The sequence below is a fragment of the Bufo gargarizans genome, chromosome 8 (genome assembly GCF_014858855.1).
Source record: "Bufo gargarizans isolate SCDJY-AF-19 chromosome 8, ASM1485885v1, whole genome shotgun sequence".
Classification (NCBI taxonomy): domain Eukaryota; kingdom Metazoa; phylum Chordata; class Amphibia; order Anura; family Bufonidae; genus Bufo; species Bufo gargarizans.
In genome coordinates this window covers 118,083,742-118,155,830 of record NC_058087.1, presented here as the reverse complement: position 1 = coordinate 118,155,830, position 72,089 = coordinate 118,083,742, and the positions used below count along the sequence as shown (strand labels likewise).

General features: G+C 45.4%; 1 protein-coding gene across 1 annotated transcript; it reads right to left on the bottom strand.

Moving 5' to 3' along the window:
* Positions 1-18,173: 18,173 nt before the first annotated feature.
* Positions 18,174-52,171, bottom strand: TRA2B (transformer 2 beta homolog). Its single transcript, XM_044303955.1, has 9 exons — positions 52,038-52,171; positions 34,177-34,322; positions 33,862-34,024; positions 33,579-33,767; positions 32,504-32,619; positions 28,980-29,072; positions 20,806-20,853; positions 20,645-20,718; positions 18,174-19,068 (listed from the first exon to the last, which is right to left on the bottom strand). The coding sequence occupies exons 1-9, from the start codon at positions 52,071-52,073 to the stop codon at positions 19,058-19,060; spliced, it is 876 nt and encodes a 291-aa protein (XP_044159890.1). The 5' UTR covers positions 52,074-52,171; the 3' UTR covers positions 18,174-19,057.
* Between the last annotated feature and the right edge of the window lie 19,918 nt (positions 52,172-72,089).

Sequence of the window (72,089 nt, the reverse complement as noted above, 5' to 3'; positions counted from 1 at the left end):
ACGACGAGTGCCGTAATTATACAGTATTTCATTTGTAAATAGCATACACGTATGTTTTATTGATCAAAAGTGGTTTACCGTCTATTTGATGTGGGTCACTGCCACCGATAGTTTAATACCATTTTCTTTTCTGGTTGTTGTGGCAGGTTTAATTAAATAGTAAACCATTTTTTATATCAACAAATTATGTATTTTAAAGACTAATCAAATTTGATGCATTTTTATTTTTCTTGTTCCAGGGGAGACAATTCTTGTTCAGTGGTGGTCATTCAGGGGCCGCTACAAAAAGGAATTCAATGAGGAAGTTTGGCGCACGAGTAGTTCTGGAGGAACCCTCAAGCGCCATATCGGTAAACTGCCGCCTCTAGAATCCTAGAGCTGCGAAGGTAAGATATTATGTTTATACAGATTATGAATTCTGTTCTACAATGTATGTGTATGGCCCTGGTAGACTGTCATTTAGCACTGTCTGGGATATCTACATAGTATTTTGTGTAGTAGAGACGAGCGAAGCATGCTTCAGATTATACATCTGAAGTTGCTTTCCCCCAAAAAATCATACTGTACATACACACTTCTGTATACACTAATAGAATGTATGGGCTCTATGTACAGTATTTTTATGAATTTTTTTTGTAATGCAACTTCCTATGTAGCATCCCAAGTCGCTTTGCTCACCTCTATCCAGAGGTTCTCCAGTGAAATACAATTGCTAATTGTGTTTTTCTTTTCTTTGCTTTCCAGCACAGCAGGCAGCACTCGGGCGCCTGAAGTTCCTCCGGAAGAGCTTCCTGGGGAGCCGGCCACCATGGGTCCCTCTCGTCCTGCTCAACCAACTGGTCAGACCTCAATAATCCCCTACCTGTGCCCTCTGCCGACGCAACAATGGCGACTTTAGCCCCACTTTTTGAGGCCCACATGCGTTGCCAGAGGTCCGGTAGGAGCCATCAGGCGGACTACAAGGATCTCACAAGGCTCGTTTACGAGCCCTTGACGGGATTCACAAATAGAGTTGCCGATTTGGAGGATAATTTGCAACGTCTGCAGGAGGGGGCGGTGTTGACATCGCAAATTAGTCCGGTGCATCACTATTTGACATCGTTGCTCCCTGTGATGGAACAATTCACGCACGACCAGCTGTTTGAGGCCAGAAGACAGGTGGACTGCATCTTGTGGCAAGTTCAACACTGCCGCACACCCCTTCCCCCACCCCTGCCGTATCCCCCATCCCAAACTAATTATCCCCTTCCCAACCCCCCGACCGCTATTCTCAACACTTTTCTCCCTCTCCTCCTCATTATTTTCCTCCAACCTCTTTCAACAGTCCCTCTACTCTTGCTCGGGGAAGTCCATCTTCTGCTTAATCTTCTACCTTAAATACTCCCTCTGTTTTACTTCCCACAACACGCACTTCTTTGTCCACCGTGGCAGAAAAACACGACAGAGGGGCCCAAAACCGTGCACTGCCCTCTACCCCCCACCCTTCTACTTCACCCAGGCTTTGTATAGGCAGTTGTAATTAATGTTTATTTTTACATTTTTCAGAAATGTTATTTATTTTGAATAAATGTTATTTGTTTTTCAAAATTTGTGTGTTTTTTTTTCCCCAAGGTTTTTTTTTAAACAAGTGTATCCAAAAAGGCTTCTTTTGGAACACTGAAAATTATTTGTCGCTCATCGTGGGGAGATTATGTTGCCAAGCAAAAGTGTGAAGCGTAGAGGCCTGACCTAATCTCCCAGCGCTGACGGAGCAACACAAGTATTTGTCGCTCCTCCGGCATGGGGAGATTCTGTGTAGAAGGAGTAATGTGTAGATTTGAGGCCTAACAATCTCCCAGTGCTGATGGAGCGACAAAAGTATTTGTCGCTTCTCCGGCCTGGGGAGATTCTGTGGAGAAGGACTAGTGTGCAGAAGAGAGGCCTGACACAATCTCCCAGCACTTGAGCGACACAAGTAGTTGTTGCTCCTCCAGCATAGTTAGATCAATAGATGCCACAAGACTCAATTTATGTTTTCATAAAAACTTTAATAAACAAACAAATTTCCAGATCAAATCACCCAACTGTATCCACCCACATAACCACACAACTAAACACCATCAATACTAAATGAAAAATTAGATCAATTTTTATTAATTAAATAAACACAAATCAGCTCATTTGGTCCTGCCAGTCCACTCTTCCTCCATTGGAGCAGAATTACTCAGCAAATGAGTCTCTAATCCATGAAACTGCCACACTTGTCCGCGGTCCAAAATTTTGAATACTGGCCAACTCGCTGTCTTCCGGTATCTGCTCGACATTTTGAGGTTCTTTAATGAGGAGGTAGTTGTGTAAGGCTACTTTCCGTTTCAGGGCTCTCACAAGCAGCCCAAAACAGATCATTTTAGCCCCAATGCATTCTGAATGGATAAAGATCCGTTCAGTATGCATCAGTTTGCCTCCGTTCAGCCTTCATTCCCCTCTAGAGGCGGATAGCAAAACGATGCTTGCAGCGTTTTGATGTCTGTCTGACGAAACTGAGCCAAACGGATCCATCCTGACTTACAATTTAAGTCAATAGAAACGGATCCGTTTTCACTGACACAATATGTAAGTCAAAACGGATCCGTTTGCATTATCATGAAAAAATAAAAATAAAAAATGCAAATGAATCCGTTCTGAACAGATACAAGCGTTTGCATTATAGGTGCGAATTTTTAAATACCATCGAATTGTTTGTTCTTCCGTAAGACCCAACATCTATGGCCACAAAACGGTATTGGGCATCGGGGATGGCCATTATTATGATTGAAAAATATTTTTTGTAATTAAAAAACTCTGAACTAGTGCCTTAGGGCTTGATAATACAGATATGTTTCCTATCTACTGCCCCAATACAACTGGCACACCTTCCAAAATTTTTCAGCAATTTCGCTCCACTTTTGCCTACTTGGATGTGGGATAAATTCCTCATGTAACTGCTCCCACAAAACACAGCACGTATCCATATTCTAAGGCGAAACTGGTAATGGAGGGATGTAAAACTTTCTCCTGTTGCCTGTTGCTCCTTTCCTAAAAATAGTTAAATAATAATAATCAAATATGTAAAAAAAAATACCAAAACAAACAAAACAAGCTAAATTGGATGGACTTGTTTGGGACTTTAAACAGGCCATAACATCGTTAAATGCTTTCACTTTTTCTGTTATCATTTTCACAGGGCAAAAGACATATTAGGGAATCCAGTGATGTAACAGGCTCTCAATGGAGAACGATAGGCGTATGCTTCTGACTAGAATTGCTCACAGTGCTGTCAACGTCTCTAATGGTCGAGATATCGCGCCCATTGAAGCGACAGTGAACAATACTAATGCACTCTGCATTAATATTGTTCACTGTGACTTCAACGGCTTCAATGGGCACGATATCTCGACCAGTAGAGACGTTGACAACACCGCTAGCAATTCTACATAGCCCTTGTCCTGCGCCATCAAGAGTTGCGCTCAATAGAGTACTGTTTAACCTCCCTGACGGTATTCTCGAGCGCGACTCGGGGTAAATTTTCGCTGCCAGGAGCGGTAACCCTGAGTCACGCTCAGGGTAACATTGCAGAGTCCCTTCACCTTCTCCCGGCGATCCAGCGATGTCCTCCGCTGTGATCGCCGGCTGGCATCTGACTTCCTGGTTCCGTTCCCTGCGAGCAGCAGCGGCGCATGGGAGTGGAACTGGGCGGGAAATTCAAATAAATATAAACATAAAAGTGACACACACACATAAAAGAGGTTATACATTGTAATCTGAGAGGATCACACTGTATAACCTCAGATCTGACACTTGATCACTGTACAGTGCCCCATGCCTGCCATTTTACTGTAATTTGTGCCCATAAAATATTTATAACATGGCATCAAAAAAGCGCAACTTTACTACAAAAGCGGTTTTGGAACACTTGAGTGACAGCGACACGGAGGTGCTCGCAGAACTGAGCGATAGGGAGTTGTGGGGAGATTTGTCGTCTGACACTGATCTGGCAAGCGACAACTGCGATGATCCTGCACCTGACCTCTTGACTTTGATACGGACAAGGTAGCGCCCACAAGATTCCTGTTCACTGGATCACCTGGGATGAAGGTAGATGTTGAGCGTGTCAACCCTCTGGCATACCTGCAATTATTCCTCACTGAGGATGCATGCCACGTTTTCCAGAAGCAGAAAGTGGGAACCGGTGACCAAAGAGGACATGTGGCAGTTTCTGGGACTCATCATTCTTCAGGGGGTGATGGGAAAACCGCTCCAGCAGAAATGGTACTGGACCACCAATAAGTTACTGGCCACTCCATTTTTTGGAACTGTGATGTCAGAATACCGGTTTTCCCTCATCATTAAGTATTTCCACTTCACGAACAATGAAGAATTTGATGAGGCCACGCATCCTGCGCCCAAATTCTGGGAGGTATGGCAAATTATTGTGACCAATTTCCAGCGGACCTACGTGCCAGAAAGGGATGTCAGCGTAGATAAAAGTTTGATGGCCTACAAGGGACGCCTAAGCTGGATACAGTACATTGCATCCAAAAGAGCGCGGTTTGGCAAAAAATCCTACATGTTCTGTGAGTCATCCACTGGGTACATCTGGAATTCGGTCATTTACTAGAGATGTCGAGAACATAAAATTTTCCATTCGCGAACGGCGGATCTCAGCAAATGTTCGCGAACGGGCGAACCGCCATAGACTTCAATAGGCAGGCGGATTTTAAAACCCACAGGGACTCTTTCTAGCAACAATAGTGATGGAAAAGTTGTTTCAAGGGGACTAACACCTGGACTGTGGCATGCCAAAGGGGGATCCATGGCAAAACTCCCATGGAAAATTACGTAGTTGACGAAGAGTCGGGTTTTAATCCATAAAGGGCATAAATCACCTAACATTCCTAAATTGTTTGGCATAACGTGCTTTAAAACATCTAGTGTGTGTATACGATCAGGTATGATGTTGTATCGATCAGGTAGTGTAAGGGTTACGCCCGCTTCACAGTGACAGACCAAACTCTGACAGACCAAACTCCCCGTTTAACGCACCGCAAATAGTCCATTTGCACAACCGCAAACTCCCCATTTGCACAAGGTTGGATACCAAGCTAGCCATGTCCCGTTCCTTGTCCTTACTGACGTCATTGAAGGTCTCTTCCTCCACCCAGCCACGTATAACACCAAGGGTCCCCGAAAGGTGACAACGAGCCCCCTGGGACGCCTGCTGTGGTTGGTCTTCCACCTCCTCAAAGCCACCTTCCTCCTCTGACTCTTCTTCAGACTCTTCTCTCTGCGTTGCCGCAGGTTCAGCAATCAACGACGACAAAGCTGCTTCTGGTGGTGATGGTGACCACAACTCTTCCTCTTCATGCTCATCTACGGCCTGATCCAGCACTCTTCGCAGGGCACGCTCCAGAAAAAACGCATATGGGATGAGGTCGATGATGTTGCCTTGGATTTGACTGACCAGGTTTCTCACCTCCGCAAAAGGACGCATGAGCCTACAGCCATTGTGCATGAGCGTTCAGTAACGCGGCCAAAAAATACCCAGCTCCGCAGAGGCGGTTCTCTTTTTTTTTTTATTAAAAAAATCTGTTCTTACCAGTTTAATCTCTGTTTCGCCCCCTATCAGGGGCCGGTGTATGGAAAAGATTTTAGGAACCGGGAGATGGAAAAAGATGCTTGGTCGGTCCTCTTACTTCCAATTTGGGGCACTGCGCGTATGGCTTGCAATGTACTGTGCCACAAGATATAAGTGGAGTGTTTAAGTAGTACTATTCCTATCAGTTTAATGCCTGTTACGTCCCCTATCAGGGGACGTGTATGGAATAGATTTTAGGAACCGGGAGATGGAAAAAGATGCTTGGTCGGTCCTCTTACTTCCAATTTGGGGCACTGCGCGTGTGCCGTACTGTGCAATCCCAATATGAGTGGTGTGTTAAGTAGTACTATTCCTATCAGTTTAATCCCTGTTATGTCCCCTATTATTATTATTATTATAAGGTGTGTTAAGTAGTACTATTCCTATCCGTTTAATCCCTGTTACGTCCCCTATCAGGGGCCGGTCTATGGAATAGATTTTAGGAACCGGGAGATGGAAAAAGATGCTTGGTAGGTCCCCCTACTTCCAATTTGGGGCACTGTGCGTGCGCCGTGCAATGTACTGTGCCACCAGATATGAGTGGTGTGTTAAGTAGTACTATTCCTATCAGTTTAATCCCTGTTACGTCCCCTATTATTATAAAGGTGTGTTAAGTAGTACTATTCCTATCAGTTTAATCCCTGTTATGTCCCCTATCAGGGGCCGGTCTATGGAATAGATTGTAGGAACCGGGAGATGGAAAAAGATGCTTGGTTGGTCCTCCTACTTCCAATTTGGGGCACTGCGCGTGCAATGTACTGTGCCACCAGATAGAAATAGTACTACTTAACACATCACTCCTATCAGTTTAATCCCTGTTACATCCCCTATCAGGGAACGTGTATGGAATAGATTTTAGACAACCGCAAAGAGTTGTCAATAGTTGACACACTCATGACAAATTTTATTCCTCTATGAGTCAATCTTAGTCTAGTGATGACTGTACTCGTGCACACGTTTGGGAGATTGCAAGCGATGGTTTTTTTTCAAAGCCTATGATGTTCATGCTGAGGTAGTTGAGTGACAGTTAAGTGACCCAGAAAACAATGATTCTGCAGTGTGGGCCCATTGTTGGCCTAGTAGGCTTTAATGATCACCTTAGATGATCACAAAGAAAATTTATGTTTTTTCTATGCAAAATTATCCAGCCGATCGCTTCTGGTCTGTTCACAATGAAGCAGCGACGATCTGGGGTGTGCCAACATTGCCATTGCCAACACACTCATAGAGGTGGTCGCTTCATTGTGATACGCAAGACCCTTCACCACAACAAGGTAACAATCACGAAGGGGAAGTGACACATGTATGTGCCTTTTTTTACCTAGGCGACTTCTCTTCTCAGTGACAATACCTCCTGCTGCACTGAAGGTCCTTTCTGACAAGACACTTGAAGAGGGGCAGGCCAGAAGTTCTATCACAAATTGGGATAGCTCAGGCCACAGGTCAAGCCTGCACACCCAGTGGTCAAGGGGTTCATCGCTCCTCAGAGTGTCGATATCAGCAGTTAAGGCGAGGTAGTCTGCTACCTGTCGGTCGAGTCGTTCTCTGAGGGTGGACACCGAAGGGCTGTGGAGATGCGTAGGACTTAAAAAGCTCTGCATGTCCTCCATCAACAACACGTCTGTAAAGCGTCCTGTCCTTGCCGGAGTGGTCGTGGTAGGAGGAGGATTACCTTCACCTCTTCCCCGGTTAGATTCCCGCTGTGCTGTGACATTACCCTTATACGCTGTGTAAAGCATACTTTTTAATTAACTTTGGAACTGCTGCATCCTTTCCGACTTCCGGTAATTCGGTAACATTTCAGGCACTTTCTGCTTATACCGGGGCTCTAGTAGCGTGGCCACCTATTACAGGTTGTTCTCCTTCAGCCTTTTTATGCGAGGGTCCCTCAACAGGCACGACAGCATGAAAGACCCTATTTGGACAAGGTTGGATGCAGAGCTCTTCATGTCCTGTTCCTCGTCCTCAATGAAGGTCTGTTCTTCCCACCAGCCACGTACAACACCACGGGTACTAGATAGGTGACGAGCACCCTGGGATGCCTGCTGTGGTTGGTCTTCCTCCTCCTCAAGGCCACATTCCTCCTCAGACTCCTCTTCCAGCGTTGCCGCAGGTCCAGCAAGCGATGCTGATGAGGCTGTTTCTGGTGGTGATGATGGTGACCACAACTCTTCCTCTTCACGCTCATCTACGGCCTGATCCAGCACTCTTCACAGCTTCCGTTGTCACACACCACTTTGCTGATCTCCAGTTAGTGCGGAGTCAGCCACTGATCCACCTGTGCGTTCAGGGCGGACAGGAGTGCTGGTCCGGTGTGACTCTCTGCTTTCAGGCAAGTCAACCCCAAGACGGCGTGACACTGTCGTATCCGGGATATGGAATAGCCCTTGGGGAGCTGGGGGGTGCAGTTGATGTGGAGCAAGATGCTGCAGCAGAAGAGGACTCAGCCGTGGAGGTTAGTGAAAAGGATGGAGTAGGAGGAGTAGAGGAGGTGGCAGCAGGCCTGCCTGCAAGTCGTGGCGGTGTCCAACTCCTCTGCAGAGCCACGCATTCCATGCTTGGCAGAAGTCAGCAGGTTTACCCAATGCACAGTGTAGGTGATATACCTGCCCTGACCGTGCTTTGCAGACCAGGTATCAGTGGTCAGATGGACCCTTGCCCCAACACTGTGTGCCAGACATGCCATGACTTCCTTTTGCACAATAGAGTACAGGTTGGGGGATTGCCTTTTGTGAAAATAAATTTCGGCCGGGTACCTTCCACTGCGGTGTCCAATAGCTACACATTTTTTGAAGGCCTCAGACTCCACCAGCTTGTATGGTAAAAGCTGGCGGGCTAAGAGTTCCGACAAGCCGGCGGGCTAAGAGTTCCGACAAGCCAGCTGTCAGACGCCGGGCAAGGGGGTGACTCTGACATTGGCTTCTTAGGCTTAAACATGTCCTTGACAGACACCTGACTGTGGGCAGATGAGCAGGAACTGCTCAAGGTGAGAGGCGGAGTGGTGGGTGGTTGAGAGGGGGCAAGAAGGACAGCAGTGGTTGACGTGGCTGAAGATGCTGGACCAGGAGGAGGATGGTGGCTTTGAGTTTGTGTGCTGCTTGTACTCTTCATCATGTGTTGATCCTATAGGTGTTTGTGATGTGAGATCATGTGCCTTCGCAAAGCAGTTGTACCTAGGTGGGTGTTAAACTTTCCACTACTCAGTTTCTTTTGGTACAGGTTGCAAATGGCATTGCTGTTATCAGAGGCAGACACACAAAAAGTATGCCACACTGCTGAGCTTTGCAATGATGGCATTCTGGTGGTGGCAACAGCATGCATTGATTGGCGTGCTGTCTGGCTGACCCAGGGTGCCGATACATGCTGTCTGACTGTGCCACTAGCTCCTTGCGACGACCTCCCCCTGTTTCCAACTTGTCTCCTCCTCCTCCTCCTCCTCCTCCTCCTCCTCTCTGTCTCCCCATCTGAACTTTCCCCCTGTTTTTCTTCTCTTCGAGTGGGCACCCACGTGACATCCACGGACACATCGTCATCATCAACCGCTTCACTTGTTTCTGACAACTCAGCAACGGAAGCAGCAGCGGGTAAAACATCATCATCATTACACTGTACATCCAAGGCACGAAGTTCAACCCCAGGTATAGCGGCTATGGGATGGCCACATCATCTGTCCTTACACTGCTGGAGCCATTGCTGAACCAGGGATATTGTGTGACCACGGCCAATTTCTACACGTCTCCAGAACTGTATGAGGTTTTGAGACAAAACAAGACTGATGAATATGGAACTGTTAGGCCTAACCGACGTGACATGCCATCTATGTTTGCCAAGAAAAAACTCAAAACTGATGGTGAGACAAGATGGATGTCTCATGAGTACTGTGCACAATACCTCTACTGCCATAGTCCACACAAAAGGTGGGAAAGATGTGCTGAAGCCGCAAGTCGTGACAAACTATAATAATACCATTGGAGGTGTCGACAGAGCCGATCAGGCAATGATATTTTATCCGGTTATGCGCAAACAGCAAAAAAATTATTATAAGATCTTCAGGCATCTTCTGGAACAATGCCTTTGGAATGCATATATCCTGCACAGAGCAAAGAGTGACAAGCCTCTTGTTCATTCTGAGTTTATATGGAGGGTGGTTGAGCGGATTTTTGTCAACCACCAGACGCCATCAGTAGCTGTGAACAGGCCTGGACATCGTGCTGTTGACGTTGTCAACCCAGAACGCCTGACTGGTCGTCACTTTATGGACTACATCCCGCCAACATCAAAAAAAAGGCAGCACCTACCAGGATGTGCGTGGTTTGCTGCTCAAAGAGAAATGGCAATGGAAAGAAAGTCCGAAAAGAAACCATTGTCCCGATTGTGACGTCAGACTGTGTGCAGCCCCATGTTTCAAAATTTATCACACTCAAGATGTTTATAGAATTTTCTTTGACAAATTTCATTAATTTTATCACATTATTGAATAAAATTATATTTATTAGATTATAATTCATGATTTCGTGTTTGAAACTTTATCACATCTGGAAAGTGTCTACTAGAGTCTTGTTTGGTCAGGTTTAAGTAATTACCAAGAATTGCAGGCCTACGATACATAACACCAAATTTCCATGCAAAAAATTGTACCAATTTTGGTACAAAATTCCTGACAATCATACCACCAGGGAGGTTAAAAAATTAAATTTTCCTAACCTGGTGTTGGGAAATATATCTGGTTTCAACTTTGATCCAGGAAAAGCTACTTTAAATAATTATACCAAAATACAATAGCTATAGATTAAATGTTTAACAAAAATTACCTTATGGTAAGCATTAGGCGTTCTGCCGGGGAAAACACTAAGTAGTTTTGAAACTTATCCGGATAATTCTGCAATTCGGGAAACAGAACTTCAAAAGCTCCCCTTCTTATTCTTTCAGAAGTAATGGGATTCACCCAATAGCGACGGCGCCGTCTGGCTCTAAGACGTCTTCTCCAGCATGAAACAAGGATTAGAGCCTGAATTCCAAAGCAAATATGGTCCGGCATCATCTATGCTAGCTTCTGAGGGGTAAGTGACCTTCGGTTGTCTTTTATAGCCACTGATAAATTTGCATACTAAATTGTTTCTTTTTGATCTATGAAAATTTAAATACGGATCCGTCATTCCATTTGAAAACTGATGATAACGGAATAGACGGACCCGGCATAAAATGATCTCAGTTTACATACGGTTTGCCGGATCCGGCAGGTATTTCCGGCAACGGAACTGCCTGCCGGATTCCTCTGCCGCAAGTGTGAAAGTGGACCAGAGGGGAGTCTCCCCCCAAGAACCCAGGTGGTGAAAAATAACTCCTTCCATCAACCGCATAATAAAAACAGAGGTCTCTGTGGGCCTAGCTGGGATCGGCAGCTCCTGGGATCGCAGAGCAAATTTAACACTCTGCTTCCAGCATCTTTTAACTCCGCCCCCACACCGAGAGTATGCAGCGCTTCCTCCGGGCCACCCCACATGTGTAATGAAGCTGGCCGCCACCGGAAGCGCAACTCGTACCTGCCGAGGAAGGGAAATGCGACGCACATCAGGAACCTCCTGCCCAACAAGGTGTCCCACTGCCAGGACACTCAAAGAATCAATCCCCTCTACCATAGGTAGGAACAGCCCTGGATGTCCAATGCGGGACTTGCACCAAGGGACAGAAGAGAGCCATGCTCCACCCAGAACCTCTGTCCCCTGCTCAGCTCAGCCCTCCCAAGAAAGGGGGAAGGATTTTAGGCTAGGCGTCCAATCTTCAGCCAGAGCACTGGCAGAGGTTCCACCTGTCCTGAGGAACAGGAAACAACTGTAGTGTATAGGAGGAGGTGTCTTTATTTGTGCTTTTGCTGTTTCCTGTCCATGGGAGGCAGGATCAAGCTCCTACCAGTGCCAGTGTGGAGGCATTAGGGAAACTGAACTAAACCCTCTTCCCACCTGACTTCTGGCATCAATGCTGCTTGTCTTTAGACTTATTTTCCTGGGGATTGAACAAGAAACTGCTAGATTTTTTTTTTTAGGCAACCTCTCTCTTATCACTCTGCCTGCCCTTCTGCCTCCCGAAAATTAGACTAGGGCATACAGGGGGGAAAAAATAGTAGGCTTCTGTGGAACCCCTTCTATTTATCAGGAGCCCCTTCCAAAATATCATCTAAAGAGGGACTATACAGCCTAGAACCTGCACAAGGGATTGTACAAAGTAGCTTTAGAACCCTGATCTCCCTTCTAAGATCTCAGCAAAATCGAAACCTGGCCCCATTAGACATAGCCGCTGCCCTAGCAGAAAACCAGTCAGTGGATGCATCTGCTAGAAAATCAGCTGCTTTAAAGGAAGGTAGGTGGGTAGGGAACAAAGAAGCTCCTCTCGGCGTCTTATCTTTAATATTAGACTCCAAATGGTTCAGCCATAATTTTAAGGATCTAGATACCCAGGAAGCAGCAATAGCAGGCCTGAGACTGGTAGATGCAGATCCCTATGCCCTTTTTAAATAAACGTTTGTTTTCTTGTCCAACGGATCTCCCTGGTATCCTAGATCCTCAAATGGAAGTGCCAATTTTTTTTGCTACCTTAGCATCCACTGTAGGGGCCATATCTCAGCAACAGACTCCTCAAAAGGTTGAAATAAAATAAAATATTCTATCTGGATTTTTCCATTCCTTCTTAAGGAGTGCATCCATATTCTTATGTACTGGAAAAACCCTATGTTATTTGATCGGCAATAGTTTTTGCTTGCTTAATGTCTTCTAACTGCATAGTAGCTTTCACCAGCTTTAACAAATGTTCAGTATCTTCTGCTGGGAATAGGGACCTCCCTGCTCTGTACTCTTCAGAAGAAAATTCATTGGATATATTCTGGCTGGAAACAATCTTCCCAATCAGATTTCAGAATCTATTACTACACTGCTCAAAAAAAATAAAGGGAACACTTAAACACCACAATGTAACTCCAAGTCAATCACACTTCTGTGAAATAAAACTGTCCACTTAGGAAGCAACACTGAGTGACAATCAATTTCACATGCTGTTGTGCAAATGGGATAGACAACAGGTGGATATTATAGGCAATTAGCAAGACACCCCAATAAAGGAGTGGTTCTGCAGGTGGTGACCACAGACCACTTCAGTTCCTACGCTTCCTGGCTGATGTTTTGGTCACTTTTGAATGCTGGCGGTGCTTTCACTCTAGTGGTAGCACGAGACTGAGTCTAGAACCCACTCAGGTAGTGCAGCTTATCCAGGATGGCACATCAATGCGAGCTGTGGCAAGAATGTTTGCTGGGTCTGTCAGCATCGTGTCCAGAGCATGGAGGCGCTACCAGGAGACAGGCCAGTACATCAGGAGACGTGGAGGAGGTCGTAGGAGGGCAACAACCCAGCATCAGGACTGCTACCTCCGCCTTTGTGCAAGGAGGAACACTGCCAGAGCCCTGCAAAATGACCTCCAGCAGGAGGCTCAAACGGTCAGAAACAGACTCAGAGGGTGATATGAGGGCCCGACATCCACAGGTGGGGGTTGTGCTTACAGCCCAACACCATGCAGGACGTTTGACATTTGCCAGAGAACACCAAGATTGGCAAATTCGCCACTGGCGCCCTGTGCTCTTCACAGATGAAAGCAGGTTCACACTGAACACGACAGACGTGACAGTCTGGAGACGCCGTGGAGAACGTTCTGCTGCCTGCAACATCCTCCAGCATGACCGGTTTGGCATTGGGTCAGTAATGGTGTGGGGTGGCATTTCTTTGGAGGGCCGCACAGCCCTCCATGTGCTCGCCAGAAGTAGCCTGACTGCCATTAGGTACCGAGATGAGATCCTCAGACCCCTTGCGAGACCATATGCTAGTGCGGTTGGCCCTGGGTTTCTCCTAATGCTAGACCTCATGTGGCTGGAGTGAGTCACCAGTTCCTGCAAGACGAAGGCATTGATGCTATGGACTGGCCACCCGTTCCCCAGACCTGAATCCAATTGAGCACATCTGGGACATCATGTCTCGCTCTATCCACCAATGTCTCATTGCACCACAGACTGTCCAGGAGTTGGCAGATTCTTTAGTCCAGGTCTGGGAGAACCCTCAGGAGACAGTCCGCCACCTTATCAGGAGCATGCACAGGCGTTGTAGGGAGGTCATACAGGAGGCCACACACACTACTGAGCCTCATTTTGACTTGTTTTAAAAGGACATTACATCAAAGTTGGATCAGCCGGTAGTGTGTTTTTTCCACTTTAATTTTGAGTGCGACTCCAAATACAGACCTCCATGGGTTGAAAAATTTAATTTCCATTTTTTTGTTCTCAGCACATTCAACTATGTAAAGAACAAAGTATTTCAGAAGAATATTTAATTCAGATCTAGGATGTATTATTTTTGTGTTCCCTTTATTTTTTTGAACAGTGCACAACTGATCCTTTCGGGGGACGGAGGCAGATTCCGCTTCAGGGATTTAAGTGAGGAACTGACTTCAGAGCTCAACAAAGCCTTAATATTTTTGGATAAAGACTGATTTTTCCAACGCCAATTTATTCACACACCCCTGACAGAGGCCTAGGGTAAGAAGCAGGTAAAGGTACCCTGCACCCACTACATTCTTTATGCTTTGTCTTGCCAGAAGCTTTCTTAGGCGCGTACAGAATCTCCCAGCTCCAGCACAGCATGCACCAGATGGGAGCTGGCTGCCTCTTCTTGCTGCCACTTATAACACATCCTGGCCTCCTTTATCACATGGCCCACTCCTAATCCAGACCGACAGAGGCCTATGCTTCCTGCAGCGTCACAGGAAGTAACGTCAGAACACAGGAAGCCGCATATTGCTGCCCACCCCCCACGTGCATACCCATCTTTGAGAAGGGTGCAAGCGCCTCAACCTGTTGCCTAGACTGGGGGCTTCCAGAACAGGCCACAGCAGCCCCCCAAAAGGCTGGGAGGAGGCAGGAGAAAAGGTAGACTTGGCCAACCACTCCCACTGGGGGGTCCTAGTCACATGGGTGCTGTCATGGGTGTGTAAAATTTGTATAAGATGTTCCTAATGCCATAGTAACATTAATGTACTTTAAAAGGCATTTTGTATTTTTAATACCCCCCCCCCCCTTCCCTAAAGCACACCATTCCCTGTGCACTTAAAGGGGACCCGTCCTCAACTTTATGCTGCCCATACTAAATATACTACTAACTGCAGCTTAAAAGTAGAGACAGGCGAGTTGATTTCAAGGGTCTCATTTAAAAAAGTTAAAAGTAAGTGGTTTCAGAGAACCAACATCACAATCATTTCTCAGATGGCCGTGACTCTTCCCAGCCCAGTCTGCAGCGTCATGGTTATTCATGAATTCTTGCTCTCCCTGCCCAACTGCTGATGATTGGCCGTCTTCTACCTAGTTGTCTCCCTTTCTCTGTAGGAGAGAGCTGCCAATCATCTCAAGTAGATTTGACTCTCTTCAAGGCCTGTGCTGCAATTATTATTATGCTGGTTCTCAGCAACCACCTTTAGCTCATGAGTGACACCACTGAATTCAGCATTTCTGTCACTATTTTATGCTGCCCTCAGTGATGTCAGCATAAAGTTGACACGTTCCCTTTAAGATTCACTTCTCTGTACACCGCTGACTGCTCAGCGGTGTACGGAGATTACTTTTTTGAATTGGGCCACAGTTCAGCGAGAATGGGCATGAGCACACATTGCTGCTCCTGCCCTCCACAGGTTTACCAACTCCTGTACCCATGTGCTGGGCCAGGATTAGCAGAGCAGCTTCTGCTTGTGCCTGCTTCACTAAGCTAAGAGTCCTGCGTGTCATCTCAGCGAAGCAAACAGAATACCACTCTGCTCAGCTATTGTTTAGGGACATGCCGCTGCATCATCCCTTTTTGGGCGGAGGTTAAGTTAGGATTGTGGCCCAATGTTTTTTCATGGCTCCTCTATCATAGGAACCTAAGGTATTTTTACTTAACCTACTGTCTACAGGACTGGGTAGATTTAAGTCTAGACTGTTCCTCTGTGCACTGCTGCTTAATCCCCAATTGCTAGATCTTGGAGGCAGACAAACCCTCCTACAAAATCAATGTTCCTGTTCAGAGTCCAAGACATTAGATCTCTGGAGTACCCAATTGCATCCCTCAATAACACTATAGAGCAATTACTGTAGTTAATACAATGTTGTGTAATACTCTGTTGTGCATACTAACTCAAGTGATTAAAACAACCTGGAAGGTATGCAGGAGAAACACGTATGACATTATCTTTACTCTTTCTGTATTGTTTTGGAAAAAAAAATAAAAATTACAATTAAAAAAAAAAGGTTCTCATTATCTGGTGCACAAGTTCTTTGGGAGCCCCCTTTGTGTTCATGGGGGGGGGGGGTCACCTCTGTGGATCCCTGGACCACACACAGTACATTTTAAAGTTTCTACTCTCCTGCTTACTATCCCCCATGCTCTGCAAGTCAGGTGATGCAGAAAGACACTTCTGCTGGACCATTCTTGTGACATTACCTGGATGAGCAGTGTTCTGTGACACTTCCTAGCCAGCAACTAGTATTGTGAGGTTCTGAGATCCCATCGTGGCAGACTAAGGCCTCATGCAGACGATAGTATTTTTTGCGGTCCACAGAAAGGGGGTTCCGTTGTTCCGTGTACGTTTTTGTTTCCACGCGTCTTCCTTTATTTTTGGAGTATCTCCAAACATGAAGGAAAAATAAATAAAAAATCGAATAACTGGACACGGACGACAATCTTGTGTGCATCCATGTTTTTTCACGGACCCATTGACTTGAATGGCTCCGTGAACCGTTGTCCGTGAAAAAAAAAAAAAAAAAAGGTTTTTTTTCACGGCCGCTGATGACAAACTGCATTAGCAGAGTTTTCCATGGACCCATTTAAAGTCAATGGGTCCGCAGAAAACTGAACGGTCGTGTGCATGAGGCCCTAAGGCTACTTTCACGCTTATTTTTTTTGCTGGATCCGGCAGGGTTCATCAAAAACGCTTCTGTTACTGATAATACAACCATCTGCATAGTTCTGAATGGATCCGGTTGTATTATCTTAAACATGGCCAAGACGGATCAGTCATTAACTCCATTGAAAGTCAATGGGGGACAGATCAGTTCGATTGGGTCAGAAAACTGATCCGTCCCCACTGACTTGCATTGTGGGTCATGACAGATCAGTCTTGCTCCACATCCCAGAACAGAAAGCAAAAAGCAGCATGCTGCGGTTTGCTCTCCGGTATGAGAACGGAATGCATTTTTGGAGCATTCCGTTATGTTCTATTTTGTCCCCCATTGACAATGAACGGGGACAAAACGGAAGGCTTTTTTCTTCTCGGTATTGAGACCCTATGACGGATCTCAATACCGGAAAATATTAACGCTAGTGTGAAAGTAGCCCTACACTCCTTACAACACTAGCTACTGGCTGAAATATTTCCATGGGGATTGCTCACCTCCTTTCCACTGCAACACTGGTTCTAGTACAGACACTGATCTGAAGTAATTGACCCAGAAACATTATTAATTTAGAAGCATAAATTGAAAGAAAAATACTCTCCATTAAAGGGATTCTGTCACCTCCCCTAAGGCAAAAAACGATTTAAAACCAGCCATGCAGCACAGCTTACCTGGATTAGGCTGTGCTGTTCAATCTTGAAATCCGTCCAGCAGTTAGTTCAAAAAACGAGTTTGATCAATGAGGAAATGCTTTCTGAAGGTGCCCAGAGGGGCGTTTTTTTCTTCTGAGAGAGCCCAGTCCCGCCCCTTTTTCAGTGCCCAGCGCCCTTCCTTTTACTTCCTAACTGCCGCCCCCAGCCTGCCACAGCCTCTCCTGCCTCTCCTCCCCCTCCCTCTTGCCGAACGAAGTCTCGCACAGGCGCAGTAACCACTGAGGGCTGCGCCTGTGCGATCATCAGGAGACTGAGGGCGGCAGCTTCATCTTCGTCACTGGGCATGCGCCGAGCCCAGTGACGTCCGATGCTCGCTCTTCCCTGCTGACTGAGGGAAGAGCGAGCATCGGACGTCACTGGGCTCGGCGCATGCCCAGTGACGAAGATGAAGCTGCCGCCCTCAGTCTCCTGATGATCGCACAGGCGCAGCCCTCAGTGGTTACTGCGCCTGTGCGAGACTTCGTTCGGCAAGAGGGAGGGGGAGGAGAGGCAGGAGAGGCTGTGGCAGGCTGGGGGCGGCAGTTAGGAAGTAAAAGGAAGGGCGCTGGGCACTGAAAAAGGGGCGGGACTGGGCTCTCTCAGAAGAAAAAAACGCCCCTCTGGGCACCTTCAGAAAGCATTTCCTCATTGATCAAACTCGTTTTTTGAACTAACTGCTGGACGGATTTCAAGATTGAACAGCACAGCCTAATCCAGGTAAGCTGTGCTGCATGGCTGGTTTTAAATCGTTTTTTGCCTTAGGGGAGGTGACAGAATCCCTTTAAGAATCCAGCCCCCCCCCCCCCCCCCCCCCCCAAAAAAAAAAAAAAAAAAAAAAAAAAAAAGAAGAAGGTACAATTGCAACCAACATTTTGTTCAAAAAGCACATTTATTTAAAAATACCATTACACAAACAAAGCAACAATGTCCATTGTGCATTTATTTGGAGGTGGGGCACAATGACAAGAATTTAAACCACATAAGCCACCAAAGATGCTTCTACTTCTTATTGGGATCAGAATATATTACATATACAAACATAAAATTGGTAAGCAGATAAACTTGGATTCAATAACTACAACAGAGAATCTACTCCACCAATAGCCAGAAATCTTGAGGCCTAGCAAATGTGACTGCTAAAGCCAGTGCAGCAATCTGCAAAACAGGGCATTGTCACAGGCTGTAAAAAGACAGCACCTCTGGAATGTATTATAGAGCACTAATGGTTAACATTTTAACATTTCACTACCCTACCTTCAATTCCCTTCTGCGTCAATATGGCCAAGATACCAGAGTTGTAATTATTGTGCTTCACAAAAAAAAAAAAAAAACAACTTATAATGACCAACAGACTGTCAGTTCTCCAAGTCAATAATATTGAAGATTTGCAGAAGTAAAACTAATCATGGGCACCTCTAGTGTATTAAAAAGGAAAAAAGGTTAACTAGTGCATTTTATAGCCAGGATTTTTAAAGGGGTACTTATACGAAAGCATCAAGTGGTGGTTATGGAGGAGGCAGACATTTTTTCAGAAAAAAAAAAAACCAAAAAAAAAAAACAGCATTTATTTTTTAAAATGTTATCTTCCATGGGTTGGGAGGGGGGATGCATGCAGCATCTGCAAGCCCCGATTTCTACAGGGAAAGAAAATAAAAATTTACAACCAAAAAAAAGTTCAATATCTGGATGATCTACACCACTTCAGAGATTTACTGTATGTATAAAGATGTTAAACTGACTGAAGCATCCTCATTTTAATATCGACCTGAAAAAAAAAAAAAAAAAAAGTTATCATTGCTTTTTCTTAAAAACTCACCAAGTGATATTATGCCCATTCAATGACAGTACTGTGCCATCATGAGAACTGGAAGAAGCAGGAGATTAGTTTTAGGACAGAACCTGTGCCATGGTGTTCCAGAAGTGAAAAAATGAGTTGACACCATACCACAGCATTCCTACTAGCTCCTGTTTGGATGGAGCCCTTATACCCCTAGGGAGGCTGGTCACTGTTGCAGGCTGCTATTGGCTGGTTATAAGGGAAAATAGCATTCTGAATACAGAATGCATAGTAAAACAGCGCTGGAAGGGTTAAAATAAATAAATTTAGCTCACCTTAGTCCACTTGATCGTGAAGCCCGGCATCTCCTTGTGTCCCCTTTGTTGAATAGGACCTGTAGTGAGCATTAAATACAGGTAAAAGACCTTTGGTGATTCACCATGGTAAAAGATCATGTGACGTACCATGTGATGACCGGAGTGACGTCAAAGGTCCTTTACCTGTATTTAATGCTCACAACAGATCCTATTCAACAAAGGAGACAAGACAGGGAGATGCTGGGCTTCGCGATCAAGTGGACTAAGGGGAGCTAAATTATTTTTATTTATTTTTAACCCCTTCAGTGCTGTTTTACAATGCATTCTGTATTCAGAATGCTATTATTTTCCCTTATAACCATGTTATAAGGGAAAATAATACAATCTACAGAACACTGATCCCAAACCCGAACTTCTGTGAAGAAGTTCGGGTACCAAACATGCACAATTTTTTTTTCACGCGAGTGCAAAATGCAATACAATGTTTCGCACTCGCGCAGAAAAATCGCGGGTGTTCCCGCAACGCACCCGCCTCTTATCCGGGCCAAAAATAAAGACGCCCGTGTGAAAGATGCCTCACACCAACAGTTTGCCTATGAGGCCCAGACCTCAGTGTTGGAATGCAAGCAAGTATAAAGATAAGTTACATAATGTAGTGAACAGCCTGAGACATTGTCATGTCTTGGCACAAACATGACCAGCGAGAAGAAATATAATTTATTTTTATTTGTAACCTTAATGACAATGCGTTTGGGAGTTTGGAAACTCCTTGGTCAAGTCTTTGAGGTGAAAGGAAGGTTACAAATAAAGAAAAAAAATTGCGGTCATGTCTGCACCAAGAGATGTCAGAACGTTGCAGACTTTTCACTGTCTGCACCTTCCTGTTATTCCATTGGTGTAAAAAAGGTTGAGGACCACTGCTACAAAATCAGTGTTCGACCTTTTAAGAGGCCTTGAGACATGATAAAGCCAGCACCTCATCTACTGGCAACTGTTTTAGGGCAATTGCCTAGGACTCTCACCGAGCTAAGCCAGTGCTCTTATGCACCAACGCAACTCCTGTTAAAAGGGAGTGGACACAATGTAACCTGAACTTAAAACCTGACTTTTCAGTAAGTATGTATGTATGTATGCATGCATGCATGTATGTATGTATGTATGTATGTATGTTTCTCATGGACAGCAGCAAGGTACAAATATTTAAGGTTTTGGGGTGGATGGAAAAATTACTGAACAATGCAACTTACGTGGAGAGTAAGAACGAGACCTGGATCGAGACCTGTAGCCACCTCTACTATAGTAAGGTGAAGGAGACCGCCTTCTGTTAAAGTAAAAATAAAGAGTACAAGTCAGTGATAAATAATAAAAACTTGGAGTCTATTACGCTAAAATGCTAGTCATGCATTACCTAGAAAACTGATCCCTGTCTTGACCTCCGCGCCATCCTCCGCCTCCTCTGAAAAAAATAAAATTATAATTCCATAGAAGTGAATGGAGAATGCTGAGAGTTGTAGCTCTGCAACAGCTGGAATGCTAGAGGATGCTGACCCTTTGGTCTACACCAAGTTGATAACCGGTTCCTACACTTTACAAATATGTTGGCGTCAATGAGGATAGCCTGGTATAATGACGGACATGTGGATTTCAGCCATCTGTGACATTTGAGCTAAACTGGGTTGGCCTGTCTACGCTGTTCTTTAAGCCTATTATCAGGGTCACCAGCAAGGGAATCCAACAGAGTTTTCACAACCAGCCATGTCATGAGCAGTGGCTCCAAGATACCCAGGAGCCATCCGATTGGTTTCTATGGAGCAGCAGGGGGGGGGGCTAGGTTCCTTGGCCCCGCAAAGAAGAAAATAAGAATAGCAGTGGCTCAACCCAACCTAGAGACCAATGGCATGGTGCACAGCCTCACTGCACAGCCACCATATAAATCTTAAACCAAAAAAAAAAGTCATTAGACTTACTGGTAATTCTGTTTCCTTGAGTCCACCATGACGGCACTACTATGAGATTGACCCTTGACCTCTGTAGGGGCAGGAACACAGTTTATAAGGCCACCACCCACTCTCGCCCTCCAGTGCTTTCCAAATTACTATATATAATAATTTGGAAAGCACTGGAGGTTGAGTGTGGGTGGTGGCCTTATAAACTGTGTTCCTGCCCCTACAGAGGTCAAGGGTCAATCTCATAGTAGTGCCGTCATGGTGGACTCAAGGAAACAGAATTACCAGTAAGTCTAATTACGGTTTTTCCATTTTGTCCACCATGACGGCACTACTATGAGAACTACCAGATTATTAAATAGGGTGGGCAACTGCTTGCAGAACCTTCTGACCGAAAGTTAAGTCTGCAGAAGCCGAAACATTAATTTGGTAATGTTTAATAAAAGGTATTTATACTCGACCAGGTGGCCGCTCTACAAATTGTGAGGGACAGTCTTTGGGAAAGGATGGAAGAATAATCTCCTGATCTCTGTGAAAGTCAGACACCATTTTCGGGAGGAAACCCGGATCCAAAACGGAAAAAACTATTCTGTCTGGGAAGATAGTGGTTCCCTGCAGGACAATACCTGGATTTCTCCCAGACGTCTGGCTGAAGTAATTGCCACTAGGAAAGCGGCTTTTAATGATGGGTGTTAGAGTGAGATATCCTGGATAGGAGAAAAAGGTGAATGTGTAAGACTTTTCAGGACCAAGTTTATATCCCATTGAGGCATCCTAGGAGTTAGGGATGGCCTTAACCTGGAGGCAGCTCTTATAAACCTTATCCACCTATGACTGGCTAGGTCCGTATCATAGCAAGCCCCCAGGGCCGAGACCTGTACTTTAAGAGTACTTGGTCTGAGGCCCAGATCTAAACCTCGCTGGAGAAAATCTAGTACTTTCTCAATATTTGGGGAAGAGTTTACCGGAGGACTCTGGCCCAGCCAACTACAGTATTTTTCCATATTATAAGATACATCGAGGTGACTTCTTTCCTGCTAGATTTAAGAGTATTTATAACCTTCTCCGATAGCCCCCTGCTTTTTAGGACCTTGTGTTCAGGATCCAGGCTGATAATTTGAACAGACCTGGATTCTGATGAAGAATTGGGCCTGGAGAAATACTGTTCTCCTGTGGGGGAATTCTCTGGGGTTCTTCCAGAGCTAGCTCTTTTAGTACTGGGAACCAATTTATTTTTGTCCAGTATGGGACAACCAGTATTACTGTTACTGGGTCCGACCTGACTTTCTGCAGCACTCTGGGTATTAACGGCCAAGGAAGTCCACATGTATGTTTTCCGTACCCTTTAAATGGATAGCTGTGATGGAGAGAACATTCTTTTCGGGCCCAGGAGAATATTTTTTCCGCCAGTTCTTTTAAAGGGAACCAGTTACCTGCAAAACGGTAAGGGGTGGGCTTAGCTTTACTTGAAGCAAGGAGGCCGCTGCCCCCTTGACTTCAAGCCTGACTCTGAGACCGCGCCAACCGACATTAAAACAGCGTTTTTAACGAGTATGAAGAAACACAAAGAGGAAAGAAAAACCATGATTAGCAACACACTGGGGAATCCTTAAAGGTACTGTGGTCTGTTTAATATGCGTTTTGCAGGTGACAGGTTCCCTTTAAGCTTGTTGATCTTGTGCCCCCTTGATGTTTCAGGTATGTGACAGCTGTTACACGGTCCGAAAAGATTTTCAGGTGTTTTCCGGAGACCTTGTCTTGTGACACCTTCAGCACCTCCCAGATCACCCTCAGTTCTCTGTGGTTTGATGATCTTTTTGTCATGGTGCCTGACCAAGTGCCCTGGTAATTTAGCGAGCCCATTTTTGATCCCCATCCTGTACCACTTGCATCCGTGTTTATTTGTATCTCAGGATTTTTTACCCAGGGTATCCCCTTTAGTGGGTTTCTCTTTTGTCCACCAGTTTAAATCTGATCTTACGAGATTTGGAATGGGGATTCTTTTTTTTCTAGAGAGCAGTCTTGTCTCAGTTTCTCAGGATCCACGAATGGACAACTCTGGTGTGAGCCGAGACCAAGATACTGCTGTTATACATGAAGTCATTGTACCCATGAGGCTCATGTCACTGCGAATGGAGCACTGAGATAATCTCTGGAATTTTTTAGTTTTGTCCACAAAAGGATTTTATTTTCTCCTAAAGGGAGGGATGTAACCTGGGAGACTGAATCCAGGATCACTCCCAGAAATGTCATTTAGGTTGAAGGGTTTATACATGATTTTTTTCAGGTTTATTACCCAACCCAAGTCTGAAAATCTGCACATCAGATCTTTGGTAATGTTGGTTGTTTCCCGCTCCGAGGGTCCCAGGACCAGAAAATCGTCCAAGAGTATTTTTATTCCTTCTGCTCTCAGGGGGGGATATAATTTCTACTACAAGCAGATGAGATTCCAAAGGGTAACACTGAACTGGAAGTGTTTTACTTCTCCTAAACTGTCCACTAGGGCAAATCTGAGGAATTTGAGATAACTTGTTCATGGGGATGTGATAGTACGCGTCTTGAGTCTATTGACGGTCTTAAGCCTATGGACGTCATGAAGTCCCCTACTTTGATCAAGCGAATGATGGATGTTATGGATTCCATCCTGAACTTTCTGTGAGACGGCTTTGTTTAGTCCCTTTAAATGTATAATGGTGCGGAAGGTACCATCTGGTTTTTGCACCATAAATAAACTGGAATAGTAACCCCTTCCTCTTTCCATACTTGGGACTTTGGTCACTACCCCTGAGTCGATAGCTGCAGGACCCCTTGCCAGATTTTTTTTTTCTATAATTTTTGGGCTGTGTGAAGTTATTCAGAATTTTTTTGGAGGGGCTGAGGAGAATACTATCCGGTAGCCATCACGTATGATGTTTAAGGCCCATGGATTTTTTGTGATTGAGTCCCACCGGGACAGAAAATTCCTCAGTCTTCCCCCCCACTCTGGCGTCATTGCTCATCTGGCTGCTTATTCTGGGGGTTAAGAAGGGACCCTCTGCCTTTTCCCCCCCTTTTTTGGAAACTCCACCTACCCCCCTTCCCTTTGCCCCTATAGGGTCTAGTCTGGGAATTGAAGGAACAAAAGGGCTTCTTTTTAGTTTCTTCCGGAAACCCCTTTTTATCTGCAGCCTTTTCCAGGATGGAGTCTAAATACTGGTCCAAAGACGTATTCCCCAGAAAAAGCTATAGAACACAGCTTGGCTTTTGATGCTCTATCCCCTCCCCAGGCCTGCGTCCACAATGCCCTTCTAGCAGAATTGGTGAGGGCCACATCCTGAGCGGCGAACCTAACTGACTCCGCCGAGGCATCCGCCAAATAGGCCGTGGCAGATCTGAGGAGTGGGATAGAGTTCAATATTTCCTCTCTAGGGGTTTTGTTTTTTATATGTTCTTCTAATTCGTTAAGCCAAAAACACATGGATCTAACAACAGACGTTGCGGCTATGTTGGTTTTAACCCCAAACATAGATGCCTCCCAGGTTTTTTTTTGTTTTTGTTTTTTGGAGAGAGTCGGCCTTCCTTTCCATTCGGTCCTGTAGTTGTGAAGAGTCCTCAAATGGGAGGGAAGTCTTTAACTACTTTTGCTACCTGGATGTCAATTTTGGGGGGGGGGGGGGGGTTCGTTAAATAATTTGACATCCGCTGGGTCAAATAACAGCCAATTTCTAAATTCTCTGGATACCCCCAGTCTTCTCTCGGGGTCAGCCCATTTATTCAGTATCATGTCTTTTAGGTTCTCATTCATAGGGAAAACTAAATTTTTTGGCTCAGAGTTCCCCAAACATTTCATCCAGGACGGATCTTGGTTTTTTCACCTCCTCAATCCCCATGGTTGCTCTAACAGCTCATCCATATCCTCGGAAGAAAAGTAGTATTTTTTTACTCTTCCATGATTTCCCCCTCTGATAGAGCGTCAAGATCAACATTCTGTCTGGAGGTGGAGGCCTCCTCGTCCATATCCTCTGAGACAGAGGATGGGACCGATAATCTAGGTTTTTTCGCCGGAGGTGTAGGCGGGATTGATCTGAGGGAGGCCAGAGAAGACTTCATTTTGAATAAGTGATTTGACCTCTGCCAAATTTGACGGTTGCTCCTCCTTTATAAGATCATTTATGCAACCTTGGCAGAGCTTTTTATAATTCTCAGGAAGCCTTTTGCTACAAGTCACACATCTCTGAACTTTAGATCTTGTTCTGGGCTCTTTAACTCCCTATAAGAGGAGCAGCCAGGTATCAATAGACAAGGTAATTAAACAAGTCAAAAAATGATACATCATTTGTCCTTTCCCCACAGGGGAACTCACTGTTGGAGTAGCAGAGGGGGCTTCAGGGGCAGACATCTGTGTATGCTCCAGGAGGAAGATCTGTGTGTGCCACTGTCAGTTTGAATTTGCCGCTTCAAATAGTCAGCACAGCGTCTGACGTCATCACAGTGCGCTCCGATCCAAGATCCACCCCTTCTGCCTCCTGCTTGCCGAGAGCAGAGTAGTGCTGAGGCTTCCTTACAGGAGTCGGCATGCAGCATGCTTCTGCTTTCGTGCAGTCAGCTTCCTCAATGTAGGGAAGGGGGACCGACACTGTGGGAGAGATACAGGCTCCTGCAGACAGGAATGAGATTGGCTCCACATGTATCCTCTGCCCAGCTTTGGACTGGACCGCAGGAGGGCAGAGGAAGAGGAAAAATCCTCAGGTACTCTTAAAATAAAAACTCTCTTCACCTCCATCAGGAGGGCTCTGCGAGTTTGACCCCGTAGGGACAAGAAACACTGAGGGTGAGAGTGGGTGGTGGCCTTTTAAACTGTGTTCCTGCCCCTAAAGAGGTCAAGGGTCAATCTCATAGTAGTGCCGTCATGGTGGACGAAATGGAAAAAAACTATTGTTCGTGGGGCACTTAGAGATCTGGTAAATATATGAAGATACAATACAAAAGTGAGGAGAAAATGCCCCTGGGTCTTATGGGGCAAATACTAAAAGTACTACCATTATGGAAGTGCTTCATTAGTACCGGAGGACCAGAAAGGCTCTGTACTCACCACTTCCTGGTCCTTGGCTGTGAAGGCTGCGCAGTGTGAGGGCGTGCTGTGACCTCAAGCTGTGCGTGCCAGTTCACAGCACAGCAGATGGAGGAGGAAGACAGAGTGTGGGTGGTGAGGAGCGGTGGTGTCCAGAACAGGAGAGGTAAGCAATTCTTTTAGTTTATTCCATATGAGGCTGAAATATCTGTTTCAAGCTACTGGGGGCAGATATGAGGCATTGGGCTCTTATCTGAGGTCTAACTGGGGGTCATTCACATTAGGGTCTGACCCGAGGTGTACTGAAAAATATTTATTCTCTTATTGTTCTCTACTAATAGTCTTATAGGGTGGAAAACCACTGCCGCCACATACTTGATGAGACAACCCTTTCTAAGGCCTCTTTCACACTACAGTATGTTGAATTAAGTGTTTTGCGTTCCGTTATGGTTCCGTTTCCGTATGGCATATACAGTATACAGTAATTACATAGAAAAAAAATTGGGCTGGGCATAACATTTTCAATAGATGGTTCCGCAAAAAACGGAACGGATACGGAAGACATACGGATGCATTTCCGTATGTGTTCCGTTTTTTTTTTTTTGCGGACCCACGGACCGTGATTTGCGGCCAAATATAGGACATGTTCTATCTTTTCAACCCAATGGAAAAACAAATACGGAAACGGAATGCATACGGAACACATTCCGTTTTTTTGCGGAACCATTGAAATGTGTATTAGCAGTGTCATTATACAGCTGGGACTTATAGTTCCACACTTACAACATGCTGCAGAGTCTCCCAGCAGACAGATATGTCACTCAGGGCAGAAAGAGAAAAAGAGAGAAAGAGAAAAAAAGAGAAAAAGAGAGAAGAGAAAAAGAGAAAAAAGAGAGAAAAAGGAGGAGAAAAAAAGAAAGAAAGAAGAGAAAAAGACCCCTTTAAATGAAAAAAAATCCATAATGACCGACTCTATAAAGATCACATAATCCAGCAGTCCGATAGACACCATAAAAAAAATTAAAACTGTCAAGCCATTTTGTCACCTTACATCACTAAAAGAGCAACACCGAGAGATCAAAAAAGCGTATGCCCCAAAAATAGTACCAATCTAACAGTCACCTCAAGCAAAAATGAGCTCCCTTACATAGGACAAATCGCCCAAAATACTATGGCTCTGACTATGGAATTGAGACAAACATTTTATTGTGTTATATATTTTAACAACCTGCTCTATAAAAATAGCTCATGATCTAACCCGTCAGATGAACGCTGTAAATAACTAAACATAACAGTGCCGAAAGAGCAATTTTTTTTGTTACCTTGCATCATAAAAAGAGTAATAGAGCAACCAAAATCCATCTGTACCCTAAAATGGTACCAACAAAACTAACACCTTATCCCGTAGTTTCTACTCTAGGGGTCATCAGGGGAGTCTTCAAATGTGACATGGCAAGTTAAAATTATCCCAGTGAAATCTGCCCTTCAAAAACCATATGGCGTTTCTTTCCTTCTGCGCCCTGCCGTGTGCCTGTACAGCAGTTTACAACCACATATGTGGGGGTTCAAAATTTTCAAGATTTGCTTCTAAACCTATAAGCCCAACGTTCCCAAAAAATAAAATACCATTCACAAAATGATCCAAACATGAAGTAGACATATGGGGAATGTAAAGTAGTAATTATAGTGATACCGCCTATCTTTTTTTTTTTTAAAAAAGCTGAGAAATTGAAAATTGTAAAGCTGTGAATTTTTCCACATTTTTGGTAAGTTTTTATTTTTTAGAAGTAAAAATGAAATATTTTGATTCAAATTTACCACTAAAGTGAGATGTCAGATATGCAAAAATCTGTCTGGACCTTAAGGTGAAACATGGCCCGGCCCTTAAGGGGTTCAAAGGGTAACTAAACCTTTTATTAGGGACATATTAAAATTTTAGTCATATACCTTATTAACGGATTTTCTATTTTTATTAGACTTTTCCCTACCTAAAGCACACCCTTTTCTGTGCGCTTAAAACTGACATTTCTGTACACCGCTCAGCGGATTATGGGCTGTAGATATTTTATGAATGGGGCTGCAGAAGCAGTGCATACAGGAAGGAGCAGATATTGCTGTTCCTGCCCCCTGGAGGTTTACCAACTCCTGGCATAGCACATTGGTACCCTGTACCCATGTACAATGCCAGGATTAGCAGAGCAGCTCCTGACTGTGCCTGCTTTGCCAAGCTAAGAACTTAATGTCAGCTCTTAGCTTATTGGAGCAAGCAGAAGCCCGCTCTGCTCAGCTAACCCTTTTTCCTGGTATATTACATGGGTACAAGGTACCCATGTGCTATGCCAGGAGTTAGTAAATCTGCAATTTGTGCTCCTGTCCGTGCACACTGATGCTGCGTCCCCATTCATAAAGAGTACAGCCGGTACTGTAAATGTAAGTTTAAGTGCACAGGGAATGGTGCGCGTTAGGTAGAGTAAAAGTCTAATAAAAATATATTACGTTTTTAGGGCATAAGGAACATCTTAAGATTTTAGTGAAAGGTTAAGTTACTCTAAGGAAACCTATAAATATCCACAGTTCAGACTTTACCTGTAAGATGAACGGCTGTAGTAATCCCGATCATCATATCCTCCCCGGTCATAACCTCTATCATAGTAGTCTCTTCGGCGAGAGCTGCCACTACTGTGGAAGTTAAATTGAATGGGGAGGGGAAAAAAAAATACAAATAAATGGAAACCATTATACGTCAACAGGATCTACATATAATATCTAATTTGTTCATAGGTGTGAATCCAACCTAAGGACTTTTTCAGACAGGCGATGTTTCCGTATAAAAGCTGTCCGAGTCTAGGAGAGAGTGCAACTGGACTGAACAATGACCCATTCAATTGAATGGTTCTCTAACATGAGCGATTTGTGTGGACCACTGGTTCTGTGCTGGAGTAGTGTATTCAATTTTGAAAAAGCTGCTGGAAGTACTTTATATGCAAGTTTTTTTTATCTTCATTTGTTATTTGCTTATTTTCTTTATTTTGTGAAGAATAACAGATTTAAACTTTTTTTAATATTAATTTAAAGTTTTGCTTTTTTAAATATTTTTTGTAACCATTTTTGAAGCTCGTATTTGAGCCTACAAAATCCATTTTTTTTATTTTGAACAATCAATTATTTTTAAAATGAGTTTATAACTGTCTATTGCTCATTTCTTATGTGTGCCTGCTACCTGGTGGCCAAAATAAGAATTGCAGTTTGAATGCCCAGCCTCTTCTGCGAGGCTGAGCGCATTCAAATCAGTTACTGGCATCCTCACTAGCCACAGGAGGTTGATAACACCCCTGGAAGAGCGAGCTTCCCGGGGTTTGACCATTTAGATGCAGTGATCTGCATTATTGCTGGTTGCGGAAATTAGCCACAGGTCTCTGCTGTTTGAAACAGCACAGACCTGTCAGCCATGACACCTGCTGCACTTCAAGTGGGTGACATGTTTGCCAAAGGGTTAAAATCTTGGAAAACCCCTTTTAAAAACAAAACCTCACAATCACCTCTTTTCTCAAGCACTGGTTCTCAGCAGTGCTTCTGTGGCACTCTCGCAGTTTTCACATGTGAGGTGATGTGCCTGGATTCAGCACATGACCGTATCCTTCACTGATACAGCCATGTTCAGGCATGTCAAACCTGTGGTTTGAAAACAAATAGCAGGCACACCTCAGGCGCATTGGAGAACGGTGCTGAAGATAAAGTATTGCAATACTCAATACCACATGGGAAAAAAAAAAACAAAAAAACAAACAAACACACACGTGTCTTCTGCATTTTATATTTAAAATAGGGAAAGTGGGCGATTTACATTTTTTTTTTTTACTTTATTTAATAACTATTCCTCCCCCCCCCCCCCCTCCCCTTCCCTTAGTGGCTAGAACCTAGGATCTTTTAATCCCTTGTCCTATTCACCCTGATAGAGCTCTATTAGGGTGAATAGGACCTCACTCTCCCTGCTGCCCTGTGTATAGTACACACATCAGCAGGGAGCTTACCATGGCAGGCAGGGCTTCAGTGGTGGCCAATGATTTTAATACACGGGGGGTCCCATGTTAAGTTAGCAGGCTATATAGAGCGGCGGCCCAGGGATCTGCAACGATTAATTGACGTTATCGATTGTAAATCGATAACTGGATTCGTTGTCAACGAATCCAGTTATCGAATAATCGGCCGATTCGTAGATATGCGGGCGGTCAGGCTCTATGCCTGCGGGTCCTTGAACTTTAAATCACCGCATCTTCTTTTACCTTACAATGAAGCTCCAGTAACAGGCAGAGCGGGCAGCAGCATAACATCACTTACTTCATTCATAAAGTAGACGGAGCGGGCACATCATGTGAGTAAGTGACGTTACGCTGCCGCCCGCTCTGCCTGTTACTGGAGCTTCATTGTAAGGTAAAAGAAGATGCAGTGATTTAAAGTAAAAGTTACTGCCAGTTAAGAAATAGTCTACTGCTGTGAGCGGCGGGGCCAGGGCTGTTATGGGGAAGGGGATCTGTGTATGGCACTGCTATGGGGGAGATCTGTGGCTGACACATATAGTGCCACCCACAGATCCCCCCCCCCCATAACAGCGCCACCCACAGATCCCCCCCCCCCCATAACAGCGCCACCCACAGATCCCCCCCCCCCATAACAGCGCCACCCACAGATCCCCCCCCCCCATAACAGCGCCACCCACAGATCCCCCCCCCATAACAGCACCACCCACAGATCCCCCCCCCCCCATAACAGCACCACCCACAGATCCCCCCCCCCCCCATAACAGCACCACCCACAGATCCCCCCCCCCCATAACAGCACCACCCACAGATCCCCCCCCCCCATAACAGCACCACCCACAGATCCCCCCCCCCCCCATAACAGCACCACCCACAGATCCCCACCCCCCCATAACAGCACCACCCACAGATCCCCCCCCCCCAATAACAGCACCACCCACAGATCCCCCCCCCCCATAACAGCACCACCCACAGATCCCCCCCCCATAACAGCACCACCCACAGATCCCCCCCCCCATAACAGCACCACCCACAGATCCCCCCCCCATAACAGCACCACCCACAGATCCCCCCCCCATAACAGCACCACCCACAGATCCCCCCCCCATAACAGCACCACCCACAGATCCCCCCCCCATAACAGCACCACCCACAGACCCCCCCCCCATAACAGCACCACCCACAGATCCCCCCCCCATAACAGCACCACCCACAGATCCCCCCCCCCCATAACAGCACCACCCACAGATGCCCCCCCCCCCATAACAGCACCACCCACAGATCCCCCCCCCCCCCATAACAGCACCACCCACAGATCCCCCCCCATAACAGCACCACCCACAGATCCCCCCCCCCCCGCCATAACAGCGCCATCCACTAAACCCCTCCATAACAGCGCCATCCATAGATCCCCCATTCACAATTTGTTTTAATATGGCCTTTGAACATAATTTTTCAAGTAAAATCATATAAACCCCCTTTTTTTTTGTCATTTTGGTGTTTTTTTTTCCCCCCGATTAAATTGATGAAATCAACAACTAATCGATTATTCAAATAATCGTTAGCTGAAGCCCTACAGGAGACATCAGCTTCTCTCCTGGGCACTCCTTATCCAGGGAGAAGCTGATGTCTCCTCCCCATTGCTCCGATAGTAGTAATTAGTATATGGAGCGGGAGACTAACGGGGGCACAGCAGGCAAATGGAGTGGCGCCCAGGAATAATAGTAGGTGCAGGGAGATCCCTGGGTGCCGCTCAATGTAGCCTGCTAACTTAACATAGTCCAGACCCATGAAAGGTCCTCCCATCATTGGTGGCGCAGTGCGCCCGCCTCTATTGACAACGCGGCGCATGGGGGAGGGAGAGACTTGTTTCCTTCTCCACTGTGCTGCTGAGGGAACATGAGCGCTACTACAGCAGCGTGCTCATTCTGTGATACTAGACTGCACAGCCCAGCATTGGAAAAAAATAAATGGAAACCCTGGTATCAATACCCGCAACAACCCTACATTTAACAGAATGCCTGAAATTAAACTCAAGTTAGGAAGAGAGAACACCATCTAATTTATACTTACTAGGTTGGTCTTCCCATATAAATCCCAGGTGTAGGAGTATGCGGCCTTTTAGTTATTGAGAAATCAACTCTTATCCTCCTTCCATCCAGTTCCATGCCATTGGCACGTTCCTTTGCCTGCAATTAAATCACACGTCTAAGATACCCAGATCAATCTTAGGCCATCTGCACACACTGCTGGATGTGTGTGGGTTCTCTTCAGCAACACAGTACCGCAAAATTTAAGATTATACAAATGTACACTGCAGATGATTATTTTTTCTGTGCAGAAAGTGACCTGCATCTCGGATTTCAAGCTCTGCAGCATGTCAATTAGGTTTGCAGTTTTACCTATGTATATCATCTTTTTGAATGAAAGGGTGAGATCTGTGGCATAAGCACATCTAATCTGCACCAAACTCCAGTTAGAAATTGTCGATTTTGGCGCAGACATGCTGCAAAAACAAATCTGCATGGAAATTTGCAAATCTCACATGGTTCACCCACACTTGTGTGCAGGTAGCCTTAAAGGGAATCAGTAACCTCCAGCAAGCTGTATTTAGCACAACATGCATAAAACACCTGCCATTCACTACACAGCAATAATTTGGACATCAATGTTTAAATTTCATCTCAGGCCATATAAGGTTTCTTTCAGACAAGAGAGCCTCATGCTCTGGACTCGCAGCACAGCACCCGTCCTGAACTTCCAGCACTGCCGGGGTCGCATAGCATTATATTGATTTATAATGCTATGTAACCTTTACAAGTCTGGAAGGTATTGGATAGCACTGACAGTATTATCCAATATATTCCAGACCTCTAAGGGTTACATAGCATCAAACCAACATAAAATTCTATGCGACCCCTGCAGTGCTGTGCTGCAAGTCCAGAGTGTGAGACTTGTCTGAAGGCAGCCTAAAAAGACAGCTCTGTACAGCTCTTTGCACATAAGTGCAAGTCTCCCAAAAATTGAGAAGAGGGAGAAGAAAAAACACACACACAGTGTATGGGGAGGGAGAAAATAGTACAGAAGCACCAATTAGAAAAGATCCATACTTGTTCAGTCATTTCATATAAAGTTATCATATTCTCACCTCCTTAGCATCATCTACATTTTCAAAATAGACAAATGAGAAGCCTCTCGATCGTCTTGATTGCTGATCATACACAATGGAAACATCCGCTATCGGGCCATATTTTGAGAATACTTCTCTTAAGTCACGTTCTGTAGTATAAAGACTTAAGCCAAAAACACCCAAACAACAGTTGGGATCAGGGTTTGCCTAGAAGGTAAAAAAAAAAGTGCTCAACATTCTTCCAGATGCCCATTAAATTGTTAGTGTCCTGAAACAAGTGCAATCTTGAAAAGTAACCTACTCTATTTCCAACATGACGGCGTCGATTTGACATAGGAGAGTGGCTGTGGCTGTGACGCCGCCTATAATCTCTGCTATACGAACGGCTTCTCGATCTTCTATGAGATCTTGAACGTGTACGAGATCTTGTATAGTGACGACGAGAACTTCTCCTTGACCTGGATCTAAGTGACATAGGGGAAAGAGGGTTCAGCAGAGTGACTAATTCCTGCAGCTTTTTTTTTCATCTAGCATAAGAAAACTTTATAACAAATACATTTTTAGCTAATCCATGCACATTAACCCATGACATGCAAACGGCAGTACGAAAACAAACCTCGATTCAGATCTTGACCTAGATTTGGATCTTGAACGTCTTGACCCCTCTTTAGAGCGAGATCGTGCTGGAGAATGATTGGGAGAGTGACTTGCAGACTTGCCCGAGCGCCGTGCACTTCCACTCCTTGAAGCAGATCGAGATTCCTGAATACAAAACAATACATTTACTACAAATAACCCAACATTGAATAGAAGAAAAACTCCTTTGAAGCTGAAGTAGTCTTTACTAGAAGTCGAATGGCATACTTAATGACAACCCCATTTTTTTAACCTAAGCGTTTTACCCTGTATGCTCTCTTTAACAGATAATGCATGCATAGAGTTTATATATACAGGGACACAAACAGACTAGTAATTACTTAGCGTAGAGCTTTATGATCCCAGATTACTTCTTATCTTAACTTCATTTTTATTTCTTTCTTCATTCTTCATTTTCAAATTCTGACTTCTTTTCATCTTCCCCACTTCATACATATTCCTCAAAATTCTACAAGTAGGGCTTCACTTTGACAATTAGCATGCATATTTTTTCATATTTCAGCTTCACTTATTTCTGAGCTTCAAAAAATTCTCATATAATAAACGTGTCAAATGATGACTTCTGTATTTTCCTTCTTCAATATTAACCTTAACAGAAAAAGAACAGGATGGAGTTTAAAATCTTTAGGATCAAAACTCTGACAAACGCTAAGTTAAAAAAATAAAAATATATCAAATATCTGAATGCCTCGAGTTCCCTAAATACTTGCCCAAAAATGTGAAGTCGTAATATTCTACCGGGCCCAAACTGCAGCATGCAGTCAATCTCAGTTACACTATATCATGCAAATTGTGTCAAAGTTCAGATTGGAATGCCTTACATGCTTTAAAATTCCCTTCCTGGACTGAATGCAACTGTTTATTAGAAAAGAAGGCACGTGGATGCCAGTTCTTTCCGAAATAAAATCTGCCGTGTGTGAAGGCAACTTAGGAGTGCTATACTAACAGCTGCCCAAAGTGCCAAACTAGAGGGCTGTAAGAAGCACTTGATGGAGTCTGTCCCACTTGTCCACTCACATTTCTAAGGAGTCATGGGGCATATGTCATGTTCAGAGCTGCCAACTGTCCATGAATATGCGTTTGGCTGTATAGTCTCAATCTTACTGGTACTTTAGGGGGTATTAAAGGGCATCCGTCAGCAGATTTGTATGTAACTGGATGACCTGCTGCATAAGCACTTGGCAGCTGAAGGCATCTGTGTTAGTCCCGTTCATACGTGCCCACATTGCTGTACCCTCTGCACTTCGATTTATAGGGGCCATGCAGTGTAAATGTTATCACACCTGCCTGGGCCAGTCAAGTACAGAGGACATGGCAGCTGCAGAGAGCTAGGCCTCTAGGAGCAATGGGGTGTTGCCATTACAGCTAGAGACTCATTTGCATATACCAAAACATTTTCTCAGCAATACGGGCAAATATGAACCTGGGACCAACACAGAGATGCCTTCAGCTGCCAAGCCCACATGTAACAGGTCAGCCAGTTTCATACAATTCTGCTGACAGGTGCCCTTAAAACCGTTCCCAACCACCTGATGTATGTGTCGGTAGTCGGGACTTTAAAACAGCAGGCACCCGCCTGCTATGAGAGGCCACCATATTTAAATAGGCACCTGGGGCTCATCACAGCAACAGGCGATAACATCGATCAGACTTTTAACCCTTCAGATGCCGTGGTTAAGTGTGACCACAGCATCTAGGAGGTGCAACAACCCGGAAGCTCGAGCTTTCAGGTGTGTTCCAGCTCTCCCCAGCGGAGATCAGGGGAGCCAGAGTGTGTGCGCAGCATCTCCTGTCCTCCTGCTGCACACTAGTTCCTATGGACATCCTGGACTTTTGTGCTGACCATCAGGAAATATAGAGGACCCCTACCCACAAAACGCAATCTGAAACACCATGTTGTAGAGCAGGAGAAGCCGGGCAGATTGACATAAATTAGTTTTTACTGAAGCTTTTCCCATAAAACTATATATCACCTCCTACAAAATCCTGTCTGTACAGGAGGAGTTATCAGTGATTGATGGCATTGTGTATAGATGTGTACATACAGACAGCTTTCAGTCACTGATAACTCTTCCCTGTACCAATTGCTGTTCACAGGAAGTGAAAAAAAATAAAGCAAAGATATGCTTAAAAGGGTTAACTCATCAGGACATACATATACATTAGTTAAGCATGATTTCTTAAAGGAGGACCTTTCACCGATTATTATACTGTGAACTAAGTATACAGACATGTAGAGCTGCGCCCAGGGATCTCCCTGCACTTATTATCATCCCTGGGCACCGCTCAGTTCTCCTGCTATGCCCTCCAGTATCTCCGGCCACTAAGTTATAGTAGGCGGAGTCTGCCCTTGTTCTGCTGTAGCGCTGGCCAATCACATCGCAGAGCTCACAGCCTGGGAAAAAATAACCTCCCAGGCCGTGAGCTCTGCAATTGGCCAGCGCTAGATCAGAACAAGGGCAGACTCCGCCTACCATAACTTAGTGACTGAAATCTCTGCCTACTATAACTTAGTGAGCGGAGATACCGGAGGGCATAGCAGGAGAACGGAGCAGCGCCCAGGGATAATAGTAAGTGCAGCGAGATCCCCGGGCGCCGCTCTCCATGTCTGTATACTTAGTTCACAGTGTAATAATCGGTGAAAGGTCCTCTTTAAAAGAAAAACCATACTTACACCTTTGCATAGTTCTGTTATTCTTGCTTTGTTTACATGCTGTGGGGGCGTGTAACAATGCCCGAGCTCTCCCTCATGAATAATCTGACCTTCCCCACCCTGCAAATACTAACCTAACATACAAACACTGTCAGGCAGAAGATCTGCATTACATACATCACACGCATGTACAGTGCTGCTCACAATTATTCATACCCCTGGCAAATTTTTTCTTGGTTACTTTTATTCAACCAGCAAGTAATTTTTTGATGAGAAATGACATAGGTGTCGCCCAAAAGACAAGACAATGTACAAGAGGCATTATTGTGGGAAAAAATAATAAATTCTCAGCTTTTATTTGCATTTGAGCAAAAAAAATACAAGATATTCCACACTGTGGAAAATCTGAGGACGTGGTCGGAATCCAAAAGTGACAGCTGTGCTGGCCAGGGGTATAGTTAGAGAGGTGAAAAGGAATCCAAGGATCACCACCAAGGCCATCCTGGTGAATCTGGGCTCTGCTGGTGGCAATGTCTCAAGGCAGACAATTCAACGGACACTGCACACTGCTGGGTTCTATTTCTCCAGATAAGGCACACAAAAGCTCTCTTGCCTTTGCAAAAGATCATATGGACAAAGAAGACTTCTGGTCTTCTGTGTTATGGTCAGATGAAACAAATTGAATTGTTTGGTCACCTGAGGGGTTAAAAAATAAAAAATAAAAACACAAAAACAACATCCTAGATCTGAATTAAATATTCTTCTGAAATACTTTTTTCTTTACATAGTTGAATGTGCAGACATCAAAAGGACACAAAAATAAAAAAAAATTGAAATTTAATTTTTCAACCCATGGAGGTCTGGATTTGGAGTCACTCAAAATTAGAGTGGAAAAACACTACAGACTGATCCAACTTTGATGTAATGTCCTTAAAACAAGACAAAATGAGGCTCAGTAGTGTGTGTGGCCTCCACGTGCCTGTATGACCTCCCTACAACTCCTGTGCATGTTCCTGATGAGGTGGCGGACGGTCTCCTGAGTGATCTCCTCCCAGACCTGGACTAAAGCATCTGCCAACTCCTGGACAGTCTGTGGTGCAACATGACGTTGGTGGATAGAGAAAGACATGATGTCCCAGATGTGCTCAATTGGATTCAGGTCTGGGGAACGGGCGGGCCAGTCCATAGCATCAATGTCTTCGTCTTGCAGGAACTGCTGACACTCCAGCCACATTGAGGTCTAGCATTAGGAGGAACCCAGGGCCAACCGCACCAGCATATGGTCTCACAAGGGGTCTGAGGATCTCATCTCGGTACCTAATGGCAGTCAGGCAACCTCTGGCGAGCACATGGAGGGCTGTGCAGCCCTCCAAAGAAATGCCACCCCACACCATTGCTGACCCAAAGCCAAACCGGTCATGCTGGAGGATGTTGCAGGCAGCAGAACGTTCTCCACGGCGTCTCCAGACTCTGTCACGTCTGTCATGTGTTCAGTTTGAACCTGCTTTTTTGCTCTGTGAAGAGCACAGGGCGCCAGTGGCAAATTTGCCAATCTTGGTGTTCTCTGGCAAATGCCAAACGTCCTGCACTGTGTTGGGCTGTTGGGCCCTCAGAGTCTGTTTGACCGTTTGAGCAGACACATGCACATTTGTGGCCTGCTGGAGGTCATTTTGCAGGGCTCTGGCAGTGCTCCTCCTGTTCCTCCTTGCACAAAGGCGGAGGTAGCGGTCCTGATGCTGGGTTGTTGCCCTCCTACGGCCTTCCTCCTGGTAGTGCCTCCATGCTCTGGACACTACGCTGACAGACACAGCAAACCTTCTTGCCACAGCTCGCATTGCTGTGCCATCCTGGATAAGCTGCACTACCTGAGCCACTTGTGTGGGTTCTAGACTGTCTCATGCTACCACACTAGAGTGAAAGCACCGCCAGCATTCAAAAGTGACCAAAACATCAGCCAGGAAGCATAGGAACTGAGAAGTGGTCTGTGGTCACCACCTGCAGAACCACTCTTATTGGGGGTGTCTTGCTAATTGCCTATAATTTCCACCTGTTGTCTATCCCATTTGCACAACAGCATGAGAAATTGATTGTCACTCAGTGTTGCTTCCTAAGTGGACAGTTCGATTTCACAGAAGTGTGATTGACTTGGAGTTACATTCTGTTGTTTAAGTGTTCCCTTTATTTTTTTTGAGCCGTGGATATATTATACACATGCATATAAACACACACCTAAAGAATTATTAGGAACATCTGTTCCATTTCTCATTAATGCAATCATCTAGTCAACCAATCACATGGCAGTTGCTGCAATGCATGTAGGGTTGTGGTCCTGGTCAAGACAATCTCCTGAACTCCAAAGAAAGGTGATTTAAGATGACACTGCTATTGGAGGGGGGAGCGATCTGTGGATGACACTGCTATTGTGCTATGGAGGGGGGAGAATCTGTGGATGACACTGGTCATGGTTTTGGCTCACAATAACTGAAGTGTACACAACCGCTTCAGCCCATCAGTGGCCTAGCCTGGTGCACCACTGAGGCCAGTGCTCAGCTGCAACTGGATAAATAGAGCCTGGCTGGGAGAACCAGAGCTCCCAGGTCCTCAGCTGTGCTTGCTGCAGGGTCCCAGCACAGCCATAGCAGGAAGAGAGGAGCGGCAGCATCCAGAGGAAGAAAGGCAAGTGGATTTATTTTATTTTTGATATATGGCATGGGGATCCTTATTTATATTGGGGCTATTAGCTGAGGTCTGATTAGGGGGTAATTCTGATGGGGGGGGGGGTCAGATCTGAGGTCTAATTAAAAATATTTTTTTCTCATTGTCCTCTAAACTAGGTGCGTCTTACAGGGCAAAAAAATACAGAACCACTTCCTACTGAAGGTGTACTTTCACACTAGCGTTTTTAGTTTCTGGTATTGAGAGCCATTATAGTGGCTCAATACCGGAAGAAAAAAAAAAAGCTTCAGTTTTGTCCCCATTCATTGTCAGTGGGGACAAAACAGAACTGAATGGAATGCACTAAAATTCATTCCGTTCCCATACTGGAGAGCAAACCGCAACATGTATTTTGCTTTGCATCCTGGGATACGGAGCAAGATGGATCTGGCATGACCCCCAATGCAAGTCAACGGAGACGGATTTGTTTACTCTGCCACAATAGAAAATGGATCCATCCTCCATTGACCTTCAATGGAGTTCATGATGGATCTGTCTTAGCTATGTTATAGGAACAATGTCATCTGGAGATATATATTCGTTTTTTAGCTAAATAAAAGCACGGAGAGCTATGGGGAATGTATATTGAAGACGTGCTAGCGACTATCTAGCAGCGCATGTCCGCAGCTCTATACCAAAAATTCAGGTGACAGTGTCCCTTTAAGGATAATACAAATGGATCCGTTAATAACGGATGCAGATTGTTGTATTATCAGTAACGGAAGAGTTTTTGCTGAACCCTGCCGGATCCAGCAAAAACACTAGTGTGAAAGTAGCCTTATTCAATTTAAAACAGTTACTACACCAGCTAGGTATACAGACATTGTTACAATCTGCTGGTTTCTGAGCCAGTAAAAGGATAACTGACCAGAGAATGCAGGAAAAATTGTATCAATAGAAATACAATTTACTTTAGATCTATACAGTTTAAAATGGGAAAACAGGCTTACCAGACTTTTAGTTTACGCTGATGGGGCTACATGTAAAACAAGGAAACCCTTACCTTTCTTTTAAATATCCCACCACTCCAGTCTCCACTGTTACCAATGCAGTCAAGTGACTTGTACCTCTGCAGATGGTCATGCAGTTTTACTGGGTGGCACACCAAAGCACCTGCACAACATTAGAACAACACTAAACCTAGAAATTAAAATATGCCCAGGCCCCTTGTATGGATTATACTTAACTCCCTGGCACCTGCATCGCTCCGGATCCCTGTGCAGCCCCCTTGAGGCTGGTCACCATCATGGCCTGCTATTGGCTGCTCACCCTGTCTCCGGATGGTTTGATCTTTCTTTCACCCCCTATATTCAATCTCTCTCCCGCTCATGCCACCTGCACCTCAAAAACCATCTAGCATCCACCCCTTTCTCACTATGGAAACAACAAAACCCATTTCTTGCCCTGATCCACTCCAACCTTGAATACTGCAACTCGCTATTAATTGGCCTCCCCCTTAGGCCGAATGCACACGGCCGTGAGCGGTCCGTGGAACCGCGGCCTGGATTCCTTTTGAGAGCAAGAGCGCACGGAGTCATTGGTTGCTATGACACCGTGCGCTCCCTGCTGCCGCCACAGTACAGTAACACTGGTATAGATCATACCAGTGAGTTACTGTATTGCGGCAGCAGGGAGCGCATGGCGTCATAGCAACCAATGACGCAGCGCGCTCCTGCTCTCAGGAGGAATCCAGGCCGCGGTTCCACGGACCGCTCACGGTCGTGAACAACGGCCGTGTGCATTCGACCTTACCAGACTCTCCCCTCTCCAATCTATTCTTAATGCAGCAGCCATGGTCACCTATCTGTCCAACCGCTACTCTGATGCCTCCGCCTTGTGTCAGTCATTGCACTGGCTACTCATACACTATAGAATCCAATTCAAACTGCTCGTCCTCACCCACAAAGCCCTCCACCACCCTAGATAGCTTTGTACCACCCTACCCGTGCTCTCCGTTCAGCCAATGACTTACGACTGACTTTCACAAAAATGCAAACCTCTATCGCACTGTTTTAAAGGGAATCTGTCACCTGCTTTTACCATTTAAAAACAAAAAAAACATCTTTTCAGGATGGCCTATCACCTCCCTTGACCTAACCTCCCCATAGCCCATTTATCATTCCCTGAAGCTGAGCCTCCACTGCACCCAGATGCACTTCATATATTGGCTGCTGACCGGCTCATGTGGCTTTATATCTGCTCCCCTATTCTCCCAAGATGGCTGGACCATCGTACATAACAAGCACGTCTACCTTTTGTCTCACCCCTCTCCCCTCAGAATGTATTCCCTTGCGAGCGGGGCCTTCATTCCTCTTGTTGTAATAATCAACTTGTCGGCTGGTATCTTATTTATGACTGTTTGTACATTAACCTCTGAATTGTAAGGCGCTGCAGAATATGTTGGCGCTATATAAATAAAGATTATTATCCAAGTACTGCGGAGATGTAATGGTTGCCAAGAAGGTAAGTATAATCCATACAAGGGGCCGTTCATATCTTAGATATTGGATAACCCCTTTAATGCTACACAGAAGAAATAGTTGTCCCCACTGTCAGTCTTCATAATCCTGAAAAACAGTCATGTAGAAATACTGCACAGGACACAAGGGGTTAAATAGCATGCTAATCTTTGGCTTCTGGCTGAGGGGGCAAGGCACTGCAAAAATGGAAGGGTCCAGTGCAGAGCACAGCAGGGAGGCTCTTGTCTTAGGGCTTTATTACACTTTAAGCTATCTGGCTCTCCCCTAAAAACCTCGCCGATTACCAGTTCATTGGGCAACTACAATTTTAAAGCATGCTTAAGATAAAATATTAATGGTTTCCAGCAGCAGATCCTGTTGTCTAATCACAATCTGCTACCGGCAAATAACGAATCAGAATGGATACAAGCAATGGCATTAGTGATCACCCTTCCCTTTTGACAATCGCTTGCAAAATCTTTTAATGTAATACAGCCCTTAGGCTAGTTTCAGACACTTGGCTTGTCCATATGCCTGCACTGGCATAAGATGCACCTGATTAATGAAGAGGCAGATGCCTGTTAATTCGTTACTCTGTGCCATGTCAGCTTCAGACTTCAGCTGCAACTTCTGCCAGTTACAGTAAATGCAGCAGGTGGCATGAAGCCCCACCCTGTTAGCAGCACTTCAGAAAAGTGGCGAGAGAATGTCAGTCACACATTGTGGTTCCCTTTAGTGGCATGAAGTACTTGATAAACATCCACCACTCTGGAAGGAACACTGCTCATCTAAACAGGATGTTGCGAATGCCTCCCTGACCATCAGTCTGCCGAGCCGTAGTCACAGTGACGCCACTAAGGGCTCTTGCACACACTTTTTTTGCGTTCCATGTACTTACTGTATTTTGATTCTGCATATGGTCTGTATACAGAACCATATAATTTCAATGGGTCCAAAAAAGATGCGGACGGCACTCTGTGTGCTGTCCGCATCCGTTGATCCGTTCCGTGACCCCGCAATGAGACATGTCCTATTCTTGCCCGTTTTGCGGACAATAATAGGCATCTCTATAATGGGCCTCCTCTTCCGTAAATTGCGGAAGGCACACGGGCGGCATCACTTTTTTGAAGATCCGCAAAAAACGGCATGGTCATGTGCATGAGCCCTAATTCAGTAAATTCACATCATAAAATTGTAATGCTGCAAGTCCACTTCAGATGAGCAGTGTTTATCCGGGAAATGGGGCGTTTGCCAGGGTGGACGCACTCATCTGAAAGTGGCCCTATAGTCAGACACCAGATAGAGACTAGCAATGTGCATGGCCAGCTTTATGACGGCAGGATTCCTATTACGCTCTGACTCTAGACCCAATAGGTGTAAAAACATTGTGGGCCTTAAGCGACAACCCATCTGCATTCCATGGATTACAGATGGGGGATGGCAGTGCCTTTGTCAAACTTCTTAAATGCTATAGGGCAGATATACACAACAAAACAGCTTTTTGCGAGTTCAGACATGGGGTGGTTGGTCTTATGAGCGGCTGACAGCCATTGCCATATACAGCTCAACTCAAACATGCATACACAAAGCTAAAGGGGTTCTCCGGATTCAAGGCTGAACCAGATATAAGCTCTACTTTATTCTGTCACTATATACGAGTGGCGCATCAGAGCATTTCCTTGCTTCAATACTCCCCCTTGCCTTGTGCAGCGCAAGGCCTGTTTACTGCCAGTGTCATCCCTGGCTTCTCCTCACTATGTGCCCAGTGACTTCACCGCCACAAATAGGCTTTATCAGGATATAAAGTGAATTGGGATAAGTCTGAACTTCTCCCCCTGATGGAGAGTCAGCTATTAGACCACTTGGCCTCACTGACTATTCGCTATCTGGGTATTAGTATCAGTGCAGATTTGACTAGATATAACCTCTTGAATATAACCCCTATGATCAATAAGGTGAATGGAAAGATCTGAACTTGGCAGAAGTTGCCCCTGTCACGGGCAGAAAGGATAGCATTGGTTAGGATGGTGGTCCTCCCTTTTGCCCTATACCCATTGATAGCATGTCCGATATGGATTGACTATTCCTTTTTTTGGGCTGCTAGATAAACTGCTGAACGAACTAATTTGGGGAAGGGTTAGGATTAAGCAAAAATATCTCTGTCTCTCAGAGAGGGATGGTGCCCCCGCCCCCCCCCATCCCTGCAGGGATACTACATTGCAGGCCAGATAAGGTGGTGGGTTGGACGGACCACCAGTCCGCAACGCTGCTGAATATCCTGTCAAGGGACCATACGGAGACATTCTCTATTTTTGAGACTGGGCATCCAGGAAAAAACTGTTTAATCAGTGACACGTTAGATAGGGTTTGTAATAAAATTACAAAGATATTGGGTGTAAGCAGCCCTACACTTTTTACTCCACTTTGGCATAATTACAATTTAAAAGAGGTCAGGTTAATTGAAGATTATCAGTATTGGAATTCACGTGGTATTAATCGTTTAAACCATATAACGTCACATGGAAGTATTATCCCTTTTGATGAATTGATAAAGGGTATAAATGTCACTTTTTTAGATCGATATGCACAAATTAGACATGCATACACGAACACTCAGAATAAAGATTCTCTGATCACTAGGGCAAACCCCTTTTTGGATTATTGCTTCAAATTTAGGGATACACAACTCACTCTTTCACAAATATAATCGTAGATTCCGGGACTGCTTAGGAGAAACAATAACATTTAAAAGCGAGGGAGGATGGGAGGTCGATCTTGGTGTAGGAAATACTATTGATTGGGATATAGTATATCGAAATATAAAAAAAACAAAAAAAAACATCAATATCCCAAAAATATAGATTAATCCAGTTTAGGATTGTACATCGCCTGTATTACTCCCCTGCCTTCCTCGCCAAAATATACAGAGAAAGAAGGGATACGTGTTGGAAGTGCTCGGCTGAAAACGCTGGTCTCGTTCACCTGTTATGGGATTGCCCAGAAATAAATGGATATTGGACCAGAATATATGAAGAAATGTACAGTAGATATAAGATTAAACTGAATCGCTGTTTTAATCAAGCAATATTAGGTCTTTTCTCCCATGTGGATTTAATGCCCTATCAGACCAAAAACTGTTTGGAGAGTTTTATGGTTGCAAAGTCCTTGATTCTTAGGTACTGGGGCACTAAAAATAGCCCTACTTACTCCGAGTGGAGGGCTCGGATAGATACCATTGAGGCTTATAGAAGAATGTTAAAAAAAAAAATAATATTAAAAAAGGGCAGGTCTTCTATACTTTTTCCTTTTTTCGCTCCAAAGAGCCTGGCTGTTTGTAGTACTGATTACAAGTGTTGATAGGAGACGGTTGGATCCCGCAGCAGTGAATCAAGGGGTGGGGGAGTGGGAATAATGGGGTTAATTATGTGGATTGATATATGACTATTCGCTATTTTTAAAGTATGTGTAATGGAATTAATATTTTTTTGCTCAGAAAAACAATAAAGAATTGAAAAAAAAATAAATAAAAATATAGCACTACCTGGGCTGTTTCGGAGGTGGGTACAATGCAAAGTACCTGCCTCTAAAACTGTCTCTGGCAGCACTATAGACTACCTTATCTGTGCAAGTGACATTACATCACCAATGCAGCACAGGATCTACCAGGCAGGTACTTACCACTATTACAGGCTAATCCTGAAGGCTGCCCAGTGTCCACCTAAAACCAAACATCCCCTTTAAAGGGAGCCTTTCACCTAAAATCACCATTCTACAGGGTGGGCCATTTACATGGATACACCTTAATAAAATGGGAATGGTTGGTGATATATGCGAGAGGGGAACTTTTCAAGATGGGTGGTGACCATGGCGGCCATTTTGAATCCAACTTTTGTTTTTTCAATAGGAAGAGGGTCATGCGACACAAACTTATTGGGAATTTCACAAGAAAAACAATGGTGTGCTTGGTTTTAACCTAACTTTATTCTTTCATGAGTTATTTAGTTTCTGACCACTTCTAAAATGTATTCAATGTGCTGCCCATTGTGTTGGATTGTCAATGCAACCCTCTTCTCCCACTCTTCACACACTGATAGCAACACCGCAGGAGAAATGCTAGCACAGGCTTCCAGTATCCGTAGTTTTAGGTGCTGCCCATCTCGTATCTTCACAGCATATGCTGTGCAGCACCTGAAACTACGGATACTGGAAGCCTGTGCTAGCATTTCTCCTGCGGTGTTGCTATCAGTGGGAGAAGAGGGTTGCATTGACAATCCAACACAATGGGCAGCACATTGAACACATTTTATAAGTGGTCAAAAACAGATAAATAACTCATGAAAGAATAAAGTTACGTTAAAACCAAGCACACCGTTGTTTTTCTTGTGAAATTCCCAATAGGTTTGATGTGTCACATGAGCCTCTTCCTATTGAAAAAAAAGTTGGATTCAAAATGGCCACCATGGTCACCACCCATCTTGAAAAGTCCCCCCCCCCCCTCACATATACTAATGTGCCACAAACAGGAAGTTAATATCGCCAACCATTCCCATTTTATTAAGGTGTATCCATATAAATGGCCCACCCTGTAGAACACCAACATCAGGATCTCCATTACATTCCCCTCATTAGAATGCTACCTTCCATATTGCTATCCATTGCCGATTTTCTCAGAAAAACACTTATTCAATATATTAATTCACTTCTATAGGTGCCCTGGGGCGGCACTCGTGCAGCCGGTGCCCAAGCCCCTTGGTGCTTTTCATACAAAACCCCTCCCCTTTCACCCCTCTCACCCACCCTAGGTTCTTCTGATTACGTCCTCCTCTTAATGAGAAATCCAATGACAGTGCCGTTCAACAGATTGGCCGCGCCTGCGCACTTCATTCTCCATTATGGCCAGAGGCACAAGAGTGTTTAATACATCTGGATGTAGCTGGCCTTGTGCCTCTGCCTGTAATGGGGAATGAAGTGCGCAGGCACGGCCAATCTGTTGAATGGGGCTCAATTTCTCAATAGGAGGAGGACGTAATCAGATTGCCCGAGTTATGAAAATAACTGTATATATAGCACTGTAAATCTGATGGGCGGCACTATATAACTGAGCTCAGCAAGTGTTAGGTAAAAAAAATATAAAAAATTTCCTCATTTCCCTGGTTCTCTTCTAGCTTTGTTCAGGCTACTTTCACACTTGCGTTCGGGGCTCCGCTTGCGAGTTCCATTTGAAGGCTCTCACAAGCGGCCCCGAACGCATCCGTACTGCCCTAATGCATTCTGAGTGGATGCGGATCCGCTCAGAATGCATCAGTCTGGCACCGTTTGACCTCCGTTCCGCTGAGCAGGCGGACACCCGAACGCTGCTTGAAGCGCTCGGGTGTCCGCCTGGCCGTGCGGAGCCAAACGGATCCGTCCAGACTTACAATGTAAGTCAATGGGGACGGATCCGTTTGAAGTTGACAATATGGTGCAATTTCAAACGGATCCGTCCCCCATTGACTTTTAATGCAAAGTCTGGACGGATCCGTCTGACTAACTTTCAGACTTAGAATTTTTTCTGAAAGATAATGCAGGCGGATCCGTTCTGAACGGATCCCATCGTCTGCATTATAGGAGCGGATTTGTCTGTGCAGACACCAGACTGATCCGCTCCGAACGCAAGTGTGAAAGTAGCCTTACCTGCAGTAACAACAGTACTATTATATAGGTTTAGTCTTCCTGATATGTGCAATTACTTTGATCCTTTATACCATTTCCAGTCTTCATTATTGTTTTGGGATTTGAATTTTTCCACAAAGCACTTTATATTGAATGAATTATGAGTACACACTGTGGGTGACAGACTTGACTATTGTAAATCTAGACTCTATATATGGGACTTTTCACTACATGACCATTCTCCTCCTCATATGCGCCTGCCGTTGCTGATTTTAGATGACTCATTTTGTTATTAAATTAATAAAGATATTGCTACCCAGTACCCATTTATGAATCATTGTGGGGGTTTGGTTCTCTGGCGTTTTTCACCATCACACATGGCAAGGACATTTTGGTTTAGATTTTTACACTGCTAGGTGGAGGATTCCACCTAGCAGTGTTCCCTGTGACATCGGCTCTGTTGGGGGGAGGAAGGGGCTTTAGCAATTTAAGTCACCGGATCTCCAGAAAAAGCCTTTGCAAGCAGAGCATAGGACAATAAAATGCTCCGATGCTCATATCAGGGGGCTGCCCGGAAAATTAATCTGGACAACCCCTTTAAAGGGGGTTGTCATTAGGAACATTATTAAACTGCCTGACTTTACACATATGCTAATGTCAGCTGAAGCTAGCAGTTTTTGTCCCGCCTTTCTATGGGGCAATTGCTGCTGCTCCTAAATGCTGTTCTCTGGCCACACCCTCATGTTGATTGACAGGGCCAGGCAGCATTCATGTGATCCAGGAGAGAATGGAGCCTCTAGGAGTAGCGGCAACGCCCCCATTGCTCCTAGAGGCTCATTTTTTATTTGTTTTTTTAAACACAAAAACGGAGGTGCCTAGAAAGAAGGGAGAAAGACTGTTAGATTAGCACATATGTAAAGTCAGTCAGTTTAATAACAAAGCCCTGTAACTTGCAAATGTGGAAATAGCCGCTACAGAATTGTGCACGTATTTGGCAGACTTACCCGCATCTGCCACTTTACACCTGGGTTCTGGCCTTAAATATAGATGATACTTACCTGATCCCCACACAGCCACATCTCCCCATCATGGCCTGCTATTGGCTGCCTTCGGTGCCAGATGTTCTGATCTCCCCATCACACTAATCAAAACATCCAAAAACGAGGGTAGCTATTAGCAGGCCATGATGGGGGTGAGCATTGCGGGTGACTATAGGGAGGCTTACCCCTGTTGCAGCATCCAGCAACGAGGGCAGCTATTAGCAGGCCATGATGGGGGGTGAGCATTGCGGGTGACTGTAGGGAGGCTTACCCCTGTTGCAGCATCCAGCAACGAGGGCAGCTATTAGCAGGCCATGATGGGGGGTGAGCATTGCGGGTGACTGTAGGGAGGCTTACCCCTGTTGCAGCATCCAGCAACGAGGGCAGCTATTAGCAGGCCATGATGGGGGGTGAGCATTGCGGGTGACTGTAGGGAGGCTTATCCCTGTTGCAGCATCCAGCAACGAGGGCAGCTATTAGCAGGCCATGATGGGGGTGAGCATTGCGGGTGACTGTAGGGAGGCTTACCCCTGTTGCAGCATCCAGCAACGAGGGCAGCTATTAGCAGGCCATGATGGGGGTGAGCATTGCGGGTGACTGTAGGGAGGCTTATCCCTGTTGCAGCATCCAGCAACGAGGGCAGCTATCAGCAGGCCATGATGGGGGTGAGCATTGCGGGTGACTGTAGGGAGGCTTATCCCTGTTGCAGCATCCAGCAACGAGGGCAGCTATTAGCAGGCCATGATGGGGGGTGAGCATTGCGGGTGACTGTAGGGAGGCTTACCCCTGTTGCAGCATCCAGCAACGAGGGCAGCTATTAGCAGGCCATGATGGGGGGTGAGCATTGCGGGTGACTGTAGGGAGGCTTACCCCTGTTGCAGCATCCAGCAACGAGGGCAGCTATTAGCAGGCCATGATGGGGGGTGAGCATTGCGGGTGACTGTAGGGAGGCTTACCCCTGTTGCAGCATCCAGCAACGAGGGCAGCTATTAGCAGGCCATGATGGGGGTGAGCATTGCGGGTGACTGTAGGGAGGCTTACCCCTGTTGCAGCATCCAGCAACGAGGGCAGCCATCAGCAGGCCATGATGGGGGTGAGCATTGCGGGTGACTGTAGGGAGGCTTACCCCTGTTGCAGCATCCAGCAACGAGGGCAGCTATCAGCAGGCCATGATGGGGGTGAGCATTGCGGGTGACTGTAGGGAGGCTTACCCCTGTTGCAGCATCCAGCAACGAGGGCAGCTATTAGCAGGCCATGATGGGGGTGAGCATTGCGGGTGACTGTAGGGAGGCTTATCCCTGTTGCAGCATCCAGCAACGAGGGCAGCTATCAGCAGGCCATGATGGGGGTGAGCATTGCGGGTGACTGTAGGGAGGCTTATCCCTGTTGCAGCATCCAGCAACGAGGGCAGCTATTAGCAGGCCATGATGGGGGGTGAGCATTGCGGGTGACTGTAGGGAGGCTTACCCCTGTTGCAGCATCCAGCAACGAGGGCAGCTATTAGCAGGCCATGATGGGGGGTGAGCATTGCGGGTGACTGTAGGGAGGCTTACCCCTGTTGCAGCATCCAGCAACGAGGGCAGCTATTAGCAGGCCATGATGGGGGGTGAGCATTGCGGGTGACTGTAGGGAGGCTTACCCCTGTTGCAGCATCCAGCAACGAGGGCAGCTATTAGCAGGCCATGATGGGGGTGAGCATTGCGGGTGACTGTAGGGAGGCTTACCCCTGTTGCAGCATCCAGCAACGAGGGCAGCTATCAGCAGGCCATGATGGGGGTGAGCATTGCGGGTGACTGTAGGGAGGCTTACCCCTGTTGCAGCATCCAGCAACGAGGGCAGCTATTAGCAGGCCATGATGGGGGTGAGCATTGCGGGTGACTGTAGGGAGGCTTATCCCTGTTGCAGCATCCAGCAACGAGGGCAGCTATCAGCAGGCCATGATGGGGGTGAGCATTGCGGGTGACTGTAGGGAGGCTTATCCCTGTTGCAGCATCCAGCAACGAGGGCAGCTATTAGCAGGCCATGATGGGGGGTGAGCATTGCGGGTGACTGTAGGGAGGCTTACCCCTGTTGCAGCATCCAGCAACGAGGGCAGCTATTAGCAGGCCATGATGGGGGGTGAGCATTGCGGGTGACTGTAGGGAGGCTTACCCCTGTTGCAGCATCCAGCAACGAGGGCAGCTATTAGCAGGCCATGATGGGGGGTGAGCATTGCGGGTGACTGTAGGGAGGCTTACCCCTGTTGCAGCATCCAGCAACGAGGGCAGCTATTAGCAGGCCATGATGGGGGTGAGCATTGCGGGTGACTGTAGGGAGGCTTACCCCTGTTGCAGCATCCAGCAACGAGGGCAGCTATCAGCAGGCCATGATGGGGGTGAGCATTGCGGGTGACTGTAGGGAGGCTTACCCCTGTTGCAGCATCCAGCAACGAGGGCAGCTATCAGCAGGCCATGATGGGGGTGAGCATTGCGGGTGACTGTAGGGAGGCTTACCCCTGTTGCAGCATCCAGCAACGAGGGCAGCTATCAGCAGGCCATGATGGGGGTGAGCATTGCGGGTGACTGTAGGGAGGCTTACCCCTGTTGCAGCCTGCTATTGGCTGCTCCCCACCAGTATGTTTTGATCCACACAACAGGTGGCATTCGTGCAGGGATGCAACGCAGGGTAGGTATCATTACATATAAGGGGTCTGGGTGGGCGCGTTATAAGGGTTGTGGGTTCTTCATGTGTAAAGGGAGATGCCCACCCCTCAACCTATTGTGTCCTATAATTATGGGAAAGATCTGTAAAACAGAATACAGAGAGAAGCTGAACTGGAGGCGTTTAACCTCACAACAAACACCGCACATAACGCTACAGGAGTCCGATTGGGGGGGGGTATCAAAATCCCGCTATGGAGAGAAAGTTCTAGATTAACCCCGGTATCCATGCCTCGGGAGTCTAAATTCACACTGAAACCATAGTCTACCAAAGCAAAAGAAACAGAAGCAGGCTTCCTCCGGCCGTGCACAAGGTCACCGCATTGCTCAGCGCGAAGCCATTTTACACGGGAGCTTACTAAGCTCACAAAATGGCGTCCGACTCTCCGGCGCCAACAAGCTCGCAGCGCCAGTACGCGTTCACCATCCTGCACGGATATTGGTGCATTACTTCGATTTATAGAAAGTGTCTACATTATCATTGTCTTAGATAAACTGATGGAAGCCAAAGATGGAAAAACACACACACACTGGCGGCTACACAAGTAACGCCAAGCACGCAAATCATCGCACAATACATCTCAATATACATTACTACTGACCCGATCGCCGAAATTCTGCTCCCCGCTATCACTCATGTTGGCTGCTCAAGCTCCGTCGTTACCACAAGCTCCTCAGGATTCAGGAAATGAGAGCGGTGAAAGACAGTCCCACAATTATGGTGGCGCAATGCGCACGCGCCGCCCCTCCTCCTGCTGTGGGCGTGGCTTGGGCGGTGTCTGCGCTTTGTCACCAGAGACCCGCAGGACAAGTGGTCGCCAATATCCTGACAATATGTGCTGTTTACGTTTAATTATGATTACTACTATAGGTTACATCCAAATAAAAAAAAAAAAAAAGCATTTGAGGCCTGGTGTAAAGTACATGACAGCCTGAGAGTGCTAGCTGTGATATCAAGGAATACCTTATTGCAGGGATCACCACTCCCAGCATGCAAACTTGGCTGTTCTGGTAAGGGTACTTTCACACTTGCGTTTTTCTTTTCCGGCATAGCGTTCCGTCACAGGGGCTCTATACCAGAAAAGAACTGATCAGGCATATCCCCATGCATTCTGAATGGAGAGCAATCCGTTCAGGATGCATCAGGATGTCTTCAGTTCAGTCATTTTGACTGATCAGGCAAAAGAGAAAACCGCAGCATGCTACGGTTTTATCTCCGGCCAAAAAAACTGAAGACTTGCCGGAACGCTGGATCCGGCATTTTTTCCCATAGGGATGTATTAGTGCCGGATCCGGCATTCAGAATACCGGAATGCCGGATCAGTCGTTCCGTTATGCGCATGCGCAGACTGAAAAAAAGGTGAAAAAAATAAATGCCGGATCCGTTTTGCCGGATGACACCGGAACGAAAGATCCGGCATTTCAATGCATTTTTTCGACTGATCAGGCATTTTGATCAGTCTTACTAATGCCATCAGTTAGCATACATTTTGCCTGATCCGGCAGGCAGTTCCGGCGACGAAACTGCTTGCCGGATCTCTCTGCCGCAAGTGTGAAAGTAGCCTAACTCCCACAGTAGTAAAAGGAGGATTCTGGGAGTTGTAGTTTCAGAACAGCTGGAGGTTGCTGATCCCTGCCTTATTGCAAGGTTGTCCATGCAACCCCCTCCCATATCCAGATAGAAATAGGACCTTCTCTGCCTTGTGTGGTTTATACCAAATAAGAAAGAACTACCGTATTTTTCGCTCCATAAGACGCATTTTTCCCCCCAAAAAAATCGGGGGGAAATGCCCCTGCGTCTTATGGGGCGAATGCTGACAATTTAACATCGCTGGATGCGATGTAGAGTGAGCGGGGGCCGGGGGAGGGACTGGGAGGAGGAGCTGGGGGCCAGGAATAACCGCTCCGGTATACTAATATTAAATGTCTTATTCAATTAAAATGTATTAGATATGCCCCCTCACTCCTATATTGCTAATCGTACCTTAAATCCTATTCCTAGGTGCTGTAATGCAGGCCGGGCGGGCGGCAACGTAACTCCTTGATGTCACGTGCCTGCGCCGCCTACTTTATGAATGAAGCAGGCGGCGCAGGCAAGTGACGTCAGTGAGTGACGCGCCGGCCGCCCGGCCTGCATTACAGAACCTAGGAATAGGATGTAAGGTACTATTAGGAATTTAGGAGTGAGGGGGCATATCTAATGCAATTTAATTGAATAAGACATTCAATATTAGTATACTGGGGGCGGCAGAGGCGGGGGCGGCGGCGGGGGGGGGGCGGGTGTTTGATCGAGCTGATCCGTGGATGGCACAGTTAAGGGGGGGGTCTGTGGATGCCACCGTTATGGGCTGGGGGGCTGTGGATGCCACTGTTATGGGCTGGGGGGCTGTGGATGGCACTGTTATGGGGTGGGGGGTCTGTGGATGGCACATATATAACAGTGCCATCCACAGATCCCCCCTGTAACAGTGCCACCCACAGATCCCCCCTGTAACAGTGCCATCCACAGATCCCCCCTGTAACAGTGCCATCCACAGATCCCCCCCCCCGTAAAACAGTGCCATCCACAGATCCCCCCCCTGTAACAGTGCCATCCACAGATCCCCCCCCCCCGTAACAGTGTGTCAGTCATCCACAGATCCCCCCCATAACAGTGTCCGTCATCCACAGATCCCCCCATAACAGTGTCCGTCATCCACAGATCCCCCCCATAACAGTGTCCGTCATCCACAGATCCCCCCATAATAGTGTCCGTCATCCACAGATCCCCCCCATAACAGTGTCCGTCATCCACAGATCCCCCCACAACAGTGTCCGTCATCCACAGATCTCCCCCATAACAGTGTCCGTCATCCACAGATCCCCCCCATAACAGTGTCCGTCATCCTCAGATCCCCCCATAACAGTGTCCGTCATCCACAGATCCCCCCATAACAGTGTCTGTCATCCACAGATCCCCCATAACAGTGTCCTTCACAGATCCCCAGTAATAGTGCCACCCACAGACCACCATTAGTTCCAAACCCACCAAAAGCACACCTTTTGGTTAAAAATAAATTTTTTCTTATTTTCCTCCCCAAAAACCTAGGTGCGTCTTATGGGCCGGTGCGTCCTATAGGGCGAAAAATACGGTACTTACCTGTTACAGGAGATGCAGGAAATGCAGTCACATAGAGTTGTTCCTGTGTTATGGCTCATACACACAAACATATTTTTTGTCCATGTCCATTGTGTGGTTTTTTGTGTGTCCCATATTCACTTCAATTGGGCCACAAAAACAATGGAAATTACTCCCTGTGCATTCCGTGTCCACGTGGCTGTTTCGCAAAAAAATAGAACATGTCCCATTATTGTTCCGCATTACAGACAAGGATCGGACAGATTGGCTATAGATAAATACCATAAATTTCCCGGTGGGCCAATGGCCCATGGGCCCACCCAAGTCCTCATCTCTGCCACTGACCAGGTTCATCTTGAGCGCTTAACAGTAATTAACACTGTGAGAATCGGGTCCTCATGTACCAGGCCAGCGACAGCACATGCCCTATTGAATTCAACTGCTGTGGCCTGCACCTCAACTCCTAAGCCCCTGCTCCATAGACAAGAAGCAAGACAAAAGATGGTAGACACTGATGGTCACCACAGAGGGCCAGATTTTGGTGCAGTATATTGTGCTACACTGTGTTATTTGGTTTTGCTGGGATGGTATTTTGCACTTTGGCATTTTTGACCCCGCCTACTTGTGTTGCCCCACCTTCTGTTAATTTGGACCTGCCTACAAAATGGGGCAACTTTTATTTATTTATTTATTTCTAGGGCCACTTTAAGTTCCCAGTCCGCTCCTGGATAGGACTGGTCTATTATGGGCAGTGTGTTGATAGAGGTATCCAGATATCAAAATTGTTGTTAGGAGTATGCACCCCTCCCTCTACATTCCTGTAGTAGGTCATTTCCTCGTCCGTGTCCCCCCTCCCAAAGCCAAGTCAGAACTCTGTGGCCATAAAATCAGTAAGACAGAACCACTTCACAGAGACTCCTATCATAAAACCTGAAGATCGCGTTAGGGTCCTACACAAATTTTTCATAGACCAGAACCGATAGAGGGGTCACGAAAAGGCCAGCGTCCTCTCCAGCCGAGGTCACACATAAAACCCCTATCTTGTGATATACATCAAAGAAATACATGGCGTAATCCATATTTGGAATGATAGATAAAAGGTCACAGAGGCTCAACTGTCCGCAATACATGGGTTGGTGCTCTCTCCAAATGGCAGTACCTATTGCCAGTTATATATATGTTAGGAAAGAATAAAATAAAGGAGGGCACTCAGATGACTGGGTATATAGATAGTTGTCGATACAACTATAATATTAACGGTTTATTAGATAAATATATTAGATAAAATATATATAGAATATATATAAATAGTGCTGGATCCGTCGATTCAGCAAACTTGAAGCATGTAAATAACAGGTACCTTTAATTTGTTTCCTATAAAATAGTCTTTTGGACTGTGTGTTAACCTGCTTGTACAGGTGATCAGTCTGTACAGAGGTAATCCTTCAACTAAAAGAATAAAATCATGTGCACATTGAAATTGTTGGTATTATCAGTGCTGTTACTCAGTTTCGGAGTGGGTATTTGCGGCCGTATGTACTAGGGAACAGTCTTACCCCGTCAGTAGCAAGTCTCAGGGGAGATTCTGTATATGCAATGTCCTGATGTACAGGCGATGGTCCGGTCCTGGATGGCGTTGGTGCGCACGTGGTGATGCTCCCTCGGCGTCTCTCTCCACTGCGGCGTCCTGGGTCCTCGCTTCCGCTTCCTGTGTCCCGCGTGAGTCAAGGGGTGATATCTCACGTGACCGGAAGATCGGCTTTGTTGCTCCGGTCGGCTCCGTATGCAAATGGTGAACAACTGGCCGGTGTTCGTTATAGGCAGTCCTTATATAAATTACCGGCTGGGAATTTTCTTTACAAAGTATTCTTGAATAACTTCAGATATTAGAAGCCCATATACTGTCTTACCAAACGCGTTTCGGTGCACTCTTGCACCTTCATCAGTGGTGGACAGTATTCTAGGTATCCCTCCTATTTATAGGGGAGGGATCATTGAGGTATATTGGTAGCTGGTAAAATGTGGGCTGGATCCAATCAGTATCTTTCATATATATATATAGTATATGGGCTTAAAATAGGTTTCTGGTTATTCAAGGACAGAATGATAATGTTGCAACAAATGTAGAATTATAAAAATAGTAAAAATGGTAAATATAAAAATAAAAAAGATAAGAAACGGTATAAAATTGTCAGCACCGAAATCGGCAATAAAATGTGATTAAAAATAGAGATCAATAATAGATAATAATTCATGATAAAAATAGTTCATGATAAGAATAGTAATACTCGGCAGAGGGAATGTTCATTCAATGGGGTGTCTCAGAATACTTTACTTGAGTGTCTCAAAATTATCTCAATTCATTATCTCTGGATTTTTATCAATTTTAATGTCTCAGGATTTTTATATATCAGAATTTTTCTCAATTTATTCTGTCTTCGAACTGTAGTTATGTAGGTATATACTAATAGTAATATGTAGGTGGGGAGGAGGGCCCAACGGGGAGAGACCGTCGAGATGCTGGTAAACAGCCTGATCTCGACCGTCCTTCCCCGAGGGGCACACCCCCCTATAAAAATCCGAACAGTTCTAGCTCTGCATTCAAACCGGCAGGGATGATGGTCTCAAACTCAAAAAAAATTTGGGATTCGGCCCTCGACATATTTGATACATGATTACCCCCCCCTCCACTGTTTCTGGATTTTTTCTAGAGCTATATAAATTAAGCCAGAAGGATCTTGGTTATGATGTGTTTTAAAGTGTTGAGACACTGTATGGTTCTCATAACCCTTTTTTATATTACCAATATGTTCGGCTACTCTTTTCTTAAATAGTCTTTTCGTACGGCCCACGTATTGTCTGTGACACGGACATTCCAAGATGTAAATGACGTCCATGGAGTTGCAGGACAGACTGTCTTTGATTGTATGACTAAAAGAGTTCTGTCTAGACTGGACCTGTAGATCCCCCCCCTGTAACAGTGCCATCCACAGATCCCCCCCCCCCGTAACAGTGTGTCAGTCATCCACAGATCCCCCCCATAACAGTGTCCGTCATCCACAGATCCCCCCATAACAGTGTCCGTCATCCACAGATCCCCCCCATAACAGTGTCCGTCATCCACAGATCCCCCCATAATAGTGTCCGTCATCCACAGATCCCCCCCATAACAGTGTCCGTCATCCACAGATCCCCCCACAACAGTGTCCGTCATCCACAGATCTCCCCCATAACAGTGTCCGTCATCCACAGATCCCCCCCATAACAGTGTCCGTCATCCTCAGATCCCCCCATAACAGTGTCCGTCATCCACAGATCCCCCCATAACAGTGTCTGTCATCCACAGATCCCCCATAACAGTGTCCTTCACAGATCCCCAGTAATAGTGCCACCCACAGACCACCATTAGTTCCAAACCCACCAAAAGCACACCTTTTGGTTAAAAATAAATTTTTTCTTATTTTCCTCCCCAAAAACCTAGGTGCGTCTTATGGGCCGGTGCGTCCTATAGGGCGAAAAATACGGTACTTACCTGTTACAGGAGATGCAGGAAATGCAGTCACATAGAGTTGTTCCTGTGTTATGGCTCATACACACAAACATATTTCTCAAACTCAAAAAAATTTTGGGATTCGGCCCTCGACATATTTGATACATGATTACCCCCCCCTCCACTGTTTCTGGATTTTTTCTAGAGCTATATAAATTAAGCCAGAAGGATCTTGGTTATGATGTGTTTTAAAGTGTTGAGACACTGTATGGTTCTCATAACCCTTTTTTATATTACCAATATGTTCGGCTACTCTTTTCTTAAATAGTCTTTTCGTACGGCCCACGTATTGTCTGTGACACGGACATTCCAAGATGTAAATGACGTCCATGGAGTTGCAGGACAGACTGTCTTTGATTGTATGACTAAAAGAGTTCTGTCTAGACTGGACCTGTAGTTTTTTTTTAGGGAAATGTGTTAATTTGCAGTTGTTGCAACTTCCGCATCTGTAAAAGCCCTTTAGATTAAGCCAGTTTGAATTGGTGCTTTTTTTAGGGTTTTTTATAGTAGGGGCGATCATCAGGCCTAAATTAGGTGCTTTAGTATAGGAAATTAGAGGATAATTTGGGAGGGAAGGACCTATAATTTTGTCTTTTTGTAGATGGTGCCAATGTTTACGTATTAAGGCATTAATTTTCTTGTATTGTCCATGGAAGGGAAGAATTATCCGTATTTTATCATCTAATTTTTCTTGTTTCTTTTTGTTGTCGAAAAAGGTTTTTCTTTCCATATTCCGAACTTTTATTAGGGCCGAATTTACAGTCTCTATTGGATATTGTTTAATTAGGAATTGTTCTTTTAATTCTATCGCTTCTTTTTCAAATTCTTCATCTAAGGTACAGTTCCTCTTTAGTCTTCTAAATTGGATTGTTGGAATATTAAATAACCAACGGGGAAGATGACAACTCGTGTATAAAATATGTCCATTTTTCATCACCGGTTTGTAGTATGTACTACATAAGAGTTTAGTATCTTTAATTTGGATCTTTAGATCGAGGAATTCGATCTCCGTATTGCTTATTTTTGTAGTGAATTTTAAATTCCTATTATTCTGATTGATTTGAGTTAAAAATTCATTTAAGTGTTCCTCAGTATCCTGCCAAATAAAAATGATATCGTCGATATATCGACGCCAGAGCACCAGACTTGTCCCCAGCTGAGGTGTGATGACCTCATGTTCCCAATGCGCCATAAATAAATTAGCGTAGCTGGGGGCAAATCTGGTGCCCATGGCTGTACCCCTCTCTTGAATAAAAAAATCTGATTCATAATAAAAATAATTGTGCGTTAAAATGTGTTTGACTCCTTCCATTATATACTCTATCTGATCTGTTTGTAATGTCTTGGTGATTCCTAATTGGTGTTTAAGGGCTTCTAGACCTTGTTCATGGTCTATGATGGTGTATAAGGAATTCACGTCCATAGTGCCCAGATGCCAATGTTCTCGAAATTCCAATTGTTCAAGTATTTGAATGATATCCGTTGTGTCTTTTATATATGAAGGAATCTTTTTAACTGCAGGTTGAAGTAATTTGTCTAAATATTGTGAAAGGTTAGATGTTATGGAACCTATTCCTGATATTATAGGTCTACCTGGTGGTGTTATTGGATCTTTGTGAATTTTTGGTAAATAATAAAAAATTGGTATCCGTTTTGGGGTATTGATGATGAATTTATGTTCTTGTTCTAATAATATACCATTAACATGGCCTTTATTACAATATTTTACCAAGTCATTATAAAAAGTATATGTTGGATCAGACTTTAATTTCCTGTATGTGGTAATATCTAATAGTTGTTTCTGACATTCTGAATGATATGCTGATGTATCTAAAACAACAATTGCCCCCCCCCCCTTATCAGCTGGTCTAATTATAATATTATTGATAGCTTGTAATTCCTTAATGGCATTTATCTCAGATCTTGTTAAATTGTTATATGTCGGTTTATTGTTTAATCTCCTGATCTCTGATTCCATATTTTTTCTAAATGCCGCGATTTCATGGCTGACTTCTTGCCTGGGAAATTTCTTTGATTTTAGTTTCAGGTTTGTGTGTTCATATTTGGACTCTATATTGGTCTGAATCATAGGGTTCTTCATGTAATACCTTTTTAAACATAATTTCCTAACAAACTTTTCTATGCCTATAAATGTGGAGAATTTATCTAAATTAGTTGTAGGAGAAAATTTAATTCCTTTGTTTAATAGTTTTGTTTGTGCGTCAGAGAGAATTATTTGACTGAGATTAACAATTGCGGTCTGTTCTATACATGTGTCCTGTATTCTCTGTCTTTTGTATTGTCTACGTCCCCTTCGTGTCTTCTTGTGTCTTTGTAAGATCGTGTTCTCGGTGGTGATCGTTTCCTGTGATAATCTTTCGTGTATCTCTGTTCGTGATTCTGTCGAGTTTGAGGGTAGTGATCTACATTCTGTTGGTAGTTGTGATGTCTCTGTCGTAAATTGTAGTCGTGCTGTTGGTGACGAAAATGTTCTTGTCTCCTGTATTGAGACTGTGGAGGTGATTGTCGCGTTCTTATTCTGTGGTGAGGTGGGGTGTGATCTAAAAAATTTGGGGTAGATAAAGCTTCATATCGATTTGTTGTAGGTATATTATATTGATTATGTGTTCTATTCTCCTGTGTATTTCTATCTCTGATGTCCGGTTGTTCAATGTGCGAGGACCCAGGACGCCACAGTGGAGAGAGACGCCGAGGGAGCATCACCACGTGCGCACCAACGCCATCCAGGACCGGACCATCGCCTGTACATCAGGACATTGCATATACAGAATCTCCCCTGAGACTTGCTACTGACGGGGTAAGACTGTTCCCTAGTACATACGGCCGCAAATACCCACTCCGAAACTGAGTAACAGCACTGATAATACCAACAATTTCAATGTGCACATGATTTTATTCTTTTAGTTGAAGGATTACCTCTGTACAGACTGATCACCTGTACAAGCAGGTTAACACACAGTCCAAAAGACTATTTTATAGGAAACAAATTAAAGGTAATCCATATTTGGGTTGCGTGCTTCCTCCTGAGAACTCAGGCCATGTATATGCTTCTACAGTATCAAAGTCAAAGAGTAACAGGAAGCAATAAATAACTGAAGCCATCTTGCCATTACCTCCTGAGCAGTTGCTCAGATGCATGCCTGAAAAGATATTCTATACAGACCTAGTGTACAAAAGATGTTGTAAAAACTGGGTTGTAAATGGTCATTACCATACTCACTTGCAGGGGCGGATTAAGTGCATGACGGGGCTGTCTACCCAACTTGTGTCCCTCTCTCCATTTTAGTTTAGTTTATTTTTGTATGAAGAGGCTGCGGTGCTTCATGAGCACCACAGTCTCTTCCTAGGCCATTTGAAATCTTCAGACTAAACAAAAAAATACCCCAAATTGGGTCCTAAATAGTGTTGAGCGAACCCGATTTTTGGACCCCAGACCCGAACCTGAACGTTTCAGTAAAAGTTTGGGTTCGGTGTTCGGCTATTTTATGGCGCTTTTTGAAAGGCTGCAGAGCAGCCAATCAACAAGCGTTTAACTCTGTGCCTTAGAAGCCATCACCTACTAATGTCAAGGCTGTGATTGGCCAGTACAGCATGTGACCCAGCCTCTATATAAGCTGGAGTCACGTAGCGCTGCACGTCACTCTGCTCTAATTAGTGTAGGGATAGGATGTTGCTGCTGTGAGGGAGAGAATAGGAAAGAATACAGAAGTGCTTGTTAACTCAGCGATCTACATAGATTTAGTTGTGTGGGTGCAGTGCACAATCTTTTTACCCTGCCCTGAGCCCAGTGACAAAGAAAAATAACTTGCATCCGTCTGTTAGTTAGGTGGGTGGCGGCGGACATTTTATGCAAGTTCTGTGCAACAGCACTGCATCTGAGCTTTTGTGACATTCAAATAGAAGCTTGAACTACTGCAATTATATTCTGGGTTTAAAAAAATCACCCATTTTTGGCAAGAACCTACATCTGTGGCCTTTGCAGCATTAGTCAGTGTGCAATTTAATACAGCAATAATTGCTGCATCTGTCAGTGTGAAATTCAAGTGTTATAATTCTGTTATTAAAAAAAACACCCTTTTGGGGCAAAATCCTTAATTTGTGGCCTTGTCTGTATCTGTCAGTGTGAAATTCAAGTGTTATATACTGCTGTCATATTCTGTTATAAAAAAAAACACCCTTTTTGGGCAAAGTACTTAATATTGCAGTCTTTGCTGTATCTGTGATTCTAAAAAAAAAAAGCTTGAAATACTTCAATAATTTTCTGGGTTTTAAAAAAAAAAACACAAATTTTTGGTAATGCCCCCCATCTGGGCCCTCTGCCGCATTAGTCAGTGTGCAATTTAAGCTAGAAATACAGCTATAATTTTCTGGGTTTTAAAAAACACCCTTTTTGGGCAAAATACAAAATTGTACAGCCCTTGCTGCATCTGTACGTGTAAAATTCGAGCATTATATACTGCTGTCATATTCTATAAAAAAAAAACACCCTTTTTGGGCAAAATACTTACCGTATTTTTCGCCCTATAAAAAGTGGGAGGAAAATGTTAGTGCATCTTATGGGGCGAATGCTGCAGTTTACATTGATACACCGCCGACCGCATGCTGCACAGCGTGGTCGGAGGTGTACCAGCGAGGAGGGGCTGGGGGCCGGCATCTTGTTTTGTAATGGCAGCAGGGCCCGGTGCAGTCACTGTATTCTATTGCACCGGGCCCCGCTTACTGTACTAATCGTATCTAACTGCAGGCAATGTTTAACTATAGAATATCTTCAATCCAGCAGCCTGTACTTACGTCAGTAGCAGGCAGAAGGCTGGGCGGGCAGGCGGGCACTGGCAGATTAACTCACTCTGTCAGGCGCCTGCTCCGCCCACTTTATGAATGAAGCAGGCGGCGTGGGCGTGTGACGTGGTGAGATACACTGCCAGTGCCCGCCCGCCCAGCCTCCTGCCTGCTATGGACGTAAGAACAGGCGGCTGGATTGAAGATATTCTATAGTTAAACATTGCCTGCAGTTAGATACGATTAGTACAGTGAGCGGGGCCCGGTGCAATAGAATACAATGACTGCACTGGGCCCCGCTGCCATTACAAAACTACTGTAGATGCCAGCCCCCACCCCCTGTATTGGGGGTCATTCACAGTGGCTGACACTGTTATGGGGGGGGGGATCTGTGGATGACACATAGCATAAGATGCTATTTATCTGTCATCCACAGATCCCCCCCCATAGCAGTGTCATGCCATCCACAGACGCCCCCATACAAGTGCCATCGACCGACGTCCCCATAACAGTGCCATCCACAGATGCCCATAACAGCGTCAGCCACAGACCCACATAACAGTGTCAGCCACAGATCCCCCATAATAGTGTCAGCCACAGACCCCCATAACAGTGCCATCCATAGACGCTCATAACAGTGTCAGCCACAGACCCTCATAACAGTGTCATCCACAGATCCCGCATAACATTGCGTCATCCACAGATCCCCTTAATAGTGTCATTAATAGGCTACCATTAGTTCAAAGCCCACCAACAGCACACCTTTTGGTTCAATTTCTTTTTTCTTATTTTCCTCCTCAAAAACCTAGGTGCGTTTTATAGGGCAAAAATACAGTAATTTGCGGCCTTGTCTGCATCTGTCAGTGTAAGATACACGCTTTAGATACTGCTGTGCTATTCTAGTATTAAAAAAACACCAATTTTGGGCAAAAATACAGTAATTTGCGGCCTTGTCTGCATCTGTCAGTGTAAGATACACGCTTTAGATACTGCTGTGCTATTCTAGTATTAAAAAAACACCCTTTTTGGGCAAAGTACTTAAGATTGCAGCCTTTGCTGCATCTGTAATTGTTAAAAACAAGCTTGAAATACTTCAATAATTTTTGGGGTTTTAAAAGAACACCCATTTTTGGCAATACCCTCCATCTGGGGCCTGTGCCGCATTAGTCAGTGTGCAATTTAAGCTAGAAATACAGCTATAATTTTCTGGGTTTTAACCCCTTAGGGACGCATGACGTACCGGTACGCAGGGCCGGTCTTTGGGGTGTGCGGGCTGTGCGGCCGCACAGGGCACCATAGCAACAGTGGCGCCGGGCGGCCGACAGCTCGCAGTGTAATATGCGGCAGGCGAGGCGGCACTTGTGTTCTCCTTGGGGCGGGCCCCCAGCTCCCTCCCCTGTTTGACCTGATTCCCCATCCCCTGTGTCAGTGGCGGATCCGGGAGGGGGCAACGGGGCAATTGCCCCCCCCCCCCCCCGAGCTGGCGGCGGCGGCTGGGCACAGGGAGATGAGCGCTTCCATTGTGGAAGCGCTCATCTCCAGTCATCTGTATCGCCGTCCTCAGGACAGCGATACAGATGCCTGCCTGTGCTGCGGTAGGGGAGGGAGAGGCATGTCCCTTTCCCTTCCTCTGATAGGCTGCCGGCCTAGTGCCTGCAGCCTATCAGAGGCCGGCACAGGCGGCGCGATGATATCATCGCGCCACCTGAGCCATACAGCGTGGGACACAGGCCAGAAGAGGCCTGCATCGCATCACTGACATGGACGTAAGTATGTGGTTTTTTTTATTATTTTTTATTATGTACAATACTTTTACTGGCGGGGTGCTGTTATTACTGGCAAAGGGGGTATGTTATTACTGGCGGGTGCTGTTATTACTGGCAAAGGGGGGCTGTTATTACTGGCACAGAGGGGCTGTTATTACTGACACAGAGGGGCTCTTATTACTGGGGGCTGTTATTACTGGCACAGAGGGGCTCTTATTACTGGGGGCTGTTATTACTGGCACAGAGGGGCTCTTATTACTGGGGGCTGTTATTACTGGCACAGAGGGGCTCTTATTACTGGGGGCTGTTATTACTGGGGGCTGTTATTACTGACACAGAGGGGCTCTTATTACTGGGGGCTGTTATTACTGGCACAGAGGGGCTCTTATTACTGGGGGCTGTTATTACTGGCACAGAGGGGCTGTTATTACTGGCACAGGGGGGCTGTTATTACTGGGGGCTGCTATTACTGGCACAGGGGGCTATTATTACTGGCACGGGGGGGGCTGTTAATACTGGCACATGATTGGGGGCACTATAGGGGCATCTACTGAGGCCACAAAGAAGGGGTATTTTATATGGGCTCTCTGTACAGTACAATTTTATACTGGGACACATGGTGGGTACTATGGGGAAGGGGGGGAGAGGAGTACTATGGGGTCATCTACGGGGGGCACTAAGAAGGGGTATTTTATACTTGCAAATTATGGGGGACACTGAGGGCATCTACTGGAGCATTTTATACTGGTACATTATGGGAGGCATTAGGAGGAAGGAGGGTGTGGAGCACTATGGGGTCATTTACTAGGGGCACTATATAGGGGTATTTTATACTGGCACATTATGGGGGCACTATGAGGACATTAGCTCAAATGGGGGCATTACAAGGGGGTATTTTTTGCACTGTCACATTATAAGGAGAATTATTACTACTCCACCGAGCCCCCGGCCAAAGTGTGGAAGTGGCGTCCGAGATCCCCAAGGGCCAAGCCAAGTAACTGTAAGTTTTCATGTGAAATATGTTTGTTATACACATATAGCATACACTGTGCCACACAATATTTATTTTTTATTTTTTTGAGGGGGGGGGGGGGCGCCACAAGGTTAGCTCGCACACAATAGAATAAAACATCTAAACTAACTATACAGACATGGAGAGCGGCGCCCAGGGATCTCCCTGCACTTACTGTTTTACCTGGGCGCCAGTATCGCCTCCAGTATCTTAATAGTTAGGCTCCACCCAGGGGAACCTGCCGGCGTCTCCTTCTCCCATGCTGTAGCACTGGCCAATCGCAATGCTCAGCTCATAGCCTGAGAGTTTTTTTTTTCTCTCAGGCTATGAGCTGAGCGCTACAGCATGGGAGAATGAGACGCCGGCAGGTTCCCCTGGGTGGAGCCTAACTATGAAGATACCAGAGGCTATACTGGGAGAACGGAGCAGCGCCCAGGTATAACAGTAAGTGCAGGGAGATCCCTGGGTGCCGCTCTCCATGTCTGTATAGTTAGTTTAGATGTTTCATTCTAGTGAAAGGTCCTCTTTAAAGACCCATGACGTACACACCACCAATCACAGTCCGTGCATTTGGGAGAGGCGGTGCTGGCCGTGGTGCTGAATGCTGCTGTCCAGGGTGCTGATTGGTGCAGGGAGAGAGGCGTGAGATTCAAACTTCCAGCGCTCCTCTCTCCCCTCCTCTTCCTGTTCAGCACCTGCACCCTGCAGCACCGTCCTCAGCAGGCTCTTGCGATCTCCCCATCGGAACCCATCACCCTCCTGCACTCATCACCCTCCAGGTAGGTTAGGGTCAGTGAGGGAGAGGCACCGTTAGGGATAAAATGGAAAAGTTAGAGCTTTGAGACTCTAGACACCCCTGCCACTTGCCCCCAACCCCCCCCCCCTCTCCCCCCAGCTGGTGTCCCCCAGTGGATTTGGGGATTTTGAGCCCGAGATTCCGGATTTTGTTGGCAATCCAGGAATCCAGATTCCCACAGTAGGGTTTACTGAAATTGACTTTTTTTTTTTTTTTCAGTGACCCATTTGTGAATCTGATGGTGGAGCAGACGAACCTGTACGCCCAACAATTCATCGCTCAACACCCGGGCTCGTTTTTGGCTAGACCCGGTGGCTGGACGCCGGTCAGTGCAGCCGAGATGAGGACATTTTGGGGCCTCGTGCTGCACATGGGTCTAGTGCAAAAACCCAGTGTCAGGCAATACTGGAGTGGGGGCGTCCTCTACCAGACCCCACTCTACGGTATGGTCATGACACATCCCCGGTTTGAGGCCATCCGGAAATGTCTGCATTATTCAGATATTGGGGCCAAATTTGCGCAGACCTATGTACCTGGAGGGGAGGTCACGGTTGATGAGTCTCTCGTTGCGTTCAAGGGGAGACTCAGTTTCCGCCAATACATTCCCACTAAGCGGGCGAGGTATGGTGTGAAGCTATACAAAATTTGTGAGAGTACCTCAAGCTACACTTACAAATTTCGTGTGTACGAGGGGCAAGATTCCCGTATTCAACCCCAAGAATGTCCCCCACTCTGGGTGTTAGCGGGAAACTCGTGTGGGACCTTATGTACCCACTGCTAGATAAGGGTTACCATAGTAACCCCTTGTTCCAGTCCCTTGCCGCCAGATCCACGTTCGCTTGTGGGACCGTGAGGAAAAATCAGCGCGGCCTCCCTGCCCACCCCCTCCAGGTACCTATCCCCAGGGATGAGACCCATGCCCTTACCAGTGGAAACCTGTTGCTGGTCAGGTATAAGGACAAGAGGGATGTCCTTGTACTGTCCACAATCCACGGTAACAGCACCACCCCCGTCTCTGTGCGAGGTACCGCAGCAACGGTCCTCAAGCCCGATTGTATCGTCGACTACAATCGGTATATGGGAGGAGTTGATATCTCTGATCAAGTCCTCAAGCCATATAATGCCATGCACAAAACCCGGGCATGGTACAAAAAAGTTGCGGTCTACTTGGTACAGGTTGCCTTGTACAACTCTTTTGTACTATCCCAAAGCGCTGGCAGCACAGGGACATTCCTCCAATTCTATGAGGCAGTCCTCAAGGACCTGATTTTTTCAGACCGGGAAAGAGCAGGCCAGAGTATCTCGGGAATTGGAGGCGCCCGGATCGTCCCTGGCCAACATTTTCCAGGTGTGGTCCCCCATACTGGAAAGAAGGGACGAACCCAAAAAAGATGCAGAGTGTGTCACAAGAGGGGGATATGTAAGGATACCACTACTCAATGTGACACATGCCCCGATCATCCGGGCCTCTGCGTTATCGATTGCTTCAGGGAGAATCACACTTCCATGGAGTACTACATTTTTATAATCCCCAAAAGTCCCCTAGAGAACATAAAAAACTATGGCTCTCAGACTTTGGAGACACGGAACCATTTTTTTCCCCAAAAAATATTAGTTTTAGTGCAGGCATCTTCAAACTGCGGCCCTCCAGATGTTGTAAAACTATAACTCCAGGCATGCCCAGACAACCTACAGCCATCAGCAGGGCATGGTGGGAATTGTAGTTTTACAACATCTGGAGGGCCGCAGTTTGAGGATGTCTGCTTAGTGTCTCCAAAGTCTGAGAGCCATACATATTGGGCATCGCCGCATCCGCAAAAATATTCTCTATAAAAATAACATGTAACCCCCTTCCCCACACCCCCAGATGAACAGCGTAAAAAAAAAAAAGAAAAAGTGTAAAAAAAGCAATTTTTTGTCACCTAACATCACAAAAAGTGTAATAACGAGCGATCAAAAGGTTATATGCACCCCCAAGTAGTGCCAATAAAACCGTCATGTCATTCCGCAAAAAATGAGCACCTACATTTCATAGTCGCCCAACAACAAAAAAAAAAAACTGTAGCTCCCAGGCTATGTAGATACCAAAATCATTTTTTGGGTTCCTAAAAGAATAATAGTGTTGTCACGAGGGTGTCAAGAACCACGCCTGACTCCGTTATACCCGGGGTCAGGAAGTCGCAGCGGTTGGCTGCACGCTCTATGTAGTAAGATAGGGCTGTTTCTTCATGGTAGCTTTCTGGGTTTGCTTTGCAACCCTTTTTGGCTCACTCAGGGATCCGTAGCTCCTTCTCCTCAGCTGTTCCTTGTCCAGCACTCCCAACCTCCTTATATTCCCCTCTCACACTTCTCTGGTTGCCAGATATAGAGCTTCCTGCCTGGACTTCTATACTGACCCACTGGACCTGTGTTGCTGTGTTCCCTGGTTGTTGTTCCAGAACGTTACTCTCCGGATCCCTGTTGGGCCTTTGTGGTCTGCTGTTGTCGCCCACCTGGGTTTATATGTTTGTCTGTATTGTCTGTCCTCTCCTTGGTGTTTTCCACTTAGTGTCAGTGGTGCGTACTAGCGATCCCACCGGGCCATTCACTACCTAGGGCTCATTTTAGGGAAAGCCAAGGTTTAGGCACGTGATCGGCGCACGGGTGAGGAACCCGTCTAGGGACGTCAGGGCAGTCAGGTGCCAGCCACAAGGTGAGTCAGGTTAAAATGAGGAAGGAGTAAGACCCCAATCACACTCCGAAACGCATTTGGTCTAAATCAAATATTTTCCAGTGCCTTTGGAAGAAGAAAACATTATAACTACCGGTATTCAACATCTGGAGAAAGTACTGACTTAGGGCTCTTTCACACTTGCGTTCTTCTGTTCCGGCAAAGAGTTCTGTCGTCGGGTCTCTATGCTGAAAGAATCCTGATCAGGATTATCCCAATGCATTCTGAATAGAGAGAAATCCAGTCAGGATGCATCAGGATGTCTTCAGTTCCGGACCGGAACGTTTTTTGGGCCGGAGAAAATACTGCAGCATGCTGCGCTTTTTGCTCCGGCCAAAAATCCCGAACACTTGCCGCAAGGCCAGATCCGGAATTAATGCCCATTGAAAGGCATTAATCCGGATCCGGCCTTAAGCTAAACGTCGTTTCGGCGCATTACTGGATCCGACGTTTAGCTTTTTCTGAATGGTTACCATGGCTGCCAGGACGCTAAAGTCCTGTTTGCCATGGTAAAGTGTAGTGGGGAGCGGGGGAGCAGTATACTTACCATCCATGCGGCTCCCGGGGCGCTTCAGAGTGACGTCAGGGCGCCCCACGCGCATGGATGACGTGATCGCATGAACACGTCATCCATGCGTATGGAGCGCTTTGACGTCATTCTGGAGCGCCCCGGGAGCCGCACGGACGGTAAGTATACTGCTCCCTCGCTCCCCACTACTACTATGGCAACCAGGACTTTAATAGCGTCCTGGCTGCCATAGTAACACTGAACGCATTTTGAAGACTGATCCGTCTTCAAATGCTTTCAGTTCACTTGCTTTTTTCTGGATCTGGCGTGCAATTCCGGCAAATGGAGTACACAACTGATCCGGACAACGCAAGTGTGAAAGAGCCCTTAACGCTGGGCAAGTTTTCCAGTAACTGCTCAAGGACACTCAGCTGTACAGAGTGGAGAAAGGAAAGGATACTTGTGATAATACAGCGAAACTTGGATACAACTTTGTAATAAAATCATCACAGATTCGTGGGAAAGGATCAAGGCGCTTATCAGCAACAGGTGGCGAGTTGAACTCAGCGCCAAACGGACTGAGAGTCAGGACTGCAGAACCGTGAGTACTATACCAACTCTCACAATATTGATTCATAACAGCATTTGAACTGAACATCAAGTTAGATATTCGTACAGGTTGTATTCAAGCGGTCTTACCAAAAGTACTCTCAACCCAAAAATATCACTCTATAGAGAATAGATATAAGATCATCCGCCGATTTCTTTTATCTGAAATAACCACGAACCAAGTGGCTACACTGAATCCAACTTCCATTAAAATTATTGCAGTGAACCAAACGGCCATACTGAACTCATCTTTCATCTGAATTATCGCCGTAATACAGTTCGAGAGTGAATATACATAAGAATGGGGGAACCATTCAGCCATTGTGCATTTGTATGCTTAATACATCTCTCCTTTTTTTTTATTCGAAAATATTTTTCATCCGAAAATTTTTTTTCGAAAGTATCTTCTCCATCCGATTTAACACTCTATCAAAGGGTGATTACGAACTTTTACAATAGTCCAGCGATTATTTTTTGGACTAGTATATTGTGACTAATTCAGCTACTAAGAATATACAGAGGTAGAATTGGGTGGTTTGTTTTTTATATAGCATTTTAGTATTATTGTAGTCCAGTAATATTGGCCAATACTGATGTTTTATTAAGTTTTTTATGGTTGTGAATACATTTTAAATCTGATATTAGTATTTTCTTTGTGACCCATGTATATTGTTGCCAGTCATTTCATTTCTTTTAGTCTTTATTAAAGTAAACAGGGGCTTACATTTGACCGTGCACCCGGCCAGAATTCCCCACACAAAGTAGAGCCACACATATCCGAATTTTATTTGACCATATTGAGTTTTGTTTGGCAGTTAACCCTTACTTTTTTACTGGAAAAAAATGGGTTAAAATTGAAAATTTTCCCAAAAATTGAAATTCCAAAATTGTTTATCCATCTGCCATTAACTCTTGTGGAACACCTAAAGGGTTAACAAAGTTTGTAAACCCAGTTTTGAATACCTTGAGGGGTGTACTTTCTTAGATGGAGTCACTCTTTTGGAATTTCTATTCTAGGGGTGCAATGGGGGGCTTGAAATGGGACATGGTATAAACAAAACCAGTCCTGCAAAATCTGCCTTGCAAAAATCATATGGCGTTCCCCTCCTTCTATGTCCTCCCGTTTGGCCAAACAGTAGTTTACGACCACATATGGGGTGTTTCTGCAAACTACAGAATCAGGGAAACCCATATTGAGTTTTGTTTGGCAGTTAACCCTTGCTTTTTTCCTGGAAAATATTGGAAAATTTTCCCCCAAAAATCGAAATTCTTAAATTTTTTGTCCATTTGCCATGAAGTCTTGTGGAAGACCTAAAGGGTTAACAAAGTTTGTAAAGTTTTGAATACTTTGAGAGGTGTAGTTTCTAAAATGGGGTCATTTTTGGATGGTTTCTATTACATAAACCTCACAAAGTGACTTCAGACCTGAACTGGTCCATAAAAAGTGGGATTTGGAAAATTTCTTAAAAATGTCGAAATTTGCTTCTAAACTTCTAAGCTATGTAACATCCCCAAAAAATAAAATATCATTCCCAAAATGATACAGACATGAAGCAGATATATGGGGAATGTAAAGTCATCACAATTTTTGGGGGTATTACTATGTATTACAGAAGTAGAGAAACTGAAACCTTGAAATTTGAAATTTTTTCCAAATCTTTGGTAAATTTGGTAGTTTTTTTTATGCAAAAAAATTACCTTTTTTGACCCAATTTTAGCAGTGTCATGAAGTAAAATATGTGACGAAAAAACTATCTCAGAACGGCCTGGGTAAGTAAAAGCGTT

What these genes read in the sequence shown, in the direction of transcription:
- TRA2B (XM_044303955.1), bottom strand. Translation starts at nt 52,073, where the DNA reads ATGAGTGATAGCGGGGAGCAGAATTTCGGCGATCGG. An exon ending in TATATGGGAAGACCAACCTA is followed by an intron (nt 29,073 to 32,503) that starts GTAAGTATAAAT and finishes TAACTTCCACAG; the next exon opens with TAGTGGCAGCTCTCGCCGAA. An exon ending in TACAGCCGTTCATCTTACAG is followed by an intron (nt 20,854 to 28,979) that starts GTAAAGTCTGAA and finishes TATTTTTTTCAG; the next exon opens with AGGAGGCGGAGGATGGCGCG.